The 72,089-nt window shown below is 47.0% G+C and overlaps 1 protein-coding gene and 1 long non-coding RNA gene across 2 annotated transcripts; one reads left to right on the forward strand and one right to left on the reverse strand.

Moving 5' to 3' along the window:
* Positions 1 to 11,543: 11,543 nt before the first annotated feature.
* Positions 11,544 to 11,982, forward strand: LOC100303949 (uncharacterized). Its single transcript, XM_071507296.1, has one exon. It carries the CDS (start codon positions 11,717 to 11,719, stop codon positions 11,891 to 11,893), a length of 177 nt encoding a protein of 58 aa, XP_071363397.1. The 5' UTR covers positions 11,544 to 11,716; the 3' UTR covers positions 11,894 to 11,982.
* Positions 11,983 to 37,756: 25,774 nt separating this feature from the next.
* LOC103643846 (uncharacterized) lies at positions 37,757 to 47,876 on the reverse strand. The gene is made up of 9 exons (XR_002269171.2): positions 47,516 to 47,876; positions 45,634 to 45,664; positions 44,878 to 44,975; positions 44,648 to 44,778; positions 44,455 to 44,546; positions 44,209 to 44,338; positions 43,919 to 44,104; positions 43,424 to 43,747; positions 37,757 to 38,079 (listed from the first exon to the last, which is right to left on the reverse strand). It is a non-coding gene; the product is annotated as an uncharacterized lncRNA (long non-coding RNA).
* Between the last annotated feature and the right edge of the window lie 24,213 nt (positions 47,877 to 72,089).

Here is a 72,089-nt window from a genome sequence, read left to right on the forward strand (position 1 = left end):
AAAATAAACAAACTATATTTAAGTTAGATACCATGCATGCATGCGGGTAGGTGAACATGGATTGTTTTTTTTTACCACGACACAAGAGAAAAATTGCTAGGACATATAGAGTCATCCAACTTTTACATGTTATAGGAGGTATAATAAATTTGTCTCGTCTTTTAGTTTTTATCTGTATAATTAGTTTTTTATAATCAGACTTTATTTAATACTCATAATTATCAGGTGATAGAACCTAAAATTTAACTTATGGTAACCAAACACTCTCTTAATATAGTCAAAGTATGCGTACAATGTCACGTCTAGGTAGCAGCCACACGCCTTGGAACACACCTGCACCAGGACCGCACACGCTAGGGGAAAAGAGCATGTAGTGAAGCATCTTAGATTTTTTTTTTTTTTTTTGTCGCGGTGATATGAAAAATAATCTATTTAAACATCTGTGTAACTGCAATGTAGGAAATCAACAAAGTGCAATATCAAACATTTAGTTATAGCAATTTGCAACATCAAAATAAAGGAGACGAAACATCATATCCTCCTTAATCAACAAGCTAGTGAGATATCCTTTTTACCACAGAATAATCAAACATTGTATAGTGGAACATCTCAATTTTGCTGCTGCAACATGATAAATGATCTATTGAAACATCTCGGTCTAACATGGAAAATCAAATAATCAACGGTTTAACATCCGACTAGTTACTCATCAAAATAAAGGATACACACTAACACACATCTCAAATCAACATTAATGTGGTATTGGAAATATCTAGCCATTAATGTGGTAGACTCTTCACCGTACCATTGGTAATAAATCATCGCTGCAACAGAAAATCAGAAATATCTAGCCATTAATGTGGTAGACTCTTCACCGTACCATTGGTAATAAAGTAAACCTCTGAATAGTCACCGGATCTATTCTGTTTCCTAAATAGTTACCCACACCTCTAAAACAACAAAATATTTGTATTGGATAAGATCATGTGACTCTATCTCTATCTCCTTTGTCTTGTTAGATAAGATTATATAACTCTATCTCTATCTTCTTTGCCTATATAAATAGGCCCCTCTTGTACCCTGTACTTAAACAACACATAATAGATCTTTTTTTCGTGGTTTTTTTCTTCTCTATATTGAGGGAGTTTTTTCCACGTTAAACTCTGTGTCTCCTTTTTCACATGTGATCCTAACATTTGGTATCTAGAGCTAGGGCTTTAGACACATCAGATTACTGGTCTGATTCGGATATTGCACCTCGTCTAGTTGGCAGCACATCGGCCTGTTTGGTTCAGCTTTTTTCTGACCAGTTTTTTTGAAAATCTGGCTGTGGGGAGAATCTGGCTGTGAGAAGAATCTGAGTATTATTACGATTACCTGTGGAGGAAGATAAAGTTGTTCATAGGGCTCTGGATTTAGAAAATGATGGATTCCTACTATTACAACGACTCAACCGATTATGTGTTTATGTTGATTTTGGATGATTTTTGCCCCAACCAATTTTATAGAATCTGGCTAAAAAGCTGAGAGTTTGACAGTCCGCAGTAGCTTTTGGTGGCCAGAATCTGCCAGAAGCCGAAACAAACAGGCTGTGCGCTCAGATCGGTAGCCGCTATCACAATCGGTGGTTCTGCGCTGCCGCTGCGACGTGCACCAGGACAATCGTGACCAAGGAACCTTCACGCCATGCAAAGGAAAAGCAAAGGAATCTTACGGGCTATTGATTTCTCACGCAAAAGTAGCAGGAGCAATTAATTTTTGTTTTTTTTTGCTACCTTCGCTAATCAGTTTGCACACGGCTTTCTACTTCATCTGGAATTATTTATTTTGGATTATAAATGTCGACAAAAATTGATATTCCGAAGTTTGATGGCAAGATCAGCTTTACTATTTGGTAGATTCAGATGTAGTATGTTCTTATTCAGTTATGTGTACGAAAGGCGTTGCAACCACGACCTGCTGATATGACTGATGATAAATACGAAGATCTTGATGAAAAGGCTTTGTCCGTTTTACACCTCAGTTTATCTCCTGATGTTCTGCTTGAAGTAATAAATGCAAAAACTGCGGCAGAATTGTGGAAGAAATTGGAGGAGCTATATATGACCAAGAGTCTTGCTAATAAGCTCCGTCTTAAAAAGCGCCTTTATACTATTCGTATGGCGGAAGGTACATCTATTCAATCACATCTCAATGAATTTAATTCTATTTGTGTCGACCTTGAGAGTCTGGACGTGAAGATAGATGATGAAAATAAGGCAATTTTGTTGGTAGTCTCGTTGCCCCCCTCTTTTAAGAATCGTAAGGAAATTATGCTCTATGGAAATCATATGTTGGGGGCCTTCGGCTCCCGAAGGTCCTCAAAAGTATAGCTTGATAATATTTTCCAAGTGTAATATGTGAACAAGCACCTTCGGAGTCAGGTCGCGAATATACAAGAGCATGATTAAGACGAAGCATGACTGGAATGAAAAACGATCATGACGAAGGATAAGACGATCACGAAGCTATGTGCAGAAAGGCTTCGGCACAATAACAGAAAAGAGGAACCGACTTAAAGATGAAAAGCCAAATTGGACCCCGAAGAATTAATGTAGTTATTGATAAATGTAAAGGGCATCAATGTAATTTTACATGGGCTGCGTCCCGTGCCTATAAATAGGTGAACAGTACTCCCGTACTGTTCACGCTGACTTGGCATACGCTTTCTCGTATCACGTTTGTACCTTTACTTTACATCAATCTGAAGGTATGTTTGTAATTCGTTTTTATGAATTTAATAATGGAAATATATCGATGATAATGCTGGTATTATTACTCGCACATTATATATATAATTACTCTGTTTAACCATTTATCGACCTAACGAAAGTCATTTCCTTTGTAACCTTCGTCCGAGATTCATTATACCCAAAAGGATATAATGTTTCTAAGGACGAAGAAGCTTGACATTTAACACTTCTATGTTGTCTTGTTCTTAATTCATAGCATTTGAGAACAAGCCCCCAACATCATACTTCACTAACATTTGAGAATGTTAAGTCAAATTTATTATCCAAGGAAAAAATTGATGTTGACTCTCGTTCTGAACCCAAATGTGAAGGTTTAATTGTTCGGGGATCTGGAGATCATAAATCCAACCTTTATTGTCGTTATTGCAGAAAAAATACTCATCATATTTCTCAGTGTCCCAAGGTGAGAAATAAAGAGGAGAGAAAGAAAAAAGAATTGGATAAGTCTTCTGTTGAAGCCAGTTTTGTTGAAACTTTGGATAGTGGAAAAGCTCTATTTGTTGCCTCTATTGAAAAGTGCTCTTCTTGGATTCTCGATTCCGCTTGCACTTTCATATTTGTTCGCATATGGATTGGTTTTCTGAATATGTTCAGTCTCATGCTGGTGAGGTTGTTATCGAAGATAGATCCACATGTGAGATTATTGGAATCAGCTCTATTTATATCCAAGTTCATGATGGCAGTATTAGAAAACTTATCGATGTCCGTTTTGTTCCAAAATTGAAGATAAATCTTATTTCTTTGAGCACTTTAGAAGCAATGAGATTCAATTTTGCTGCTATTGATGGTGTTCTTAAGGTTTCACGTGGCAACCGTATTATCTTGAAGGGCAACCGTTTGAATAATCTCTATTACTTGCAATATTCAACAATTGATGTTAAAGCTGTTTCTATTGCGTTCCAGAAGAGAGGTTATTTTGATGATACGAAGCCGTGCTCCAATTCCAAGTCTAATGATTCCTTAGACTTGGTTGATATTCAAATTTAACATCCTAGTGGTGTTTGGGAAAACAGTTTTATAGATTTAGCGTCAAGGGGAGATTTGTTGGATAAGATCATATGACCATATCTCTATCTTCTTTGCCTTGTTGGATAAGATCATGTGACCCTATCTCTATCTCCTTTGCCTATATAAATAGGCCCCTCTTATACCCTGTACTTGAACAACACATAATAGATCTTTTTCCTGTGGTTTTTTTCTCCTCCACATTGGGGGAGTTTTTTCCACGTTAAACTCTGTGTTTCCTTTTTTATCTGTGATCCTAACAGTTTGTTCTCCTAAGGCTAGTGGGACAGCCGGGAGTGATGAACCTTTGTCTGTGATATATTTTTACTACCAATATATAAGAAGACCCTTGACTTCTTCATAATTTGATTGTTTGTTTTTTTATGAATATCTAATGCAAAAAAGACAAACATACCAGACATGCTTATATTAGAAGTATCTTTTATTACCGACCACGTGGTACTCTTTTATCAAATATATAGATTAGTTGCTCCTTCAAAAGAAGTAGTTTTTAGTTGCAAAAGATCAATGACTATATATACTACATCAACTCACGTACGTAGTTGTATACTTTTGTCGTTTTGGTGGTACAAGTGTAAAGCCATGGCAAGCATAATGATAGAAACCTAATGCATATAGACAGAGACAAGACCTTCAACTACACTCGTTGCCAACTTCTAGGATCTTTCCTTGGGCGTCCGTATTACGAGTACTTATAGTAAAGGTATTGTTTTTATAAGCACGGTGTCACACTACTACTACTGTCACTAATCATGCATGCCTGGAGATATTTAATTTATATATACAATGACATAATAGACTCGTGCGAGCCTGCGAGGACTGAACTTGCCCTGCGTCATTTAATATTGACTAGTGATAGGAATAAATCGCGTGAAGCGCCTAATAATCCATACATAGAGAGAAAGAAAATAGCATCAGTACACATGTGCAGGTCGGTACGCGGTAAGAGAGTCCAAGGAATTAGGACCATGCATGCAAAGAGGGCCTGTGTTCACATTAGGCATTCTTCAGTGGTTTGTTGGGCCACTGTGTTTTTCGCTATGTAATTGTTTTCATGGATATACTAAGACATGTTTGGTTTGTGGCTAACTATGTCATACTTTGTGTTAGTCGTTCGAATTGACGAACTAACCTTATGCCACACTTTGCGTTAGTCGTTCGAATTGAAGAACTAACCTTAGACAGAAAAGTTATATAAAGTGTGGCAAGTTGGGCAGCCAACCAAACAGGCCCTAAAACTCACTATGAGTGTTTCTTTTTGCCCCTACGGTACTCAAGTTGTCAAGTCATTTTTTTCCTTTTTGAGGTTCAAGGAGGGGTGGATTTAGAGATTTGCTGAGGGAGGCTGGCTTGACTTTGACGATGAACAAGGCAGTGGGGGGCACTGCAAATAGTAGCCTTAATTTTCTTATAGAAAATATGTCAGCTTAATTTTCATATAGAAAACGAAACTGTGGAGCTGTAGACAGTGGCCATCCAAGATTTAAAGGATGGATATTCAAAATTATTAAGATATAAAAAAATAATATATATATATATATATAATACCATATAAAGTCTAACTATTTGATATATATAATATTATAATATATTACATAGCAACAACTTTATAACATACACATGATATATATTGCAACAATTTTATAGCAACAATTAAATTCCAGCAATCCCGCAAGAGAGACAGCTACGAGAGGTGTGCATATTCAGGCGGGTGAGTGTTGAAGCATAACAGTGAAATTTGTTGAACATGAAGTATTATAGTCCCCTACTCATGCCCTCATACGAACAGTTAAAAACCAAAAAAAAACTCAGTTTACAAGCTCGAATCTGAAAGAGACCCAGTGGCGAAGCCACCAAGGCTGTCGAATTGTGGGTCTGGCACTCCCAACGGCCCAAACACATTATACCGAAAGTCACCAGGGGTGTCGAATTATGGGCCTGGCACCCCAACGGCCCAAACACATTATACCAGAAGTCCTTCACGAAGCCTGGTACTAGTAGCTTGCAGCCACTATATATACTAGTAGCTACCGCTTGTCCAGCGCGCGGCCTGCTGCTGGCTCGCTACAGAAGATGAAGAGTGGTCATGCGACATGAATCTTAATCATACCAAGTGAAAAAAGAACACCGACGTAGATATTGCTGGGAGCTATCTGGGAGCGTAGTTTGTTTTATATAACTAATCTAACAATGATTATGTATACACACACACGTTGTTTTTAGTAGTTGTGGTGGTCTATGTACGATTAGAATTGACATTGATCCTCCAACATTATCATCCAACAGCCGATAGGAAGGAAGATTGAGTTTAGTAGGCCCTATACACTATTCTAAAGTAGGGATGAAAACGTCGGATATTAATTTTTGTATTTTTTTTATTATGAATAAACAGGATATAAAATATGTTATGTAAATTTATTTTCTTATTTTTTACAATGATATTTAAAAGTTTTATAAAAAGTAAACATCAAATTTATCATATATATTTTTAAATGATAGATATAAAATTGAGATGCGGATATAGAAAAAATTTCATCTTTTTTGTTGAAGAGAACAAAAATTGTATAAAACAACTTATACAAAATTTTATTCTTATTTGTAATAATATGCATATGACACAACAAAAGATTAACACCGAATTTACACAGATCTATATTAAAATATTAGATTTGTTCTATAATAGTTAAGGTACCCTCTGCTATCTAAGGTGTTTGCATCCGGCATATAGCATATAATGTGCCTTCGTTCCTTGCCGTCGTGCTTGTCTTCTTTGTCATATTGATTCTTGGTTCTTTTGGGAGATACTTTTTATTCTCTTTCCCGCCTGGCCACAGTATCACTACATGCGATAGGCTACGCCCTAACCGGTGCACCGTCCAAGGCCTTGGCAGGCTAGCTGGCAGGCAGCGTGTACATGGCTTCCTCCCGTGTGGTGTGGCGTTGTCCACATTGGCAGCCTCTGTCCGGCCAACTGCACGAAGCCGCGATGCATCTAGCGCCATCCTCGTGCACCGTTAGATTTTGATCATACGGACAAAAGAAAAAGTATTGACGTGGATGGGCTGGGAGTGGGTCTTTGCTCCCAGCTTTAATATATAGAAATTATGTAGTGGCCTATCATATATTTGTATCTTGTCGTCTACGGATGATAGCTACACGGGGCGTTGTCGTCGGTGCATGCACATTGTGGTGCTCCACGGGACGCCGCCTCCTCTCGCTTGACCCAGATACGTGCGAACACGCACGCGGAGGTCGGAAGCATTGCTGGCAGCGAGCCATTCTCACTTGGCGAACGTGACAACCGGTAAGGGCACAAGGCGATAGGCAAGTCTAGGTTGCTTACTTCTGTCTCGTGAGAAAGGTAAGAAATTAGAGCATCTAGAGGGGGTAATAGGTGATTCTATAAAATTCAACACTTAAACAACACAAAGTTGGTTCATAAAATGTTAGTGAGGTCAAAACCAAAGTGCTATGAATATAGAGAGAACTTTTCACTTGATTGTTTCTTTAGAATGGGTATTGAACATAGGAACAATATCGCAAATAATTAAGTGACAACTCTAAGAAAGAAATCAATCACAATGAAAAGTGGCACAAGAGACACGGTTATTTTATCCCGTGGTTCGGCCAATGCCTACTCCACGTTGTGGTGACCTCCTTCAATCAAGGATTGCACTCAATCCCTCTCAAGTGATCCAATGATCAACCTTGAGTACCACAGTTTTCTTCCTTATAGCAGATGTTTTTCTTTATGAGGAATCTCCATAAGTTGGAGCCTCTCACCCGTACAATATTGATCACAATAAAACCGCAAGAGTAAGGAGGGGAATAGAAACACACGCAAGCGCTAGAGTCGCAGCAACACAACACACACAAGTCAAGAAACAAACACACAAACACAGCGCATCGAGTTCACAGCTCAACAAGTGCTTAATTCTTGAACACAACGAATCGGATGTGTGCTTGCGGAGTCTAGGCGTCTTAGGATGTTCAATAGAGGCTTGGTGTCCTGCTCCATGCGCCTAGGGGTCCCTTTTATAGCCCCAAGATAGCTAGGAGCCATTGGAGCTCCATTTGGTAGGCAATTCTTGCCTTCTGTCTATGGGCGCACCGGACATGAATAGTGCGCGATTTCTTTCCTTGTTTGGCGAAGCCGACCATTGCAGCCGCGGTCCACTTGGCACACCGAACAGTCCAGTGCGGCCTGGTGACCGTTGGCTCTGGCCACGCGTCGCCTGTTGATTGTGCGCTGATCACGCTGTTGGCGCAACGGACAGTCCGGTGCACACCGGACAGTTCGGTGAATTTTAGCCACAGCGTCCTTGGCGATTCCTGAGAGCAGGGAGTTCGTCGTCACGCCAGTCTGGGCACTGGACAATGTCAGGTGCACCCGCAGCTGGTGCAATTATGGATGTTTGAGCTAAACTTCTTTTGCTCCCTTTGGACTTAACTTAATTGAGTTCCTGGCACTTAGATAAGCATGTTTAGCACATAAAACAAATGACTAAGTATTTAGAACTTACCTTCATACTTGATCCATCTAGATATACCTTTGCTCAACATTATATTAGTTCTCACATAGCGTGTTGTACATCTAATCACCAAAACAATATAGAAATGGCCCAAGGGTATATTTCCCTTTCAGAAATGAACTACAGACCCCTTTTATTTTTATATACATTTGGATTATCCACTCGCCACGGTATAAATGACATGTAATTTTCTTAGCATTTGTATCTTATGTTATGTCCTCTCTAGCTTGGTTGCTTGAAGGCTAGCTTGCCCATTCTATCCCCAAATACTGGCTTCGTCTCTAAGGAGACGATGGGGTAGCCAGGGAGGAGCAGCGAGGCCTAGCACGCAGGTGCTGCTGCCAGCGTCAGCCAAAAGATTCTCACGTATATGACTTTTGTTTTGATTTCAAAAAAAATGGACCCTTACCTCGGTGTCATCATTATTGGTGTCAAGGTTACACACCTGGCGCCAAAATAAATGGTGCCGAGATCTTTGTTCCAGACAATGAGCTGGCACTTGCGTGGTAGAGGGTTGACGCCACGATCATTGGCGCTGTTGGAGAGGGAATTCTCCGGCCGGGTGGCGGAGTGCACCCGCCCTAAATCCTAAGATGAGGAAGGGGCTTAAGCGTTTTGTCTGTCTTGCTAAGCGATCATCAAGCACATGAACACGTGAGGATTTAGAGTGGTTCGGGTCGCCGGAGCGTAATACCCTACTCCACTGTGTGTTGGATTGTTGTGGAAGCTTGAGTTGTGTGTAAACCTGAATGACTTGTGTCTGAGTCCTCTCACGTTGCATGCCTCCCCTTTTATAGTTCAAGGGGGGCATGTACAATGGTTCTGAGTCCCGACATGTGGGCTCAGCGACAAATGGAAGGATGGATCTACTGCTCGCCATGCCCGTGTAATCTCCGTGCGCCCTGACACCCGAGATCTGCGTAGCCTCGTCGCGTAGGGGGAAGCTTCTCATATAAGGGATGAGTACAGTGCACTGCGCAACACGTGCACACTGTTTCGACAACGGACTGGATAGGTGCGCAGTCTGCAGGGTGGCCCTAGCGCCGCCTGCCAGCGGAATGGATAGGACGCAATAAATGCCGTGGGGGGACATCATCTGTCAGAAGGGTGGACAGGCGGCGTGTCCTCTCTGCAATAAATGCGGAGGCCACGCGGCTCAGAGCCCTTACGTCATGCTCCGCCCGCTGGCCTACGTCACAGACAATAAGCCATGTGGCTTAAATATCGGAGAGGGAATTCTCCGGCCGGGTGGCGGGGTGCACCCTCCCTAAATCCTAAGATGAGGAAGGGGCTTAAGCGTTTTGTCTGTCTTGCTAAGCGATCATCAAGCACATGAACACGTGAGAGTGGTTCGGGTCGCCGGAGCGTAATACCCTACTCCACTGTGTGTTGGATTGTTGTGGAAGCTTGAGTTGTGTGTAAGCCTGAATGACTTGTGTCTGAGTCCTCTCACGTTGCATGCCTCCCCTTTTATAGTTCAAGGAGGGCATGTACAATGGTTCTGAGCCCCAACATGTGGGCTCAGGGACAAATGGAAGGATGGATCTACTGCTCGCCATGCCCGTGTAATCTCCGTGCGCCCTGACACCCGAGATCTGTGTAGCCTCGTCGCGCAGGGGAAGCTTCTCGTATAAGGGATGAGTACACTGCACCGCGCAGCACGGGCACACTGTTTCAACAACGGACTGGACAGGTGCGCAGTCTGCAGGGTGGCCCTGGCGCCGCCTGCCAGCGAAATGGACAGGACGCAATAAATGTCGTGGGGGCACATCATCTGTCAGAAGGGTGGACAGGCGGCGTGTCCTCTCCGCAATAAATGCGGAGGCCGCGCGGCTCAGAGCCCTTACATCACGCTCCGCCTGCTAGCCTACGTCACGGACAATAAGTCATGTGGCTGCATTAGACCCTTGGCCGAGCGGGGGGGCGGAGGCGCCATGGATAGAGCCAGGACAAGCGTCTGTCCCGGACTCAGGCCTAGGTTATGACACTCCTTTTCCCGGGACCTTGTTATGGGCGGTCTGGAGCTCACTTAGTGGGGTCCGAACCCTATCTAATGGCTTCGGGCTGCTTTACTTCGGAGGTCCGGGTCGTGAGCACAGGGGTCCTGTGTCTTCTGGGCCCGATGTCGTTGTCTCCGAGAACGCCACTTTAACTGCCCACAAGATACCCCTGAGGCTGTTCTCCGTGCGGCTAAGGATAGCCGCACAGGCATCGCGCCTTCATACCGTAGTAAGGGGTACCTCTAATCCAGGGTACTGACAGGCGCCGACCTCCTTTTCCATACGGCTGATCAGCCAACCTTGACTTTTGAGTTCTCAATTTCTGATGAAACACAAACGAACACACACTCATCACGTTCTTTGCAATCCTTCTCCCTCACTATCTCTCATTTTTTTGAAGGAAAGGCATGCTTCTGTGTTGGCTACATGCTACTCATGTCAATTCGAGTAGCTAGCTCTAGGTCCTGCAAGCTACTCGCGTCAATTCAAGTAGCTAGCTCTAGGTCCTGCAAGCTACTCACATCAATTCGAGTAGGGAGACACTACCACCTACGCTGCGCTGCTACAATACTACTACATGGCTCTTTTTAAAGTCATTTCAATACTACTGCTGTCCTAAAATAATAAGTTTTCTTATTTCTAAAAAATCACATAAATTATTTTCCGATCCAGAAAATAAATACTTGACAGTAGAAAAGTGGATCAATAGAAAATCAAATAAATACTTTTAATGCACTTTTCTAATTTAGACTATCAAATAAATACTTCTCTTATTGTCGATTGAAAATAACATAATTTATACGATCTAAGTGGGTTGCCGATTGTCCTCTACTCTCTTTTGTGGATCGGTTAAATAGATAGAGAAATAAGCATTGAAAGTGATATAAAAAAATTAAAACTTAAAAGTTCCATCCACCTCGCGTCACACGTCTTGAAGGCGTCCTGCTGCGTCCGTTGCCTAGGGCTGCTGCTGCCCACCGTTTTGGCCTTTTGGGCCTCCTGCACGCCATCGCCTATGAGCTGCTGCTGTTGCATACTTGCATGCCGCACCGCCCGTGCCAAGCTGCTGCTGCTGTACGTGTGGACTGTTGAGAAACCCTAAAAGAGGTTTAATGTGCTAATACCGAAACTATTCTCAGAGGTTCATAGCTTATATATATGTATCCACACCCCCTCATAAGTAATAGACAGAAAGAGCTTCCATCTACTGTGTTTTTTGTTCATCTCTGTGTTGGTTGCTAGGAAGGGAGCAGGCTTCTACAACTTCTCACGTCCATACTACTGTTGAGAGGGTTCGGAGTCCGGATTAGGGATCTGCGACAACTACTTTGTTCAACACGTCATCAGCACTGATCTACCTCGACTCATGGATCCGATCGGCACCGACTCTCTATCACGCCGGCAGGTCTCCTGGCCTTGCCGAGCTGTCCTATGTGACAGACTTCGTTCTCATTCGTCGAATCAGGAATCACGGTATAAAATCTTGAGTGGATCTGCGATTCCTATTCACCGAGTATATCGCCTTCCCGCACCGCCAGCGTAAACCGGCGATATATTGTAATACTCAGTTGCAGTCGTATAATTTTTTTTAGATAATGACCTTTGTATTTACACTGTACAATATAGTTTAGCGTAGGGCATCTGCTGTCTGTTTTCTGGTATGTTCTTAGTGGCAGACGTGCGTTGGAGACATGCGAGGCACGAACAAACGTGATGCATCTCGAGTTCCGTGCCTCCGATAGACTTTTTCTCTCTTTGTCCCATCACCAACGCCCAGTGGATCCCGTGGCGCCTCCAATGCCATCCAGCGGTGGAGAATCCTTGACCATGCGCTGCTTGCTTCCTGCGCGCGCATCTCGCATGCACAAACGGATTCCGTCGATTCCTTCACTTATTTACCGCATGCATAAACAGATCAGCGCACATCTGACATGGCCGCATGCCCAAACGGCCGGGCAGTTCACATTTCTTAGGGAGAAAAAAGAAAAAAGATAATCTGCGGCATGCAACGGCTTGCTTGTGGGCTATCTTGCATGGCCACATAGATTTGTTTATTATTATTTTTTACTGTCATGTTTTCTCCGGACGTGCACTATAAGAATGGATTCTTGATGAATTTGTTTAATATTATTTAGTGCACATTTAATTTTGTATGCATTATTTATTTTGTGTTTCCTGCTGAAAACAATAAAAATGCATGCTTATGATTTTTTATACGTTTCGTATACCATTTTATTCTATTTTATTTATGTAAATAGAATAATGCACGTACAACCATTTAAATTTATGTTATGGATAATTAGCACGCCTAATTAACCTAGAGTTAATTTTGCGTGATAGGCTATGGCTGAAGGCAGCAAGACTGACTTTGCGGAGCTTGCCCTGAATGGCATGAACTATCTGACCTGGGCTGACGACTGCCAGTTTCATCTGGAGGCGATGCAGCTGGGAAAGGCGATCGTTCGACTAGGCCCAAACGACATTGGCCTGTAGCTTCATGAGAAAGCAAAAGCTGCGATCTTCCTTAGACGCCACATCCATCCAGACTTAAAGATAGAGTATCTAGAGGTGAAAGACCCTCTAGTACTGTGGACGAAGCTGTGGGAGCGCTTCGGTGTGCAGAAGCATGTGATGCTTCCGCGGGCGCAACAGGAATGGGCCACACTCCGCTTTCTCGACTTCAAGACTGTGGAGGCTTACAACACTGCCATTCACCGCATTGTCGCTCAGCTACGTTTCTGTGGCCAGATAGTCAAAGACCTGGAGATGAGTGAGAAAACTCTCCAGACCTTCCACCCCTCCAACATGGTGCTCCAGCAGCAGTACCAAAACAACAAGTACACGAAGTACTGTGAGCTCGTCAACATATTGCTTGGCGCTGAGGCTCAGAATGAGCTCCTGATGCAAAACTACCAGAAGCGTCCTGTCGGCGTTGCAGCCGTACCAGAAGCACATGCAAACTTCCCGTCTCAGGGGAAGAGAGGCTCCTCCAGAGGAAGGGTCGGGGGCACCGCAATAATCAAGGGCCAACAAGGGGAACTTTTAAGAAGCTGCCACAGAATGGTTGCGGCAGTAGCAGCAACAATGGTCGTGGTAGACGCAAAGGCAAAGTCAAAGGCAAAAGCAACCCCCAGAAGGGCGATGCAAGTGCCTCAAAGCATGCTGGCGAAGGATGTTTCAGGTGCGGGTCTCAGCAGCACTGGTCTCGTACATGCACCACTGAGAAATACCTGATTGACATATATCAGGAATGGAAGAAACACCAGAACTCAGAGGCTCACTTTATCCAGGCGCCTATAGACGCCACAACTGGAGAGCACCTTGAGTTGCCTCAGCCTGCTGCAAAGTTTGAGCATGATGCCATAAATGTTTATGTCACAACTAAGAGCGATACTCCGTTAGGCAAAGTCGACTTTGATTTCGATACTGATGATCTCCTGTAGTCAATCATGTTATCAGCCATTAGCTCCATATTTATTTCCATAGCAATTTTATTTCTTGAAGAACATTTATTTGATTATGCTATAATAAATGCTCCTGCTGAGCTCATATTATTTGGTTAATTGAGATTAATTGCTTTGCAATTTTATTTATTCTTCATTCATGGTTTAATTGTTCTTGCTCTATTATATGTTGTCATCATGAATGATGAACTGAATCAATATTATATATTATTTATATAGAACAAGACTCACTTCCCACGATGGAGGAAAACGATGAACCATGCCTGATCGATAGCAGCCACAAATTTGATTCTTAGAGAGACGAAATATTTTCAGACACTCCTGAAGAGGACTGAGAATATCACTACAATTATCGGCAACAATGGTCGCATTGTAGGCTCCGGTCGAGCCATTATTGTCCTCCCTAACGGTACTAGGATCTTCATTGAAGAAGCATTCCTATACCCAGGAGCAACTCGTACTCTCCTCACGTTCAAAGATATCCGTCGCAGCGGATATCACGTTACAACTGCATGTGTGAGTGGTGCTGAATACCTCCATATCACATCAACGAACGAATGTGAAACAAAAGTGGTAGAGAAAGCGCAAGGCACCTCCTCTGGGTTGTATTACTCAAGAATTAAACCACCCCCTGAATTTGTTGCGATGTCTACTATATTTAAAAATCCTGAGTCTTTTCGAGTATGGCATGAAAGACTAGGACACCCTGGATTAAGGATGATGCAGAACATCATAGCTAGCTCTATTGGCCATGGCATGAAAACCACACAGATTCCTAAAGACTTTCTATGCGTCTCTTGTGCTAAAGGAAAACTGATAACTAAGCCCTCTTACCTGAAAGTAAAGGCTGAGTCCCCAAGTTTCCTGCAGAGACTTCAGGGTGATATCTGTGGTCCAATCAACCCCCTATCGGGGCCCTTCAGATATTTCATGGTTCTTATAGATGCTTCTACTAAGTGGAGCCACATGTGCTTGTTGTCCACGCGGAACCACGCATTTGCAAAATTTATTGCCCAAATTATCCGTTTGCGTGCGAGCTTCCCGGAGAACCGCATTCAGTCAATCAGGATAGATAATGCCGGAGAGTTTACCTCAAAGGCCTTTAATGACTATTGTCTTGCTATGGGCATAAATGTAGAGCATTATATACCACATGTCCATACACAGAATGGACTTGCTGAGTCCTTAATTAAAAGAATAATATTCATAGCCAGGCCACTTCTACAAGATAGCAAACTCCCGACCAGTTGTTGGGGACACGCAGTTTTGCACGCTGCGGCCTTAATACAATATAGACCATCTGCTTACCACTCTGCTTCTCCCCACCAGTTAACGCGTGGTCAACAACCAGTGGTTTCCCATCTGCGAAAATTCGGTTGTGCTGTATACGTGCCGATATCACCACCCCAGCGTACATCTATGGGACCTCACCGGAAGTTGGGGATCTATGTTGGTTATGAATCTCTGTCCATAATCAAATATTTAGAGCCTAGAACTGGGGATCTGTTCACGGCTTGGTACGCTGATAGCATCTTCGATGAAGAGCATTTCCCGGCATTAGGGGGAGGATTGTACCTTAATAACAAAGAATGCCGAGAAATAGAATGGAGTGCTAGTAGCATCCAATCGCTTGACCCACGCACTAGAGAAACCGAACTTGAAGTTCAACGAATAATACACCTGCAAAACTTAGCAAATAATCTGCCAGATGCCTTTACTGATATAAGAGGAGTGTCGAAGTCGCATATTCCTGCGGCAAATGCACCGGAGAGAGTGGAGATCCTCTGTAGGGTATGGACTCTACTCGTACACCCCATCCTAGGAAAAGGGGGAGAAAACCGGATGATTCAGTATCAGCTAAGCGGGGACGCCTGCACCAGCAAGTTACTGAAGAGAATGCAACACGCTTCCTTTCTGATGTTCTAGCAGTAACACACCTTGAAGGTAAACGTCCTAGTGCAAATGTGTGCACAAATAAAAGCACAAGGACTTCGGAACAACTGGTTTCAAATAACTTGGGAAATCACAAAGAACCGGATGATTCAGTTGAAGAAATTGCCATAAACTATGTTGAGTTATATAACCGAAAGACTACAATTGTCGACACTGATTTCGTCTCTATGATCACTGTTGTGATTGCTGAGGATCCTGAACTAAAGACCATGGTAGAGTGCCAGAAGCGCTCAGATTGGGTCAAATGGAAAGAAGCAATAGAGACAGAATTGCTCTCGCTTTCAAAGAGGCAAGTATTTGGGCCTATCGCCCGCACGCCCCGCAATGTTACCCTAGTCGGGTTCAAATGGGTGTTCGTCCGAAAGAGGGATGCAAACAATGAGGTGGTGAGATACAAAGCGAGACTTGTAGCACAAGGGTTCACGCAGAGACCCGACATCGATTACGATGAAACTTACTCCCCGGTAATGAGTGGCACAATGTTCCGATATTTAATATCGCTGACAGCAGGTTTAATCTTAAAAATGCAGATGATGGACGTAGTGACCGCATACTTGTATGGGTCACTGGATTCGGAAATCTATATGAAGGTCCCGGATGGGCTGAGAGTTCTAGATGCCAAGTCAAATCGCAACATGTACAGCGTTAAGTTGCAGAGGGTGCTGTATGGGCTTAAACAATCTAGGCGGATGTGGTACAATCGGCTCAGCCAATTCCTCCTAAAGAAGGGATACATAAATAATCCAGATTCTCCTTGCGTATTCATTAGAAAATCCCAGAAGGGTTTTTGCATAGTTTCGGTCTATGTTGATGACTTGAATATCATTGGATATGCTGAGGATATTGAGGAGGCTAGTGCCTACCTCAAGACAGAGTTTGAAATGAAAGACTTGGGAGAAACCAAGTTTTGCTTGGGCCTGCAGATCGAGCATCTCCTAGAAGGAATATTTGTACACCAGTCAACTTATTGTAAAAAGGTCCTTGAGAGATTTAATATGATTAAAGCTGACCCTTTAAAGACCCCCGATGGTCGTGAGATCCCTCGAAATGGAAACTGACCCATTTAGACCAAAGAGCGATGGTGAGAAATCATTGGGACCTGAAGTTCCTTACCTTAGCGCTATTGGAGCACTGATGTACCTTGCGAACTGCACCAGGCCTGATATTGCATTCGCGGTAAATCTACTAGCTAGATACAGTGTAGACCCAACCAGAAGACATTGGGTAGGTGTTAAGACTATACTTAGATACCTCAAAGGCACTCAAGATCTTGGCCTGTTTTTTCCGAAGAATCAGGACCAGACTATGGTGGGCTATGCTGATGCTGGATATCAGTCAGATCCCCATAATGGTATATCTCAGACTGGCTTTGTATTTTTATGTGGTGGCACTAATGTATCCTAGAGATCATGCAAACAGACATTAGTAACGACGTCTACTAACCACTCAGAAATAATCTCGCTATATGAAGCCGCACGAGAAGTCATGTGGTTCTAACACCGCAAATAACCCCACCATTATCTATAAAGATAATGTTGCATGTGTTGCACAAATGGAAACGGGCTATATTAAGAGCAATATGACTAAGCATATTTGTCCTAAGTATTTTTATCCTCATGAACTCCACAACGAGGGTGAGGTAAAAATTCTGCAAGTCAAGTCTTGTGATAATCTGGCTGATTTATTCACTAAATCCTTACCTGCAGTCACATTCAGAAAATGCGTACGAGGTATAGGGATGAGGCATTTGAGAGACCTGCAGGGTTCAGGGGGAGATCACCTCTGAACTTCAGCCCTTACAATTCGACCTGAAGATCGTATATTATACACCTTGAAGGTTATAGTTGTCCTGAAGACATCCGTTGTACTCTTTTTCCCATTGTGAGTTTTCCTGAAGTTTCTCATAGATGGTTTTTAACGAGGCAACAAGTGCAATGCATCAAGTGGCACTATGCTCTCTTTTCTCTATTTTTTTCCACTGAGTTTTTTGGAGTTTTGATGAGACATAAGTCATCACGGTATTCGCCCAAGGGGGAGTGTTCAGAAACCCTAAAAGAGGTTTAATGGGCTAATACCGAAACTGCCCTCATGGGGTTCATAGCTTATATATATGTATCCACACCCCCTCATAAGTAATTGACAGAAAGAGCTTCCATCTACTGTGTCTCTTGTTCCTCTCTGTGTTGGGTTGCTGGGAAGGGAGCGGGCTTCTACAACTTCTCACGTCCCTACTGCTGTTGGGAGGGTTCGGAGTCTGGATTGGGGATCTGTGACAACTACTTTGTTCAACATGGACAAGCCAAGCAGTATATACTGCACTTCTGCTATAGGAAAACAAGCCATAGAAAGTGCTATCTACTAGCCAATGGCGCGCACCGCACAGTTACAGAAACAAAGCATTATATTACATATACATAACGCATTAACACACAACACAAAAACAAAGCATTGTATTACTTAAATAGATATAGAGTGATAGAGAAAGATATGATTATTACATAACTGGTGGAGTTATAAGGAATATGTTTTTGGTAGAACCTAAGTAGTATAATGCTTAGGATGCATAGAAAAAATATCCGGATAGTGTTTTTCGAATAAGCCCTACGCTACCGGAAAAAGCCTCTTTGTTGAATGCCTGGAAAACACTCGGCGAAGGCCAAAGAGAGTGTGGCGAACTGTACATCGGCAACGTCGACTTTGTCGAGTACTTTTTATCGGGCACTTGGCAAATACTTTGCCGAGTGTCACAAGGTACTCGGCAAAGAAAAGCCGCCGTCTCGGCGACTAGTAACGGACACGAAGACTTTGCCGAGTGTATTAGTTGACACTCGGCAAATAGTTCCATATTTGCCGAGTGTTCGCAAGACTACCTCTCGGCAAAGAGGTCGCCAGTGGGCCCCTTTGTCAGTGCCTTTGTTGAGTGCCGAGACCACAACACTCGGTAAAGATTTATCGGTGCCCAGGTATGCCTTCTTTGCTGAGTACTATGACCTGGACACTCAACAAAATACATCTTTGCCGAGTGTTACACTCGGCAAAATAACCAATATACCCCGTTTTTATTTATTTTTTCTATTCCATCCAAACAAACAAAATATATATCACAGATATCACATAATCATCACATACACATCACAGATATCACATAATCATCACATACATAATAGAGACCACATATTTCACAACTCTAACAAGTTTTTCACAAACATGTATATGTTCATACCAAGTTTCACCAACATTAATGTTACCAACTCTAAAACATAGGTTCAGGACAAGTTTATCACACAAGTCTCACAATCACAACTAAGCTAAGAGATCATCAACGAGGTGGGCAGCTGGACTAGTGCGACGATGGGCTGGGTGATCCATGAGGGTTGTTGGATGCCACCCCAGATTGTCCCTGTACGGAGAAGAGATTGCATTTATTATAGCAGATAAATATATATCATGCAGGACTAGAATTTTGATACTCACAGGAGTATGGAACTGATTAGGGTCAACTGTAGGGAACCACGAAGGTGGTGGAGCAAAACCATGTGCGGCGCCAAGGCTCTGCATGTACTAAAACATCTCCGCCATCCTCGCCTCCATCTCCTAATGTTCCCTCCTCTCTTCTTCTAGCTGGGTCTGTAATATTCCATGCCAATGTTATAATAACTCAAAGAGAAGGTATATAACTCAAGGAATAACGAGTTATAGAAGCACTAACCTCGAGTTGATGTATGCGATGATGTGAGCTGTCCTGCCGAGGTCGTATGGCTGGGCTCGAGCTCCTTGCTCGCACCTGAGATAGAGTGGGAGTGGACGACGAGTCAATTGCCCCGTCGGCAATCTAGTACCGCCCATGCCTCTTGCCTCCTCAGACCCTCATGAGGACATTTCTGTCGATGTCTTCGGTCCTTGGATCGTAATCTGGCCCATGGACCTCCTGAGCCATGGCAGTGTACTCACTTAGGCGACTGTAGATGGCAGAGTTGCTATATGACTCGGGCCTGTCCTCCGGTTGTAGGTGACGTCGGACGTCGCCTTGCCTTTGTGGGCCATAGCATAAGCCGAGAGATGGAGCAAGGCTGGCCACCATGTGACGCCAATTGCAAGAAAACCAACGAGATAGTTAGAAATAATATCTAATCCAGTGTTATATACCTAAAAAAAAAGGGCGTACCCATGCTTCTGCATATTTGCCGAGGCTGCGGCTGTCTTGGTGGTGGGAGGGACCTTGCATCATCAGACGCCATTCCTGGCTAGCGTTGTGCGCCTCGTCCCACTCAGGCGAGCACCACCTATCCACCATCTGGTCCCAGCACCGAGGATGCACGACACACCAATAAGGAATCATCTACAAAGTAAAATAGGTACATTGCATATCTGTCGGGGACCATAATTAGGGGTACCCTCAAGACGCCTAATTCTCAGCTGGTAACCCCCATCAGCATAAAGCTGCAGAGGCCTGATGGGTGCGATTAAGTCAGGGATCAGTCCATACGAGTGACTCGATCACACTTCACCCGAGCCTAGCCTCGGACTCGGGCAGCCGACCTCGAGGGACTTCCGTCTCGCCCGAGGCCCCCCTTTTTAACGGCGGACACACCTCCGGCTCGCCCGAGGCCTTGGCTTCGCTAAGAAGCAACCCTGACTAAATCGCCGCACCGACTGACCGAGTTGCAGGGGCATTTAACGCAAAGGTGGCCTGACACCTCTATCCTGACGCACGCCCCCCGGCAGAGCCGAAGTGACCGCCGTCACTCCGCTGCTCCACTGACCGGTCTGACAGAAGGACAGCGCCGCCTGCGCCACTCCGACTGCGGTGCCACTCGACAGAGTGAGTCTGACAGGCAGTCAGGCCTCGCCAGGGGCGCCATAGGGAACTCCGCTCCGCCCGACCCCAGGGCTCGGACTCGGGCTAAGACCCGGAAGACGGCGAACTCCGCTCCGCCCGACCCCAGGGCTCGGACTCGGGCTAAGACCCGGAAGACGGCGAACTCCGCTCCGCCCGACCCCAGGGCTCGGACTCGGGCTAAGACCCGGAAGACGGCGAACTCCGCTCCGCCCGACCCCAGGGCTCGGACTCGGGCTAAGACCCGGAAGACGGCGAACTCCGCTCCGCCCGACCCCAGGGCTCGGACTCGGGCTAAGACCCGGAAGACGGCGAACTCCGCTCCGCCCGACCCCAGGGCTCGGACTCGGGCTCGGCCCCGGAAGACGACGAACTCCGCTCCGCCCGACCCCAGGGCTCGGACTCGGGCTCGGCCCCGGAAGACGACGAACTCCGCCTCGCCCGACCCCAGGGCTCGGACTCCGCCCTGGCCTCTGCCGAACGACTTCCGCCTCGCCCGACCCAGGGGCTCGGACTCGGCCTCGGCAACAGAAGACACATTCGACCCCAGCTTCGGAGGAGCCCCCACGTCGCCCGGCCTCGGGCGCGGGCCCGCCACGTCAACAGGGAGCGCCATCACCACTCTACCCCGAGCCGACTCGGGCCGCAGAGAACAAGACCGATGTCCCATCTGGCCAGCTCCGCCAGATAGGCAATGATGGCGCCTCCCAAGCTCTATGATGGCGGCGGCTCTCAGCTCTCTTACGGAAGCCGGTGGACGTCAGCAAGGACTCGACCGCTCCGACAGCTGTCCTTCCGCCAAGCTCCGTTGCTCCTCCGACAACCACGATATCACACCAGCAGGGTGCCAAGATCTCTCCGGCTGCCACATTGGCATGTACTTAGGGCGCTAGCTCTCCCTCCGCTAGACACGTAGCACTCTGCTACACCCCCATTGTACACCTGGATCCTCTCCTTACGACTATAAAAGGAAGGACCAGGGCCTTCTTAGAGGAGGTTGGCCGCGTGGGACCGAGGATGGGACATGCGCTCTCTTGGGGCCGCTCGCTTCCCTCACCCGCGTGGACGCTTGTAACCCCCCTACTGCAAGTGCACCCGACCTGGGCGCGGGACGAACACGAAGGCCGCGGGACTTCCACCTCTCTCACGCCCGTCTCCGGCCACCTCGCCTCTCCCCCCTTCGCGCTCGCCCACGCGCTCGACCCATCTGGGCTGGGGCACGCAGCACACTCACTCGTCGGCTTAGGGACCCCCCGGTCTCGAAACGCCGACAGTTGGCGCGCCAGGTAGGGGCCTGCTGCGTGCTGACGAACAGCTTCCCGTCAAGCTCCAGATGGGCAGTCTCCAGCAACCTCTCCGGCCCGGGACGGTGCTCCGTTTCGGGAGTCTTGAGTTCATGTCCTTCGACGGCAGCTACGACATGATACTCCTTCCACCGCCGTGCGACAACGACAATGGCGGCCGACAACCCGCCCGCCGGCGGCGGAATCGACGACATCTTCCCCGCGTGGTGGAAGAACAACATTCGAGCTCGCTCCGTCCTCTCCCCCGCCAACGGAGGAGGAGGCGGGGCAACCAAGGCCAAGCGGGAGGCCGCGCTTCGTCGGCCGTCGAGCGAATCGACGCCCCCGACGCCCAGACGGAAGGCACGCCGGGCAACGACCTCACGTTCGAGACGAAGGCAAGCGCCGTCCCCCCGCGACACGCTGATCCCGAGCAAGAAGACGACGCCAGCGCGCTCGCGGAAAGCTTGCAGGACGTCGCCCTTGTACCTGAGATGACGGCGCAACCAGTCCCCGATGTGACTACGTCGCTCCGCGTCGACCAAAAGGTACTGACTAACTCCCATCTTACGTCATTTCGACTCGGCCTCAACCCGCCTAGCAACCTTGCTTTGACGGGCGCTCTCATTGAGGCGAGTGCAACCCCACTGGGGTTTCGTATGCGGTCGCCTTGGGACCGGTTGACGGACGTCTCAACCTACGGGCCCTCTGGGTCCGAGGAAGATGACGATTCCAGCATCTGTTGGGATTTCTCTGGACTTGGCAACCCCGGTGCCATGCGGGACTTCATGACCGCATGTAACTACTGCCTCTCCGACTGTTCCGACGGAAGCCGCAGCCTTGACGACGAGGGCTGCGGCCCAAGCCGCGAATGTTTCCACATCGAGCTAGGGGATCCCTCCGAAGGCAACCATCTCGGCATGCCGGAGGACGGTGATCTTCCTAGGCCGGCGCCTCGCGCCGACATCTCACGGGAGCTAGCTGTGGTCCCCGTTCCGGCGGGGGGTCACGACCCACAACTCGAGCAAGTCCGCGGGGCGCAGGCCAGGCTCGACGAGGGAACAGGAGCGCTTGAGCCGATCCGTCGGGACGTCGGACGGGTATGGGCGGGCCAACCCCCGGCCGGAGAAATACGTCACCTGCCCCAAGGTCTCCAGCACTGCGTCGCCAACGATGTCAGGGTCAGGCCGCCGCCCGCATCCAGCGGGGTTGGTCAGAACCTGGTAGCCGCAGCGATGCTCCTCCGCGCGATGCCGGAGCCATCAACTACCGAGGGTCGGCGGATCCAGGGAGAGCTCAAGAATCTCCTGGAAGGCGCTGCGGCCCGACGGGCCGAGAGCACTGCCTCCCGAAGGCAGGGATACCCCTCGGAACCTCATGCCGCGACTTCCCGATTCATGCGGGAAGCCTCGGTCTACACCGGGCGCACGCGCAACACCGCGCCTGCGGCCCCGGGCCACCTCGGCAACGAGCACCATCGACGCGACCGTCGGGCCCACCTCGACGAAAGGGTGCGCCGAGGCTACCACCCCAGGCGTGGGGGGCGCTACGACAGCGGGGAGGATCGGAGTCCCTCGCCCGAACCACCCGGTCCGCAGGCCCTCAGTCGGGCCATCCGACGGGCGCCGTTCCCGACCCGGTTCCGACCCCCGACTACTATCACGAAGTACTCGGGGGAAACGAGACCGGAACTGTGGCTCACGGACTACCGCCTGGCCTGCCAACTGGGTGGAACGGACGACGACAACCTCATCATCCGAAACCTCCCCCTGTTCCTCTCCGACACTGCTCGCGCCTGGTTGGAGCACCTGCCTCCGGGGCAGATCTCCAGCTGGGACGACTTGGTCCAAGCCTTCGCCGGCAATTTCCAGGGCACATACGTGCGCCCCGGGAATTCCTGGGACCTTCGAAGCTGCCGGCAGCAGCCGGGAGAGTCGCTCCGGGACTACATCCGGCGATTCTCGAAGCAGCGCACCGAGCTGCCCAACATCACCGACTCGGATGTCATCGGCGCGTTCCTCGCCGGCACCACCTGCCGCGACCTGGTGAGTAAGTTGGGTCGCAAGACCCCCACCAGGGCGAGCGAGCTGATGGACATCGCCACCAAGTTCGCCTCTGGCCAGGAGGCGGTCGAGGCTATCTTTCGAAAGGACAAGCAGCCCCAGGGCCGCCCATCGGAAGAGGCTCCCGAGGCATCTACTCCGCGCGGCGCTAAGAAGAAGGGCAAGAAGAAAGTCGCAATCGAAACGCGACGCCGCCGACGCGGACCTTGTCGCCGCCGCCGAGTACAAGAACCCTCGGAAGCCCCCCGGAGGTGCAAACCTCTTCGACAAGATGCTCAAGGAGCCGTGCCCCTACCATCAGGGGCCCGTCAAGCACACTCTCGAGGAGTGCGCCGTGCTCCGGCGCCACTTCCACAGGGTCGGGCCACCCGCGGAGGGTGACAGGGCCCACGACGACGACAAGAAGGAAGATCACCAAGCAGGAGAATACCCCGAGGTCCGCGACTGCTTCATGATCTACGGTGGGCATGCGGCGAATGCCTCGGCTCGGCATCGCAAACAAGAGCGCCGGGAGGTCTGCTCGGTGAAGGTGGCGGCGCCAGTCTACCTAGACTGGTCCGACAAGCCCATCACCTTCGACCAGGCTGACCACCCCGACCACGTGCCGAGCCCGGGGAAATACCCGCTCGTCGTCGACCCCGTCATCGGCGACGTCAGGCTCACCAAGGTCGTGATGGATGGGGGCAGCTGCCTCAACATCATCTACGCCGAGACCCTCAAGCTCCTGCGCGTCGATCTGTCCTCCGTCCGAGCAGGCGCTGCGCCCTTCCACGGGATCATCCCTGGGAAGCGCGTCCAGCCCCTCGGACAACTCGACCTCCCCGTCTGCTTCGGAACACCCTCCAACTTCCGAAGGGAGACCTTGACGTTCGAGGTGGTCGGGTTCCGAGGAACCTACCACGCGGTACTGGGAAGGCCATGCTACGCGAAGTTCATGGCCGTCCCCAACTACACCTGCCTGAAGCTGAAGATGCCGGGCCCCAACGGGGTCATCACCGTCGGCCCCACGTACAAACACGCATTCGAATGCGACGTGGAGTGCGTGGAGTACGCCGAGGCCCTCGCCGAGTCCGAGGCCCTCATCGCCGACCTGGAGAACCTCTCCAAAGAGGTGCCAGATGTGAAGCGTCATGCCGGCAACTTCGAGCCAGCGGAGACGGTTAAGGCCGTCCCACTCGACCCCAGTGGCGACACCTCCGAGCAGATCCGGATTGGTTCCGGGCTCGACCCCAAATAGGAAGCAGTGCTCGTCGACTTTCTCCGCGCAAACGCCGACGTCTTTGCGTAGAGTCCCTCGGACATGCCCGGCATACCGAGGGATGTCGCCGAGCACTCGCTGGATGTTCGGGCCTGAGTCCGACCCGTCAGGCAGCCTCTGCGCCTCGGTCATCAAGGGAGAGTCGGCCTCGCCTCGACAGAGCCCGACCCTCCCTCGGGGGCTAAAAAGGGGGAACCCCTCTGCGTCAAGATTGGGCGTACTTCTCCACGTCAAAAATTTTCAATCAAAAAAGGGGCCTCTCGCGTTCTCCCGGCTATGCCAGAAGCAGGGTCTCGGGGAGCGAACGTGGGTACATGTAAATGGCGAGGCCGACTGAGCCGAGGAACTCCTGCGCCTCCGGGTTAAGGATACCTCACTCATCACCTGCCACGAAGAATGACCCAACTCGGGAAGCCACCCTATTATTGACGAGCTAGGACGGACACGCAAATGGGAAGAAAGGAGAGTACGACTTCATGCAAGAAAGACAAAGTGTTCAGGCCTCAACGGCCGTGGTGAGACGCACATCCAACAAGAAATTGTTCCAACAAGAATTAGGCACCGCCTTGGGAAGCAGCCGCGCCCTCAGCACCGTCCCCGTCGTCGGTAAGGTCCATCTCGGCCTCCGGTGACGACACAGGGGGAAGGATCTCCGCCTCAAAGGTGGTCGCCAGCGCCGTGCTCGGACCCGCGGCGACCGCGTCGAGCCGCTGGACTTCTGCCAGGGCAGCTTCGTCTTCGTCAGGAAGACAGTACCCCTCACCAACCCGCTCCAGGTCCACAACGTAGTGGGAAGCGAGCACGGCGAAGGCCCGCCTGACGCCGTGGTGTAGCGCCTCACGGACTCTGCCGCGCGCGTGATCACCCAAGGCTTGAAGGCGGCTTTGAGGGGAGCTTCCTGACGGGACATCGCCGGAGCCGAGGTTACGATAAACGTCCGAGACGGCCTCGGACATGGCCGCGAGGTCAGCCTCCCTCTGCTCGGCAGCTCCGGCAAGCGCCTCGGCGAGCGCCTTGGCGGACTCGTCAAGGGCGGACTCAAGCTCTGCGAACAACCAGAAGAAAGACCTCAAGCACAAGCAGAGGAAACCGACAAAAACAAGAATCAGGGACGGCCATGGCGTACCTCCGGCTCGGGCACGCTGCTCCGAGGCCGCGACCTGGGCTGCGGCTAGGTCGGCCGCGAGGGTCTCAGCCCGGCCTTCGGCCTCGGCAGCTCGGCCCCGAGATTGGTCCCGCTCCTCGACGACCTGGGCGAACTCCGACCGCTGCCGTTGCGCCTCCGCGCGCGCTGCTGCCGCCTCGGCCCTCAGGTCAGCGCAAAGCAACTGGAGGTCCGCAACCTTGGCGTCTTGCTGAGAAAGGCGCGCAGTAGCCCCGGCAAGCGAGGTCCTCAGGGATCGCAGCGAGCCCCAGACATCGGCCTCGCGGCGGATGAATGATGACTTGGCGGCGCTCCGATCCGTCAGGGCCTGGAGGAAGGAGACAGGGCGTCACGACGAACGCCTCGCTCGCAGAAAGGAAAAGGTATGCCTGAAACCGTTACCTGGAGGATTTTGGGGACATCCCTGCAGAGAACCTCCAGCGACGACCGGAGCGACCCCACCGTTGCTTCAGCACACTCGCGAAGCTCATCCTAGGACTGGTCCTCCCGTTCATCGTCGAGGACGAAGACAGGGTCCGAGGCCTCGCGGGTCCGGAATCGGAGCGACGGGCGCCAGGCCTCGGGGCTCCGCTGCACAGCGATAAGGCTGCCACTCGGCTGGACGGATCGCGCGCCCACACCCACCTCTTCTGAGGCACTGGGCGCCGACGCGTCGACCATCCTGACGCTGGCAGCAACCGGTCGCTCCCCGACTGGGACGACGGTGATTTCGGCAGCAACCGGCGCCGGCGTGGCCGACGCGACGGGCAGGCTCGGGGCCACGTCAGCGTCGGTCGCCTCCCCTATCACAATGGCCACCTCGGCAGAAGAGCCAGCCTTGGGAGCCCGCTCCCCAGAGACGGGCGACACCCGAGCCCCCTGCGGCGGAATACCCTGCGAAAGGGTCGGCTGAACGACAAGACCCGAGGCGGCGCTGACCGCGCAGTCCGGTGCCGTCTTGAGGACCTTCCGGGGTGCCAGGTCGGTCTGGCCATGGCTTCGCTTGCTGGATAAAAAAAAAGAAGAGAGAGAAAGAAAGGGAAGATCACAGCCGAGACACACGAATGGGAAGCCAAGACGAAGACGTTCCGAGATACTCACCCACTTCGGGCCATGATCCACCGCGCCTGGGGGGAGCCTTCTTGGATCCCGGCTCCCGGAACAGCCGCCGAGGTCCGCTTCACCGGCACCTTCGGCGCCACCCTCGTTTTGGACGCCCGGGGAGCAGATTGCCCGGGCACAGCCGCGATGACTTGAGGGTCACCCCCATGCGCCACCGGCACGAGCGGCGGCCCCTGGGGAGCAGACGCCCTGATCTGGCCCTCCGGAGCCACCTCAGCTCCTCCGGCTGAGGGGTCAGGTGACTTCTCGGGTCGCCCCCGCGCCTCGGGCCGGGACCCCGACACCCCAACTACGGGGGCTGACGGCGTCTGCCCGCTCGGGGGCTGGCCCGACGACTCCTGGCCACACCCCAAGCCGGGGCTGAGGCCGAGACGGGCGGCCATGTCATCCTCCTCTTCATCATCGTCGTCATCGTCGTCGTCGGGCGTCTCTGGCGATGGCTCCCTCGGGAGCCCTTCCCTCTCCTGCTGGCGGCGGCGCTTCTCCAAGGCGTCCCGAGCCCGCCTCCGCTCGCGGGCCCGGGCCTTCTCCGCGTCCTTCTTCTTCTTTTTCTCCTCTGCGGCGACCCGCCGCGCTGCTCGATCCACCGCGTCCTCCAGGACCCGTGGCAGGGAGGGCTTGTGCCATCCCACCTCCTAAAAGAAGGGGAGAAAGAAACCCGATCGTAAGAGCCCGGAGCAACCCGATGTATGAAGAAGGAGGGGGTGAGTACTCACCAGAGTTACGCACCCCTGGTCGGGGCGCATCCGAAGCTGGGAGTAGGCATGAGGGTCCGGCTTCCCCATCGCAGCCGACACTCGCCATTGGAGGGCATCGAAGGGAAGAGGATCAGGGGACATTTGCGAGCCCTCCCAGTCAGCCTCCGGAGTCATCTCCCAGAGCGGCAGCCGCCGCTCCGCCAAAGGAAGCACCCTCCGACGATGGATGGCGGCGACCACTCCCGTAGCGGTGAGTCCCCCCTCCCGCAACTCCTTCAGGGCCTGGAGAAGAGGTTCGAGATTCTTCTGTCTCTCGTGCGGGGTCCCGTGGCGCCAGGCGTCGGTGGCGGCGGTGACTACCCGCTGGGAGAATGGTGGGAGCAACTCACCGTCATTCCGGAGGTAGAACCACCGGCGCTGCCACCCCTTGTTCGAGGACGCAAGGATGGCAGGAATGTACTGCGACGCCTGCGACTGCCTCAGCAAGAGAGTGCAGCCGCCGGCCCGCACCGCTGCACGAACCCTTCTCTCCCCCGTCGGCAAGGCGAATGGCTCGGCGAGGAAGAGATGGGTCCACAAATCCCAATGGGGAGCGATCCCCAAATACCCTTCGCACACCGCTACGAAGATAGCGGCCTGCGAGATAGAATTGGGGGAGAGGTTGTGCAACTCCACCCCATAGTGGAACAGGATTGCCCGCATGAAGCGGCCAGTCGGCACGCCGAATCCCCGCTCGTGGAAGGAGATGAAGCTCACGACGTACCCCGGCGGTGGGGATGGAGCGACTCCGCCCGTGGGAGGAATCCACTCAGGTCGCTGCCCGTCGGTGAGGGGGCGAAGCAAACCTTCGCCAACCAGCTCCTTCAGATCGCTCGCCGTCACCGTGGAAAATGGCCACGGATCGCGCGGGGAGATGATGGTCACTCGGTCAGCCATCAGCAAGGCGGAAGGGATGGCGGCGCAAGGGGCAGGAAGGGCGTTTTCCTCTCCTCTGGTCAAAGCCTCTCGGGTTGCGAAAACCTAAAGAAAGAGGCAGGAAGCGGAGCGAAGAACCGTCGCCAATTTCTCTCCCGAGTATATAAAGACCAGGGCGAAACCGTTTCCAGCGCTCCGCCCGGACCGGACGCGGGATTCAAAAGGCGCGATGCAAAATAGCCGTCCCTCGAACGGCTCGCGCACGCGCAACGGCCGCCCCGCCAACCACTCGCCCCGTCGCATTAACTCCACGGCGGGACAGGTGGCGCTTCTGGCAGGAGAAGCGGACGACGCTTCGCCTTCGCCGTAATAACCGCGCCAAAAAAGGTACGCCACGTCGTTCGATTTCGTATCCTTTTCCCTTTTTCCCCTTTCTCTATCTCTTGCAACAGGGACCGGGAAAGGGGGATACCCCGAAAAGGATCCTTCCCTGTGAAGGAACCGGGCTCCGAGCCCCCCTACTGATCAGAGGTTCGAAGGCTGGCCCTCCGAAGGGTTCAACAGTCGCCTCAGATCGCGTGGGCCCGACACCCACTACTGGTCAGGGGTTCGAAGGCCGGCCCCCCGAAGGGCTCCATGGCCGCCTCAGGCTACTCGGGCTCCGCGCCCATTACTGATCAGAGGTTCGAAGGCTGGCCCCCGAAGGGTTCACAGTCGCCTCAGACGCCGAGCGAGGGATGACCAGGGGTACGTTCGATACATAACCGAGGCTCGGGCTGCGCTCCCGATGTACCCTAGGACATTTCCGAGACCAGCGGGAACGATCTTGTAACGGAATCCCATCGGAGGGAGGCATCGAGCCCTCGGACCCCGTCGCCAGGGGACCGGGTCCGGCAGATCACCCGCAGGTACTTTTGGGCGTGCCTCTGGGCCCCTAGCCGACCCCCAACGAACGGGGCACGGACGTCCACTCGGATTACCCGCTTGCAGCTCACCGGAGACACCATGTTCGGTGCCCATCGAGGGTAACATGGCGCACTCCCCCCCTCCTCCTTGCGGAAAGGCGACGTAGGGGCGTATGCAAAAAGTCGAGTCTGTCCCTGATCGTCCTCTCGCCCTGTGCGGAGGCTCGGGGGCTGCTCTCGCAAACCCGGCTCCGGCCGAACCGTTGACAGCGTCAACATACCAGCCCGAGAACTTGGGCCCCGACCGTGCACCCGGGCTACGGCCAGTTCGCATGAGGGAACGACCAGACCAGCCGAAGCGTTACGCAAGGCATTAAGACCTCGAAGGAGTGAAACCACTCCTCCGAGGCCTCGGGGGCTACACCCGGCGGGTGCGCTCGCGCGCACCCACCGAAATGAAATGCAACCGAGGAAGGCTGGTCCCCTTGCAAAAAAGTGCGACGAAAGCCTCCAAGCGAGTGCTAACACTCCCTTCGAGGCTTGGGGGCTACTGTCGGGGACCATAATTAGGGGTACCCTCAAGACGCCTAATTCTCAGCTGGTAACCCCCATCAGCATAAAGCTGCAGAGGCCTGATGGGTGCGATTAAGTCAGGGATCAGTCCATACGAGTGACTCGATCACGCTTCACCCGAGCCTAGCCTCGGACTCGGGCAGCCAACCTCGAGGGACTTCCGTCTCGCCCGAGGCCCCCCTTTTTAACGGCGGACACACCTCCGGCTCGCCCGAGGCCTTGGCTTCGCTAAGAAGCAACCCTGACTAAATCGCCGCACCGACTGACCGAGTTGCAGGGGCATTTAACGCAAAGGTGGCCTGACACCTCTATCCTGACGCACGCCCCCCGGCAGAGCCGAAGTGACCGCCGTCACTCCGCTGCTCCACTGACCGGTCTGACAGAAGGACAGCGCCGCCTGCGCCACTCCGACTGCGGTGCCACTCGACAGAGTGAGTCTGACAGGCAGTTAGGCCTCGCCAGGGGCGCCATAGGGAACTCCGCTCCGCCCGACCCCAGGGCTCGGACTCGGGCTAAGACCCGGAAGACGGCGAACTCCGCTCCGCCCGACCCCAGGGCTCGGACTCGGGCTAAGACCCGGAAGACGGCGAACTCCGCTCTGCCCGACCCCAAGGCTCGGACTCGGGCTAAGACCCGGAAGACGGCGAACTCCGCTCCGCCCGACCCCAGGGCTCGGACTCGGGCTAAGACCCGGAAGACGGCGAACTCCGCTCCGCCCGACCCTAGGGCTCGGACTCGGGCTCGGCCCCGGAAGACGACGAACTCCGCTCCGCCCGACCCCAGGGCTCGGGCTCGGCCCCGGAAGACGACGAACTCCGCCTCGCCCGACCCCAGGGCTCGGACTCGGCCTCGGCAACGGAAGACAGATTCGACCCCAGCTTCGGAGGAGCCCCCACGTCGCCCGGCCTCGGGCGCGGGCCCGCCACGTCAACAGGGAGCGCCATCACCACTCTACCCCGAGCCGACTCGGGCCGCAGAGAACAAGACCGGTGTCCCATCTGGCCAGCTCCGCCAGATAGGCAATGATGGCGCCTCCCAAGCTCTATGACGGCGGCGGCTCTCAGCTCTCTTACGGAAGCCGGTGGACGTCAGCAAGGACTCGACCGCTCCGACAGCTGTCCTTCCGCCAAGCTCCGTTGCTCCTCCGACAGCCACGATATCACACCAGCAGGGTGCCAAGATCTCTCCGGCTGCCACATTGGCATGTACTTAGGGCGCTAGCTCTCCCTCCGCTAGACACGTAGCACTCTGCTACACCCCCATTGTACACCTGGATCCTCTCCTTACGACTATAAAAGGAAGGACCAGGGCCTTCTTAGAGGAGGTTGGCCGCGCGGGACCGAGGACGGGACAGACGCTCTCTTGGGGCCGCTCGCTTCCCTCACCCGCGTGAACGCTTGTAACCCCCCTACTGCAAGCGCACCCGACCTGGGCGCGGGACGAACACGAAGGCCGCGGGACTTCCACCTCTCTCACGCCCGTCTCCGGCCACCTCGCCTCTCCCCCCTTTCGCGCTCGCCCACGCGCTCGACCCATCTGGGCTGGGGCACGCAGCACACTCACTCGTCGGCTTAGGGACCCCCCGGTCTCGAAACGCCGACAATATCAGAAGATAAAATTAAGGAAAAAATTTATCACGGATATTAAAGTGTTGTATTTACCTGCAAGTACTGGTCCCTGGTCAATGACATGGTTCGGGCTTCCTGCTTTAGTCAGTAGCTGACGATGGCCTGGATTCGTGCCTTGTAGTGATGTCCACGATGAGCTTCTTGCAGCTCGTGGTGGCCACCACATCCGCCCTGGCCTCGTATCCAGCCTCGCATCTGAAGAAATCATGCATACAAAGATGATGTATCCATACATTATTTCAAGAATGTGCATTGAATGCGACATATTTTACATTATAGTAAGACTTACCTATAGCTCTTGCTTCACCCGCTCTGCCTTATTGGTGAATTCTCTGTCATCCTAGTCTATTGCATCGGGGCGACGGCTTAGTGGTCGAAGGTGTAGGCTGGGCCCGTCACTCCGGTGTACTCAACCAGTCCAGGGAATTGTTCCCTGCACAGAAGGCCAAGGATTCCATTGGGGTTGCGGTCATGACTTCCTGCATTCTCCACAACCTTTCAAGATATGTTCAACTGATAAATAAAAAGTATTAGTTTATATTATGAATTTGAACACATAATATAAACAAGCAAGGATAACATAAAGTTACATGTCTCTTCCCATCCGGCCGAATCAGCGGTTGCCTGTCTTGAAGTATGGGACGCTGAGGGAGACTCGCGGGACCTCGCAGGTAGACGTTCCTCGAACCTGAGGCACCCGAACCTGAGGCATCCTACTGAGCGTCGTCGTCGTCGTCCTGCTGCGCCACATCGACAGCGGCCTGCTGCTCCACCTGCTACTGGACATCGTCGTCCTGTTGTGCCTCCTCTGCCATCCTGCGGGTGCGCCTCCTCCCCCTCCTCGTCCTTATCCCACCATCCACCATCTTTGTCCAACAACCTGCAATTAAGAGTGAACAAAAAACACATATAAAAAGATGTATTTAGAAATATGTGCGAAATAAAAAATATAGCATTATATAGATTAAAAATAATCTTCATATGTGTCGGGGTTAGCCGGATCATAACTCTCATCTATCAACCATTTCATAGTCAACACCATCTGAAGGCACAAGTTCGTCATTAATGTCATTGCCTTCAAATATTACTAAGTCATTCTCAATTTGCACCTCATCATCCTCCTCATCAACAACCATTTCAATATCTACTTCCATTCCGGTAGCTTCGGTTAAATCTATCTCAAATCGCTCTTCTAGCCCATCTTCTTTGAAGAACTCTCCATCATATGTGTCCAGGTCTAAGTTATAATCTTCATCGTTTGGAACAAGTAATTTACCATGAGGCGATACCTTATACACAACATTCCAACCCTTAAGATGTTCTTTCGTTTGGCACGCATATGGGAGATAATACACTTGTGTAGCCCGTTGGGCCACAATATAGACATCGTCTCCTGGTAAGATGGAATCTTGTCGAATTTCGACTATCCCAAGATTAGAATGTGTCTGTCTCGTCACTTGAGGGTCAAACCAATGACATTTGAATATCACTGGAGTAAGAGGTTTGCAACCATGAAAATTGAGTTCATATATTTTTTCGATTCGTCCAAAATAATCGACCTCATCAAGGCCGGACGTAAAGACTCCAGAACACGTTGTTTTCCGATTGGGTCAACTTTGGTTGTAGCTTGTTGTGCAAAAACGGTATCCATTGACATCATACCCATAATATTTCTTGACCCTATAAGCAAAGTCGTTGGCTACTTGTCTCAACTTGGCGCTCATAGATGGATCTCTTTGGCCCTGCAACTATTCGCAAGTTAAAAGACGCTAAATTGAGTTTATAGATAGATCTCTTTGACAAACATAAGGTACATCTATGAACTCAATTTAGTGTCTTTTAACTTGTGAAAACTTGCAGGGCCAAAGAGATCCGTCTGAGTGCCGAGTTGAGACAAGTAGCCAACAACTTTGCTTATAAGGTCAAGAAATATTCTAGATATGACGTCAATGGATACCGTTTTCGCACAACAAGCTATGACCAAAGTCGGCCCAATCAGAAAACAAAGTGTTCAGGAGTCTTTACGCCCGATCTTGATGAGGTCGATTATTTTGAACGAATCGAAAAAATATATGAACTCAATTTTCATGGTTCCAAACCTCTTACTCAAGTGATATTCAAATGTCATTGGTTTGATCTTAAGTGGTGAGATAGACACATTCTGATCTTGGGATAGTCAAAATTCGACAAGATTCCACCTTACTAGGAGACGATGTCTATATCGTGGCCCAACAGGCCACACAAGTGTATTATCTCCCATATGCGTGCCAAATGAAAGAACATCTTAAGGGTTGGGATGTTGTGTATAAGGTATCGCCGCACGGTAAATTACCTGTTCCAAATGGTGAAGATTATAACTTAGACCCGAACACATATGATGAAGAGTTCTTCCAAGAAGATGGGCTACAAACGCGATTTAAGATAGACTTAACCGAAGCTATCGGAATGGAAGTAGATACTAAAATGGTTGTTGATGAGGAGGATGATGAGGTGCAAAATGAGAATGACTTAATAATACTTGAAGGCAATGACATTAATGACGAACTTGCGCCTTCAAATGGTGTTGACTATGAAATGGTTGATAGTAATAATGATAGTTATGATCCGACTAACCCCGACACATATGAAGATTATTATTAATCGATGTAATGCTATATTTTTTTATTTCGCACTTGTTTCTAAATACATCTTTTTTATATGTGCTAATTTATTTACTCTTAATTGTAGGTTGTTGAACAAAGATGGTGGGCGGTAGGATGAGAACGAGGAGGGGGAGGAGGAGCACCCGCATGACGGCAGAGGAGGCACAGCAGGACGACGACGTCCAGCAGCAGGTGGAGCAGCAGGCCGCTGTCGATGTGGCGCAGCAGGACGACGACGATGGTCAGCAGGACGCCTCAGGTTCTGGCACCTTATGTTCAAGGAACATCTACCTGTGAGGTCCCACGAATCTCCCTCAGTGTCCCATACTTCGAGACAGGCGGTCACTGATTTGGCCGGATGGGGAAAGGTGTGTAACTTTATGTTCTCCCTACTTGTTCATATTATGTGTTCAAATTCATAATACAAACTAATACTTTTTATTTATCACTTGGATAGGTCTTGGAAGGTTGTGGAGAATGTAGGGGGTCACGACCGCAACCCCAATGACACTCTTGGCTTGCTGTGCAGGGAACACTTCCCTGGACTAATTGAGTACGCAGGATTGACGGGCCCAGCCTACACCTTCGACCACTACACCGTCGCCCTCGATGCAGTAGATCGGGACGGCAGTGAATTCAATAAGGCAGAGCGGGTGAAGCAAGAGCTGTGGGTAAGTCTTACTATAATATAAAATATGTCGCATTCGTTGCACATTCTTGAAATAATGTATGGATACATCGTCTTGGTATGCAGGATTTCTTCAGATACGAGGCTGGATATGAGGCCAGGGCGGATGTGATGGCCATCACGAGCTGTAAGAAGCTCGTTGTGGACATGCACTACGAGGCACGAATCCAGGCCATCGTTAGCTACCACGGGTCCGTCCTTGGGGAGAAGGTCACAAAGCAGGAAGCCCGAACCATGTCGTTGACCAGGGACCAGTACTTGTAGGTAAATATAACACTTTAATATCCATGATAAATTTTTTTCCTTAATTTTATCTTCTGATATGCAATGTACGTGTTTTACTTTGTAGATGATTCCTTATTGGTGTGTCGCACATCCTCAGTGCTGGGACCATATGGTGGATAGGTGGTGCTCGCTTGAGTGGGACGAGGCGCACAACGCTAGCCGGGAACGACGTTTGATGATGCAAGGTCCCTCCCACCACCAAGGCAGCCGTAGCCTCGGCAAATATGCAGAAGCATGAGTACGCCCTCTTTTTTATTTAGGTATATAACACTGGATTAGGTATTATTTCTAACTATCTCGTTGGTTTTCTTGCAGTCGGCGTCACATGGTGGCCAGCCTTGCTCCATCTTCTCGGCTTATGCTATGGCCCATAAGGGCAAGGCGACGTCTAACGTCACCTACAACCCGAATGACGGGCCTAAGGCATACAATAACCCTACCGTCTACAGCCACCTAAGTGAGTACACTGCCGTGGCTCAGGAGGTCTATGGGCCATATTATGATCCGAGGACCTAGGACATCGACGGAGATGTCCTCATGAGGGTCGAAGAAGGCAAGAGGCTTGGGTGATACTAGATTACCGACGGGACAATCGACTCGTCGTCCACTCCCACTCTATCTCAGGTGTGAGCAAGGAGCACAAGCTCGAGCCCAGCCATACGACCTCGGCAGGACAACTCACATCATCGCATACAACAACTCAAGGTTAGTGCTTCTATAACTCGTTATTCCATGAGTTATATACCTTCTCTTTGAGTTATTATAACATTGGCTTGGAATATTATAGACCCAGCTAGAAGAAGAGAGGAGGGAACGTCAGGAGATGGAAGCAAGGATGGCAGAGATGTTTCAGTACATGTAGAACCTTGACGTCGGACAGGGTTTTGCTTCACCACCTTCGTGATTCCCTACAGTTGACCCTGCTTAGTTCTGTACTTCTGTGAGTATCAAAATTCTCGTCCTACATGATATATATTTATCTGCTATAATACAAGCAATCTCTTCTCTGTTTAGGGACAATCTGTACGGCATCCAACAACCCTCATGGATCGCCCAGCCCATCGCCGCACCAGTCCAGCCGCCCACCTCGTTGATGATCTCTTAGCTTAGTTGTGATTGTGAGACTTGTGTGATAAACTTGTCCTGAACTTATGTTTGAGAGTTGGTAACACTTACGTTGGTGAAACTTGGTATGAACATAGACATGTTTGTAAAAAAACTTGTTAGATTTGTGAAATATGTGGTCTCTATTATGTATGTGATGATTATGTGATATCTGTGATGTATATGTGATGATTATGTGATATCTGTGATGTATATGTGATATATCTTTTGTTTGTTTGGATGGAATAGAAAAAACAAATAAAAAGGGGTATACCAGTTACTTTGCCGAGTGTAACACCTGGCAAAGAGATATTTTGCCTAGTGTCCAGGTCATAGTACTCGGCATAGAAGGCACACCTGGGCACCAGTAAAGCTTCTTTGCCGAGTGTTGTGGCCTCGGCACTCGGCACACGGCAAAGAAGCAACCTTTCCCGAGTGCCTCCTAGTGCATTGGGCAAAGGCATTAACAAAGGGACCCATTGGCGACCTCATTGCCAAGAGGTAGTCTGGTGAACACTCGGCAAACATGGAAACTCTTTGCCGAGTGTCACCTAATACACTCAGCAAAGGGTATCCCTTTGCCGAGTGTCACCGAGTACACTCGGCAAAGGCTTTGTCTCCGTTACCAGCCGCCGTGACGGTGGCTTTTCTTTGTCGGGTACCTTGTGACACTCGGCAAAGTTTTTGCCGAGTGCCCGATAAAAAATACTCGGCAAAGACGTCGTTGTCGATGTACAGTTCACGGAGCTCTATTTGCCAAGTGTCACACTCGGCAAAGCCTCCGTCGAGTGTTTCCAGGCTTTCTCGAGTGCTTCAGACACTCGACAAAGAGGTTGTTTCCGGTAGTGATAGCTATATACATTTCTGGTAGCACTTAAGTGTACATGTATTAGGATGCATAAACAAAAGATATTCGGATGATGTATTCAGAATAAGCTATAAGTTATATACATTTGTCAGTGTTTCGAAGGCTTAACTCTAAACTTTAAATGTCTTTCCTGTAGTGTATGGTAAATTAGTTCTTTCCATGTTTTGAAAAAAAGATCGCAATGGAAGTAAAGGACTGCAACACATTATATGCGTGAAAATGAAGCTAATCAGATCATACATTTTTCATTGTCAGGTTCGTTTTCTTCAAAACTGAACTGTACGGATTTGTGCCAAGCCCTGGTTCCAAAAAAAGAGTAGTGAAATGATGAATCTAAGTAGTGAGAATATTGTTATTCTATGCATTTCAATTAGAACCTTTTTGGTGGTGACTCAAAATACTGTAAGTACTGCCCTTCATTCTCAAGTATATTCTATTGATGGTATGTAAATTAATGTGTTAGCATAGAAATGTATATGTTATGGTGGGTAAAACATATGAAAGGCGGCCCAAGCAGCCCATAGGCCAGGCCATGCTAGGAGATCAGGATTAGAGGGATAAGGATAAGTTTGTTAGATTAGATATCAAAAGGAGAGATAGTAGGAATTTGTTAGAGAATAAGTAGGGGCAGCACAGTTTATGTGCGCCTGTACTGGACTATATAAAGTCCTTAGTTTGTACCTAGGAAGATTAGCAAAGATCAATCTAAGAAGAGTATTGCTCCTTGCCACATTCTATCTCAGCCGTGCGCCAACATGGCTCCCTCTCGCCCTCAATCCTCAAGGCCTCGCCCTACTACCCACTCATACAACCTCAGAAGTCGAGATCATTAGAATCTGGTATCAGATATGTCAGGTCATGATGATGAAGATAGCATGGCAGCCACTGCCCTGCAGCCGTCCCTGGCGTCCATCGCCACGACACTAGGTGAAGTCCAACGTTAGCTCTGCGACTTTGCCTAGCAGATGTCCTCCATCTCCTCCCGTGTTGCGGTCGTCGAGGCATGTCCATCTTCATCCACGCCGGCCATCCCGCAGGACATTCCCTATGGCCTGCCGGGCTACGGCAGCATCCCCAAGGTACCGATGAATACCAATCATTTGCCAGTCACGACACATTCTACCTCCATAGCCCCCTTCCAATCCATCGTCTACCCCTTACTCATTCCACATCACCACTACCATCATCCCCCCACCACCGGAATATTCAGGAGCACCATTCTCTCGCAACCAGCGACAAGTGTTCCTCGCTTTCATCGACTGGAGTTTTCATTGTTTGATGGTAAAGAAGACCCCATTGGATGGACCAACAGATGCGAGCAATTCTTTGAAGGACATCGTACGCTGGAAGAGGAGAAGGTGTGGCTAGCCTCATATCACATGATGAGAGTCGCTCGGACTTGGTACTATCAACTCCAGCGCGACGAGCCACCATTGTCATGGAATTCCTTCAAGCAGTCCTGCCAGCAACGGTTTGGTCCTCCACTGCGCAGCAAGCCTCTCAGTGAATTGGCCCGGCTTCCCTTCCGGACAACCGTAGAAGACTATCAGGAGAGGTTTTGGGACCTTCTTGCCCACATAGTGCCCCTCACCTAGGAACAAAAAGTCCAGCTATTCACTGCAGGCCTCCTAGAACGCATCAAAATTGATGTCGAGTTGATGGCACCATGGGACCTTAATCACACACTAAGTTTGGCGCGCGCATATGAACGACGTTCTCAAGTGCTTGATGGCAACGTCATAGCAGCACCCACCAAGCCAGTGAGACCGCCCCAACGACCATCAGTTCCAATCCCAGCAACATAGCCAACAGTGCCAGCCATAGGCAATGCAGCGCCGCAACGACCATTCAAGAAGCTCACACCTGGAGAGATGGCAGAACACCGAAAGCTAGGGCTTTGTTACAACTGTGATGAACAATATGTTCGTGGCCATCGATGCCCCCAGTTATTCTATTTGGAAGTAGCTGACTTCGAAGAGGATACTGCCATAGAGGAAGTTGATGAGGAGCCAGAACCAGTTATCTCTCTACATGCTCTGACAGGCATCAGATTAGAGGACACCATGCAGATTCAAGTAAAAATGAAAGACAAATTGCTCACTGCATTACTGGATACAGGCTCCACACACAATTTTGTCAACCTCAACACTGCCTTGTCATTGCAATTGGAAGTCTGCTCAAGCCGAGGTAAGGTAGTTGTATCAAATGGCGACAAGATCGACTGTCATGGCCTTGCCAACAATCTCAGACTATGCGTGGGCCCAGATATTTTCACCATGGATGCTTATGCTATTCCACTAGATTCCTTTGACATCATCTTAGGGGTTCAGTTCCTGCGCACTCTTGGTCCCATCCTATGGGACTTAGCCAACATGAGCACGGCGTTCTGGAAGAATGGTTACCAAGTTTTGTGGAAAGGGTTGAATTCTACTCGTAGCATGATGCACAGGCCACTTTCAGCATGTGTTTCAACATCAAACCCGACACCAATGATGGACTCCCAAGTCCAGCAATTTGATGATGTTTTCTCATCCCCAACAGGCCTCCCTCCAGCACGACCATGTGATCATCGCATCCACCTTATGCCGAGCACAACACTAGTGGTGGTACGTCCTTATAGATACCCTCAACTGCAGAAAGATGAACTGGAGGCGCAACGTCCAGCAATGTTGAAGCAGGGAACAATCTGACATAGTACATCAGCATTCTCCGCTCCAGTCCTATTGGTTAAGAAGGCAGATAACTCTTGGCACATCTGCATTTACTACAGAGCCCTTAATGAGCGCACAGTGAAAGACAAGTACCCCATACCAGTAGTTGATGAGCTCCTGGACAAACTCAACGGGGCCAAGTTCTTCACCAAACTAGATCTACGCTCAGGATACCATCAGGTACGGGTTCATTCGGAGGATATTCATAAGTTAGCCTTTCGAACACACCACGACCATTTTGAATTCCTGGTCATGCCATTTGGACTTTCAAATGCGCCAGCAACCTTCCAAGCCCTTATGAATGAAGTACTGTGGTCGTACCTCCGTCGTTGTGTATTCATATTTTTTGATGATATCCTCATCTACAGTGCATCCTAGTCTGAACACCTTTGACATATCAAGGCAGTACTCGAAACATCACGCAGTAACCAGCTTTTTGTCAAACAGTCCAAGTGTTCCTTTGGAGCCACCTCAGTTGCTTACTTGGGTCATGTGATTTCAGCAGACAGGGTAGCCATGGACAATAGCAAAGTGGAAGCGGTCTCCTCATGGCCGGTTCCCCAATCAACACATGGGTTACGTGGATTCTTGGGATTGGTAGGCTACTACAAAAAATTCATCAAAGATTTTGGGTCTATTGCAGCACCATTAACAACACTACTGAAGAAAGAAGGTTTCAAGTGGGGTTCGGCTGCTTACACGACATTCCAGGAACTCAAAAAGGCTCTTTCTACAACCTTAGTGTTGCATCAAGGATCTGGGCCCCTGGCATTCTTTAGTACACCGTTTGCAGCCCGTCATGTCAAGCTCGCAGCTTATGAACATGAACTCATTGGTCTCGTTCAGGCAGTTCGTCACTGGCGACCATATCTCTAGGGTCATCGATTCACAGTGCACAGATCACTTCAGCCTAAAATTCATGCTCGACCAGAGATTGTCAACAGTGCCTCAGCATCAGTGGATCAGCAAACTATTTGGGTTTGACTTTACCATGGAATACAGAGCAGGCCGATTCAACACAATGGCAGATGCCTTGTCACGACGGCAGACTACCGACGGCATGATCGCCATGTTATCTAGCCCCCACCTTCCATTTGTATGAAGAGTTGCGTCAGGAGTGCACCTCCAACCAAGACTGTCAACGCATTTGTACTCAGATCAAAGATGACACCCTCACTGAACCATGGCGGATGGTCGATGGGCTCATTCTGCATGGCCGACAAATCTTTGTGCCGCCTAATTCATCCCTATTGCCGGCCATACTCGGTACAGCCCACTCGGCTGGTCATGGTGGAATCCAGAAAACATTACACCTACTACGTGCCAATTTTTTTGTTCCCAAAGATAGAGCCTTGGTAAGGGATTGGGTTAGGGCATGTTCAGTCTGCCAACAAAACAAAACTGAAGCTCTCCACCCAGCTGGGCTGCTGCAACCTCTTAAGGTACCCTCCCAGATTTGGTCAGACATATCTATGGACTTCATAGAAGGGCTTCCAAAGGTGCATGGAAAGTCAGTTATCTTAACAATAGTAGATCGATTTTCCAAATACTCGCACTTCATTGCCTTAAGCCACCCCTATACAACAACAAGTGTAGCCTAAGCTTTCTTTGAAGGGGTGGTTCGCCTTCACGATTTTCCCCAGTCTATTATCAGTGACCGCAACCTCGTCTTCACTAGGAACGTTTGGCGAGAACTGTTCAAACTATCAGGTGTCAAACTTTGGATGAGTACAGCCTTCCATCCACAAACATATGGCCAATCAGAAGTTGTTATAAAACCATCGCAATGTACCTCCGATGCATCACAGGAGACCGTCCACGGGCATGGGTTGAGTGGCTACCATGGGCAGGATACTGCTATAACACAGCTTATCACTCAGCATTGCACACTACCCCATTTCGAGTAGTTTATGGTAGAGATCCTCCTCCAGTGCTTGCCTACCAGTCGGGCACAACAGTAAACCAGACAGTTCATGAAATGCTTAGTGAGCGTGATCTATTCCTCAGTGAAGTTCGAGATAGACTGCTGCAAGCACAAGAACTGCACATCATCGAGACTTGGAGTTCTTAGTTGACGACTGGGTTTGGCTCCGCCTGCTCAACCGTCAAGCTCAGTCCCTGGTGCGCCGACCCAAAGGCAAGTTGGGACCTCGCTATGCTGGACCCTTCCGTATCACGGAACGAATCGGCGAGGTCGCCTACCGCCTGGAACTGGAACTCCCAACGGGAGCACGCATCCATGACGTCTTTCACGTTGGTCTCCTCAAACCATACAAAGGCGCCCTACCAGTGCTACCTCCTTCTCTTCCAACAATGGAAAATGGTCGACTGCTGCCCTCACCAGAGAAGGTGCTCAAAGCAAGAATACAACGAGGTGTCTGGCATGTTCAGGTACAATGGAGTGGAACACAACCGACAGAAGCTACTTGGGAGCCATTGCAACAGTTCACGTCTTCCTACCCCCATTTTCAGCTCGAGGACGAGCTGTTCTCGGAGGAGGGGAGAGATGTTATGGTGGGTAAAACATATGAAAGGCGGCCCAAGCAGCCCATAGCCCAGGCCACGCCAGGAGATCAGGATTAGAGGGATAAGGATAAGTTTGTTAGATTAGATATCAAAAGGAGAGATAGTAGGAGTTTGTTAGAGAATAAGTACGGGCGGCAACAGTTTATATGCGCCTGTACTGGACTATATAAAGTCCTTAGTTTGTATCTAGGAGGATTAGAAAAGATCAATCTAAGAAGAGTATTGCTCCTTGCCACATTCTATCTTAGCCGTGCGCCAACACGGCTCCCTCTCGCCCTCAATCCTCAAAGCCTCATCTTACTACCCACTCATACAACCTCAGAAGTCGAGATCATTACAGTATAAGTGTAAGTAATTGTTAGAAATTTTAAAATTTAAATTAGTAAACATATTGGAATTGGCTTACACTTTGAGAAATGCTTGTTGAGAGTTTTGACATTGCTGTAGAAGGCGAAATTGATTGTTTTGATCAAGACAGTAGTTTTGTTGGAGTTGATGGATATAGTGGAATATTTAATCAAGGTGATGTCAAGGGTACATCTCTTCCATGTGATGCTATGACTGACTTGATCAAGTGTTCTTTATCTAAATCCACACATGACATTTGGTTGTACACAACAATAGAAGTGATTTTAAGGGATACAATTGATGCTAAATCTGGGGAATAGGTGGCGTGCCTGTAACTGATGAGATGAGATGTGCATGATTTTTCCAACAATTCCTTTGGCACCTGTATCAAAATAGAACATTCGCATTTTAGCGGTACTGTCAGAAGCCATGAAAGTGAGTTTATACCTACAAACGTGAAAATATCGAATCTATAAAAATTTGGAATAGGAAAACCGGAAAGAGTAATAAGAAGAAAAAAAATTATGCGCAATAATAGCTTAATAACATATACATGAGAATAGCATCTGTAAAGCCACATTTACGGCATGCTGACACTGATGATTGCATTGATCGTTTATTTGCACATGTATTACATGCTCTGTACCACCAAGGTTGATCATCAAGTATTCTCAGCAAGGTTCATCATCAAGTATTCTGGTAATGGTGACACCATGACAGTACATTTACAACGTTAACCCTGTCCATAAAAAATATGCATCTAATTAAAAACATAGGTTTAAATGTGTTTAATTTATTTTTTGTGAGTGCATTTGTGCATTGTATGGATTTATATATGCTTACTGGTAATGTAAATGGGTCGGAGTCGAATAGCACTTTCAAGTTTTTGTGTTGTCTCTTAGGAAGTTCAGGAAACGTCACTGGTTCATTTGATAGTGGAGGGAGTTTGATCGCTATATTTTCATTATGAATTCTGCAATTTTCACAAAAAATGAAAAATATTTCTTAAATGGTTATTACAAAGTGGGTCGAGGATGTTATATAAACTATATATTTTTACCCATCCTTTTCTCCGTATGGTAAACATACCTTACCATACCTCGCATAGTATGGGTGAGCTTCAGTAATTGATGGATTGAAATACCAGTGGCAAGCTGCACCACCACTTAAATATGCAAATGCTGGCAAGCAAAACAGTGAAGTAAAGGAAGTTCAGTGTATGCGAATGCACTCTTGCATGTATGGAATGAAAAAAAATAGAGCCTAGAAATTTAAAACGAACCTTTATATTCTTTTGGTAGGCATCCAACAAATAGAACCACATTAGCCTCTTCCTTTTGTTGATCCTAGACAATTTCATATGAAAATTCTAAAGCTCGATTTCCCCAAAGAGTAACTTTAATCATGTTATCACTGGAAAATAAAGTAGTAGGCGTGAGAAGTTTTGATAATACAAAACACTGTAAGTTCAGATGCAATTTTGCATAATATGTGTAATAATCTACTGCTAACCTGAGATTCTTAATGAACACATTTTTGGTAGACAGATGACTTTGCACTTAGCTGCATTGTCTTGATTTCAGAAACATCACCAATTATTCCAAGGACATCTAATCAATCACATTATCAGTTGTTAGGAAGTAGCATATCAGCTTACAAAGATAAAAGAGATGTATGAAAGTATACAGACATAGTATCTGACTTCAGCTTACAAAGATAAAAGAGATGTATGAAAGTATACAGACATAGTATCTGACTATTGTGTTTTTCTTGTAGTATACTTATATGATGTCATACTTACCATGGATTTCTTTTGCTTTTTCGTTCAGTTGCATCAATAGATAAAAACAGAAGTAGGAAAGACATGAAAACAGAGTATCTAACTACTATGTTGATACTGTGGTCATAATATAAATAAGGGAGTAATGAAGTATAAATGCATGATGTTATACTTACCATGGAAGTCTTTGCTTTTTAGGCCAGGTGCATCAATAACATGATATGAAATTAGATTATTAGATGTAAAGTGGAAACGTAGATGGCAGATCACGACAACGATTGATTATTTAATACATAGTGAAATAGATCATGAGAGGGGAATTGAGGACTTTGTACCATGACTTCATATTTGCAATGCGGTAACATTAGGTAAACATATGCATAGTACACACAAATCAATATGTAGGGGCAAATTAAAAGGTAACAGTGACTTGAAAGAAGAAAGTAAGTAGCATTTACATAGACAATAAGAAATAACACAATATTTACCTATATGGCTGGGTCGCTGGAAGATCGATTCCTGCAAATGCGCACTTCAGTCCAAAACACAAACAACTACCGAAGAAAAGACTGAGCATAAAAATTACAAAAAAAATAGAATACAGCCGTAAATACAGGCAAAGTTTTGAAAATCCACGACTACGACGCGCCTAGGCGCTAGGCCACGGCCTCCCGCCTGGACTAGGGGTAGGTGGGCTGCTAGGCGTTTGGAGCGCCTAGGCAGCGCCGAGCGGCGATTCCGCGTGCCCAGGAGCCTAGGCGACCACGTAGGCGAGGTAGGCGCGCGCGGGAAAATGGCGGGCGGGAAAAGGTCGCGCGCGGGAAAATGGCGGGCGGGAAAAGGTCGCGCGCGCATGAGAGAAAATGGCGCGCGCGGGGGAGAAAATAGGACGCGCGCGGTAGAGAAAAGGCTGGCGCGCGTAGAAAAGGACTGTACGCCAGAAAAAGAAGTTGCACGCCAGTAAAGGAAGGAAGGAGAGAAAACACGCCGTAGAGAAGACCCCTGTAGCTGCTTGCTTCTCTCCTGTACGCCGAACCCCTGTAGCTGCTTGTTTCGCTCCTAGTCTCCTGTACACGGTAAAACTTGCCTATTTTTTTATCTATAAAGGACCTAAGATATGTCTACTGGTCCTTCCCTATTTTTTTATCTATAAATGTATATATTATATAAGTTGGCAAAACGCCTAGCATCGCCTAGTCAAGCCTAGGCTGGACTAGTCCCTAGGCTAAGGGTCATTGCCTAGATTCCGCCTAGCGCCTAGCAAAACTTTGGGAAATAGTAAGCCTAAATACTGGAATGATGTAGCAATGTAAGTATAGCAATTAAGGACATTCAATTTTTAAGCAATATCCTTTTAACGGAGCCTTCAAAGAACCATGTAATCTAGAATCATACAATATGCCTTTTAAGTGAGCACGAAGCATGGAAAACATACATAAAGACTTATAAAAGTTTCTTGCTGATACTATCTGAAACATGAATTTTAAAAAAATACTTTCAGAAGCCAATATAATAAGATGAAATAACCTAATTAATACGTGACTGTATCAAAAAGGAATATTTCCTGCAGGAAATCAAAAGAAGGGAGTTTAGTAAGAATTCTTCCGTTTTTTGGAAAAAATTTGCACCCGGAAACTTGCCTTTTTAGGGCTAGTTTGGGAACCACGTTATCCTAAGGGTTTTTCATTTTTCCAAAGGAAATTAGTTTATTTTTCCTTAGGAAAATAGAAATCCTTTGGACCTAGTTTGGATACTTTGGGATTAGAGTGTTTTGAAGGGATTGGAGAGGGTGTAAATCCCATCAAATACTCTCTCAATACATATCAATCCACTCTAATCCTAATCATTACTAGAGTATCCAAACTAGGCCTTGGGAAAATAGAGCTCCCAAACTAGCGGTTAAGAAATCCCCCTCTTTTGAAGATTTTACTGCCCAATGTCGTTTTTTATGCGAGAAAAAACATCTAAAAATTTAGGATTCTTCATAGATAAACATGAACAGTGTCGCTAACTGAGAAGCATATATTTTAAATAGCACTGAAAGTGCAGGAACAAATAGGTGAGGGTTTGAAGGGGCAGCAAAAGGCTAAGGCAGGTGGCCATCATACTGGTATAGGTGTTGCAATATTTTAGGGAAAAGCGTAAACGGTTTCGAAGAAATTTTGGAAAAGGGGAAAAAAGATATGCATGTTTATTGGTGTAGATGAAGAGTTCATTGTGAACCGGATATTTTTAGATGTACTGACTTCAGTTTTTTTTTTTTTGCAAAGTAAGAAATAGAAAAAGATGAATAAATCGCGCACAGAAGGTGAAGGTGCAGTGAGTAACAAAAAGGAAAAATGAAGAGAAGCGTGAGACTGATATATTTACTGTAGAAAGCGACGGTCCCAGGAGGCAGAGGCCGGCGGAAACAGCTAACGACGGAAGGCGCAGTGAGCAATGAAAAGGGAAAAAGGTAGAGAAGTGTAGAACGACGGTGGGAGGAGCTAGAAGCCGGCGGCAGCAGCTAAGCCGTTGTCCTCCTCGGCAGCATCGCTCTGTTTCTGTTCACACCGGCGAGAAGATGTGAGAAGGATTCTTTCACATTTTCTAATCTGTCGCGGTGAAGATGTGGCCAACATTTTTTTCTCACTTTTTAAATGTAGTGTAGTACGCGTGAGGTGACAGAAGCTAGATATTTCGAGAGGGAGGCAGGATAATGGTCAAGTTTCATGTGAGCTGTTGTTTCTTTTTTTTATAGGCTTAAATAGGACAGTGGTCAAGGTATATAGGAGCTAGACGGCAAGTTAGAGCAGCACCGGACGTGAAAGGTGAGGATTTTTTGAACGCTTGGCGAGGAAGCCGCATCGTTTTGATAAGAAGAAATTGCATAGAGAAAACATAACACAAAGATCTATTTATCTGTGTAATCTATTTCTATCACCCACTCCATAATCTAAAAAGGTTTATATCTAAAGTTTTAAAAGTTAGGGAATATCAAAGTATATAAGTAGATTTTTAATTCCTCCAAAATAAAAATATCCAACGGACACTAATAGAAATCGGAAGAAGTTGAAAACAGATTTCAAAATAACCTTGTCTCAAGCAAAGGTAAACGTATCAAATCAACATAGCATTGGTACAGGAACCGCTCCCTTGAGCTGCGTGTGCAGCAGTCATTCTCTATTCTATCCCTTAGGCTAGCTCCAACAACGCAGTGTAAAGCGTTCTGTACTCTAAATTTAGAGTTCATAAGGGTCCTCTAGGCGCCCAGCAAGAAACTCTAAATGACACTCTAAATTATAGAGGACGCCACACGCACCCTAGATGTGGAGACTTGGAGACGGCCGCTATCCGGGCGAGGGGTCGGGCTCCCGCGGGGGTGAAAAATCCGGGCGCGTTGTACTCCCGTCGCTGGCGACTTCGATCCATCTCGGCGAGGGGGCCTCGCGGCGCTGCTCGTCGGCGGAGCCGGCCAAGCTGGGCTCCAAGAGACCGTGCTCGAGCGGGTTCGGCGGCGGACCGCTCTCGGTGGTTGGAGGCAAGGAGGTGGCCCGCGACGAGACAAAGATCGAAGGCTCGGGTGCAACCGTCGGTGTTCGTCGCCGTCGAACCGCCATCGCGAAGAAGCTGAGAAGATCCACGGCGCCGACGAAGGAAGGTGCGGAGAAACGCAAGCGCATCTCGTCGCCGCCATCGTCATCGTCTTCCAGTAGGTCGGGTGCTCCAAATCCGAAGAGGAAAAGGTACACATTGCAGATCCATTGTGCTTTCTATGATTGTAGTAATTGAAATGGTAGAACTCGTCCAGATCTAGGGTTTAAGGTTCAGCCAACACACATTCGATGGTTGTAGGCTTCATTGAGCAGTAGGTTTTGACTTGATAATTGCTGTTGTCAGTAACAACATTTGATTGTGCTACAAGCTTTGTTGTTCTAGGAATGGATGTGTATTCACAAATACATGGCGACTGGTTTTGACACACTAAATCATCATCACTAGGTTTTGTCTTCATAATTGATGTTCACATTAAGGAAATTTGATTCTGCTAGAAGCTATGTTGTTCTAGGAAACGTTGTGTATTCACAATGACTTGGCGAATGGTTTTCACACACTGAATCATGACCAGTAGGTTCTTTCTTCATAATTCAATTTGACATTGAGAACATTTCATTGCGATGTGTATTCACAAATACATGGCGACTGGTCTTCATAATCCAATTTGACACACTGAATCATAACACCAGTTGTTTGGCACAAGATTATACAGTAATCTTGATCATTATTTCAACTGCCTATTGGCAATAGTAGCTGCTACGGAGTATATTTACCATTATAATTTATGAACTAGGCCACGGTATACATAAAATTTTGCGTACATATATTAACAGAACCATATGTTCTATGTAGACCATGGATTCGGAGAACGCAAAGCTCCGAAGAGCACTCGCTCATTTAATCAGAGTAGTGGAGGAGCGTTGTGCCGACATCGTCGATGTCGTCCACGGTGCCTTCCATCCAGTTAGCGGACCAGTCCTCAATGAAATGAATCGTGCATTAGTTCAGATCGAGGACCTCGCCAACGACCTTGATCAGCTTGCACTGGAAACAGACTGGGAGATGGAGCACATGGCCCCTTCACCAATTGCTGAATCATCACAAACAGAGGATGAGCTTCTGATTGATTATGATTCAGAGTTGAACAATGACGATATCGTCGGCTACGACGACGGCCGTGACTACTCCACCGACGACACCTATCCCTACTAGATTAGCAAGCACCTAAGGAAATATGTGTATGTGTTAGGTTTATGTATGTCGTACTAGTCTTTTGTATGTGAACACAACAGATGTGTGCCACAAGTTCCTGGTTTAGTTGATGCCATGTTTATGTTTGTCGACACCTATCTTTGGTAACGCTTAATGTTATCAACTTTCCAATATATGTAGTCTTCAGCACTTATGACTTTGTTGTGCCTGTCCTATTTAAAGTCTCATGGTTTCTATTTATTTCAAATGGTTGCCTCAAATGTACTACACTTATTTAGTTCAATCTCTTGTATTTTTTGTGTGAGTACCTTCAATGTACAACATGGGTACGGACTGGAACCAAGTTAGGGCACAATATGGAACTTTCCTATCCGAGGATGATGGCACTCAGTTTCAGAACACTACATTTGCTCCTCCGCCTGAGATACCAACCCAGGGCTCACCAGCACCACCTCCAGTGAAGAAGGCTCCTCGACGCACAAAGCTAGCAAATTTCACGTCTGAAGAGGATATGAGGGTTTGTCAAGCTTGGTTGGCTGTGAGTTGTGATCCCATTGTCAACACTGGTCAGAAGCATCATGGATTTTGGAATCGGATTACAGAGGCATACAACTCTCGCAGAGGATCAATGCCAGAGAGGTCTACAAAATCTCTCATGAGCAGGTGGGACAGTATCAAAACTCAATGTTCTACATTTGCTGGATACATGATGGCTGTGCTTCGACAAAACCCAAGTGGCATGACTGATGCAGATAAGGTAAGTGTACGTACTATTATGCATATGTTCTTCATCAATGTACTTAACTACATCCCAGTGGTTCATGAAATGCATTATATGTTTTGCAGACATCTCTTGCGGCTACTCGGTTTGCTGCTGTTGAAAAGAAGCCCTTCCATTTCTTACATTGTTGGTCCATATTGAAGGATCAACCAAAATGGATGGACCAGCACATGGGTAACCAAAATCCTCCACCCAACCCAATTGGTACCCAATCAAATACTATTGACTTAGATGGTGGTGAAGACTCAGCTCCATCAATCTTTACTTCGAAGAGACCGCTTGGTCGTGATTCAGCTAAGGAAAAGGCAAAGAAGCAAAGATCAGAGAACACATCATCCACTGATTCGGAGTACCTAACACGGATGGGTGAGCTTTCTTTGGAACGGTTATCTGTGTACAAATCAGTAGCTTCAACTGAGGAGAAGAAGTTGGAGGTCATGAAAAAACAGGAGAGGCAGAAACTGATATTGGAGAGGAAGAAGCTTAATTTAGAGAAGATGAAGATGGAACGACAAAAGGTGAAGGAGGACACGGAACAGGAGGTTCTCATATTGAGCATGGATTTGACTAAATGTAACCCCCTACTTCGACAGTACTACGAGGCGAAACAACAGGAGATTCTGGCAAGGGTTACTGGAAGCTCGTCGTCAAGCAAGTGAATGTTGATCAAGACATTGAAGTGCTTGAGGAAGTATTGTTAGTTGTTTTCGAGAACAAGTTTATTTTCTGCACTTGTGCACTTGACATTTTCCTGTTGTGTGATGTTTTCGACAACAAGTTTATGTTTCTGCACTTGACAATTTTCTGAAATCGAGAACAAGTTTATGTTTCTACTTAATCATATTGCACTTGATAATAGTAGACTTGCTTAATCATATTGCACTTCCTGAATTACAGCATGACACATTGAACAACCAGAAATGTGATGAAGAAGTTCATCTGTTTGCAGTACACATAGTAGCTTGGGACAAACAGAACCTACGACATTAGACATGACACTACGACATTTTATTGATGATGCAAACATAAACTACATACTTAAGCAGCTCCCGATCCAAGCCGCGCCCAGTGGTGGTGGATTAGATCAACCTGCAACTGATTATATTTAACTGGATCATGTAGTTGGTCGTACCTATTGTTGATGTACTCATTGCGCTCCGACATGGAACCATGAGTAGTGTCCGCCAAAACTCCGATGTTGTCGAAGCTTGTGTTCAAAGACGAAGGACCTTCATCTTCTACGATCATGTTGTGCAATATGATGCAAGTTTTCATTATATCTCCAATGTGTTGTGGAGACCAACCATATGCAGGACCACGAACTATGGCCCATCGCTTCTATAGTACTCCAAATGTTCGTTCAATGTCTTTTCTAGCGGACTCTTGAATAGTGGCAAAGTGTTGTGTCCTCACATCATACGGATGACGGATTGTCTTGACAAACGCTGGCCAGTCCGGATAAATACCATCTGCTAGGTAATATCCCATGTTGTACGTGTGTCCATTGACGGAGAAAGTGACTGGTGGACTATCACCGGTAAGATGCGAATCAAACAGGTTTGAAAGCTGAAGAACATTGATGTCGTTACAGCTACCAGGCATGCCGAAGTATGCATGCCAAATCCATAGGTCATATGAGGCAACAGCTTCGAGGATCATTGTAGGGTGTTTACCGCGACCGGTAAACATCCCCTTCCATGCAGTTGGGCAGTTACGCCACTCCCAATGCATGCAATCGACACTACCAAGCATACCGAGGAAGCCGCGTGCCTCTCCAACTTGGAGAAGCCTAGCGATATCAGCAGGAGTTGGTTTCCTGAGATAGTACCCCCCCAAAAGCGGTTTGGATGGCGGTGCAAAAGTGTTTCAAAGCCTCATGTGTCGTAGATTCACCAATGCGTACGTATTCGTCAATGGCATCCGCAGGAACACCATATGCAAGGATACGTATGGCAGCAACAACTTTCTGAAGGGCAGATAGACCTAGCTCACCGGCACAGTTTGGACGTTGAACGAAGTAGGGATCCACTTGTTGCACAGCAACAACGAGGCGCTCGAACACATGGTGATGCATGCGAAACCTATATTGCAAACTTTTTTGAGGACAAGTGTGAAGTACGTACTATGGACGTGAATAGATGTGCGTAACAAAAAACATACCTCCTCCGAAATTGTGCATCCGTGTACACTGGTTACGCGCAAAAGTAGTCGGTGAAAGGGAAATGTGCCCTTGGGCCATTTCTAAGTATTTTGGTGATTGAGTGCCAACACAAGTGCTTAAATGTGAATCTATGCCCATGGATGAACAAAGTGCAAATCAAGAGTAAAGGTATGTTTCTAAGCCTTAGTACATTGGTTTTGTGTACTAATATACTTGTCTAAGTGTTAGAAACAGAAAGAAGAAGAAAAGAAAAGAGGTGAAAAAGGCATGGCTGTGTACAGCCAAGACTCAGCTCTGTCTGGCACACCGGACTGTCCGGTGGTGCACCGAACAGTGTCTGGTGGTGCACCGGACAGTGTCCGGTGCGCTAGGCTGGCTCGGGCGAACTGGCCGCTCTCGGAAATTCACCGGCGACGTACGGCTAAAATTCACCGGACTGTCTGGTGTGCACCGGACTGTCCGGTGAGCCAACGGTCGGCCGCGAAATCTGCGCGCGACACGTGGCCAAGCCAACGGCTAGAAGGGGGCACCGGACTGTCCGGTGTGCACCGGACATGTCCAGTGCGCCAACGGCTCCCAGATCTGCAACGGTCGGCTGTGCCACCGACTGTCCGGTGCGCCCGATGACAGAAGGCAAGATCAGCCTTCCAGAATTGCTCTCAACGGCTCCTAGCTGCCTTGGGGCTATAAAAGGGACCCCTAGGCGCATGGAGGAGTACACCAAGTAACCTTAGAGCATTCTTGATCATCCACACTCAGTCTTTGCACATTCGTTTGTCATTCTCAGTGATTCGAGCTCCGTTCTAGTGAGAACTTTGAGATAGTCTTTTGAGCTCGATTCTTAGCCGTGTGTGTGCGCATTTTGCTGTGGATTTGTGTGTGTTGCTTCCCTTCCTTACTCCGTGATTCTTTGTGAACATCAAAAGTGTAAGGGAGAGAGGCTCCAAGTTGTGGAGATTCCTCGCGAACGGGATAAGAAAAGAAAAGTATAACACTGTGGTATTCAAGTTGATCATTGGATCACTTGAGAGGAGTTGAGTGCAACTCTCGTCTGTTGGACGCCACAACGTGGAGTAGGCAAGTTTTGTACTTGGCCGAACCACGGGATAAATCACTGTGTCTTCTCTGTGGTGAATTCTTTGTGATTATCGTATTGTGCAAGACCTTCTCTCTAGCCACTTGGCATCAACTGTGCTAACGTTTAACCAAGTTTTGTGGCTTAAGTTTTTAAGTTTCACAGGATCACCTATTCACCCCCCTCTAGGTGCTCTCAATTGGTATCAGAGGCGTTCTCTTCACAAAGGGACTAACCGCCCGAAGAGATGGATCCTAAAGGGAAGGGAATCGTGATCAACGACAAGGAGAAGGAGTCCTTCGTCAACGAGCCAAGGGATGACAAGTCCAACGACTCGGGCTCGGGCCACAGACGCAAAGATGGGAAGAAGAAGAAGAAGACAAGACGCATCAAGGAGATCATCTACTACGACAGCGATGAGTCTACTTCCTCCCAAAAGGACGACGACCACAACGAATACGAGAGAAAGAAACCGGTCAATTCGAACTTTTCTTTTGATTACTCTCGTATTCCTCAAAGTACTAATGCTCATTTATTATCTATTCCACTTGGTAAACCTCCTCATTTTGATGGAGAGGACTACGGATTTTGGAGTCACAAAATGTGTAGTCACTTGTTCTCTCTCCATCCTAGCATATGGGAGATTGTAGAAAGTGGAATGCACTTTGATAGTACGGATAGTCCCATGTTTATTAATGAACAGATTCATAAAAATGCACAAGCTACTACTGTGTTGCTAGCCTCCTTGTGCAGGGACGAGTACCATAAGGTGAGCGGCTTGGACAATGCCAAGCAGATCTGGGACACCCTCAAGATATCTCATGAGGGGAATGATGTCACCTTGCTCACCAAAATGGAGTTGGTGGAGGGCGAGCTTGGACGGTTCGCGATGATAAGGGGCGAGGAGCCGACACAAACATACAACAGGCTCAAGACCCTTATCAACAAAATAAGGAGCTATGGGAGCACGCGATGGACGGACCACGATGTCGTCCGCCTAATGCTAAGGCCATTTACTGTTCTTGATCCTCATTTGGTGAACAATATTCGTGAAAATCCCAGGTACACCAAGATGTCGCCCGAAGAAGTTCTTGGGAAATTCGTTAGCGGGCGAATGATGATCAAGGAGGCAAGGTACATGGACGACGCCTTGAATGGCCCGATCAACGAGCCGCAACCCCTTGCTCTCAAGGCAACACGAAGCAAGGAGGCGTTACCTAGCAAGGTGGCACAGTTTGAGGCGGCCGGACTTAATGATGAAGAGATGGCTCTCATCATCAAAAGATTCAAGACGGTGCTTAAAGGTCGCAAGGGACAGCCAAGCAAGACCAAAGCCAAGGGGAAGCGCTCATGCTTCAAATGCGGTAAGCTTGGTCATTTTATTGCTAACTGTCCCGACAATGATAGTGATCAGGATCAAGGGAACAAGAGGGAGAAAAAGAAGAACTATAAGAAGGCAAAGGGCGAGGCTCATCTTGGCAAGGAGTGGGATTCAGACTGCTCTTCGTCCGACTCCGACAATGAAGGACTCGCCGCCACTGCCTTCAACAAGTCATCCCTCTTCCCCAACGAACGTCACACTTGCCTCATGGCAAGGGAGGAGAAAGTAAGCACTCATAATACTAGTACTTATGCTTCTTCAAGTGAGGATGAGTCTAGTGATGATGATGAGATAGATTACTCATGCTTATTCAAGGGATTAGATAGAACCAAGGTAGACAAAATTAATGAATTAATTGATGCCTTGAATGATAGGAATATACTTCTAGAAAAGCAAGAGGATTTGTTGTATGAAGAGCATGATAAATTTGTAGAAGCTCAGAAATCTCTTGCTCTAGAAATTAAGAGGAATGAAATGCTCTCTAGTGAATTATCTTCTTGTCATGAAACTATTGCTAAGTTAAAAAGTTTTAATAATGATTTAAATGCTAAGTTAGAAATAGCTAGTAAATCTAATTCTTGTGTAGAAATTGTTGAAACTTGTAATAGGTGTAAAGATTTTGACATTGATGCTTGTAGTGATCATTTAGTTTCAATTTCCAAATTAAATGATGAATTAGCTAGTCTTAATGCCCAACTTAAGACTAGCAAGAATGAATTTGACAAGCTAAAATTTGCAAGGGATGCCTACACGATTGGTAGACACCCCTCAATTAAGGATGGACTTGGCTACAAGAGGGAAGCCAAGAACTTGACAAGCCATAAGGCTCCCATCTCCGCCAAGGAGAAAGGGAAGGCCCCTATGGCTAGTAGTATGCAAAAGAACCATGCCTTTATGTACTATGATAGAAGACAACCTAGAAATGCTTATAGGAGTTGTAATGCCTTTGATTCTCATGCAATGTTTGCTTCTAGTTCTTCTTATGTGCATGATAGAAATGTTGGTAGGAGAAATGTTATTAATGTTACTAGAAAAGTTAATGAACCTTCTACAATATATCATGCTTTAAATGCTTCTTTTGCTATTTGTAGGAAGAATAAGAAGATAGTTGCTAGAAAATTAGGGGCAAGATGCAAGGGAGACAAAACTTGCATTTGGGTCCCTAAGGATATTTGCACTAACCTTGTAGGACCCAACATGAGTTGGGTACCTAAGACCCAAGCCTAAATTTGCCTTGCAGGTTTATGCATCCGGGGGTTCAAGCTGGATTATTGACAGCGGATGCACAAACCATATGACGGGGGAGAAGAAGATGTTCACCTCCTACGTCAAGAATAAGGATTCCCAAGATTCAATAATATTCGGTGATGGGAATCAAGGCAAGGTAAAAGGGTTAGGTAAAATTGCAATATCTAATGAGCACTCTATCTCTAATGTGTTTTTAGTTGAGTCTCTTGGATATAATTTGTTATCTGTTAGTCAATTATGCAATATGGGATATAATTGTCTTTTTACAAATGTAGATGTGTCTGTCTTTAGAAGAAGTGATGGTTCACTAGCTTTTAAGGGTGTATTAGACGGTAAACTTTATTTAGTTGATTTTGCAAAAGAGGAGGTCGGTCTAGATGCATGCTTAATTGCTAAGACTAGCATGGGCTGGCTGTGGCATCACCGCTTAGCACATGTGGGGATGAAGAACCTTCACAAACTTCTAAAGGGAGAACACGTGATAGGTTTGACTAATGTGCAATTCGAAAAAGATAGACCTTGTGCAGCTTGTCAAGCAGGTAAACAAGTGGGAGGAGCGCATCACAGCAAGAATGTGATGACCACTTCAAGACACCTGGAGCTACTACATATGGACCTCTTCGGACCCGTCGCCTATCTAAGCATAGGAGGAAGTAAGTATGGTTTAGTTATTGTTGATGACTTTTCCCGCTTCACTTGGGTGTTCTTTTTGCAGGATAAGTCTGAAACCCAAGGGACCCTCAAGCGCTTCCTCAGGAGAGCTCAAAATGAGTTTGAGCTCAAGGTGAAGAAGATAAGGAGCGACAACGGGTCCGAGTTCAAGAACCTTCAAGTGGAGGAGTTCCTTGAGGAGGAAGGGATCAAGCACGAGTTCTCCGCTCCCTACACACCGCAGCAAAATGGTGTGGTAGAGAGGAAGAACAGGACGCTAATCGATATGGCGAGGACGATGCTTGGAGAATTCAAGACCCCCGAGCGTTTTTGGTCGGAAGCCGTGAACACGGCTTGCCACGCCATAAACAGGGTCTACCTTCATCGCCTCCTCAAGAAGACTTCGTATGAGCTACTAACCGGTAACAAACCCAATGTATCTTACTTTCGTGTATTTGGGAGCAAGTGCTACATTCTAGTAAAGAAGGGTAGAAATTCTAAGTTTGCTCCCAAAGCTGTAGAAGGGTTTTTGTTAGGTTATGACTCAAATACAAAGGCGTATAGAGTCTTCAACAAATCATCGGGTTTGGTTGAAGTCTCTAGCGACGTTGTATTTGATGAGACTAATGGCTCTCCAAGAGAGCAAGTTATTGATCTTGATGATGTAGATGAAGAAGACGTTCCAACGGCCGCTATGCGCACCATGGCGATTGGTGATGTGCGACCACAGGAACAATTGGAGCAAGATCAACCTTCTTCCTCAACAATGATGCATCCCCCAACTCAAAACGATGAACAGGTTCATCAAGAGGAGTGTGATCAAGGGGGAGCACAAGATGATCATGTGATGGAGGAAGAAGCACAACTGGCACCTCCAACCCAAGTTCGAGCGATGTTTCAAAGGGATCATCCTGTCGACCAAATTCTGGGTGATATTAGCAAGGGAGTAACTACTCGATCTCGATTAGTTAATTTTTGTGAGCATTACTCTTTTGTCTCTTCTATTGAGCCTTTCAGGGTAGAAGAGGCCTTGCTAGATCCGGACTGGGTGTTGGCCATGCAGGAGGAACTTAACAACTTCAAGCGCAATGAAGTTTGGACACTGGTGCCTCGTCCCAAGCAAAATGTTGTGGGAACCAAGTGGATGTTCCGCAACAAACAGGACGAGCACGGGGTGGTGACGAGGAACAAGGCTCGACTTGTGGCAAAAGGTTATGCCCAAGTCGCAGGTTTGGACTTTGAGGAGACGTTTGCTCCTGTGGCTAGGCTAGAATCAATTCGTATCTTGCTAGCATATGCCGCTTACCATTCTTTCAGGTTGTTCCAAATGGATGTGAAGAGCGCTTTCCTCAACGGGCCAATCAAGGAGGAGGTGTACGTGGAGCAACCCCCTGGCTTCGAGGATGAACGGTACCCCGACCACGTGTGTAAGCTCTCTAAGGCGCTCTATGGACTTAAGCAAGCCCCAAGAGCATGGTATGAATGCCTTAGAGACTTTCTAATTGTTAATGCTTTCAAGGTTGGGAAAGCCGATCCAACTCTTTTTACTAAGACATGTGATGGTGATTTGTTTGTGTGCCAAATTTATGTTGATGACATAATATTTGGTTCTACTAACCAAAAGTCTTGTGAAGAGTTTAGCAGGGTGATGACGCAGAAATTCGAGATGTCGATGATGGGCGAGTTGAACTACTTCCTTGGGTTCCAAGTGAAGCAACTCAAGGACGGCACCTTCATCTCCCAAACGAAGTACACGCAAGATCTGCTAAAGCGGTTTGGGATGAAGGACGCCAAGCCCGCAAAGACTCCGATGGGGACCGACGGACACACCGACCTCAACAAAGGAGGTAAGTCCGTTGATCAAAAAGCATACCGGTCAATGATAGGGTCTTTACTTTATTTATGTGCTAGTAGACCGGATATTATGCTTAGCGTTTGCATGTGTGCCAGATTTCAATCCGATCCTAAGGAGTGTCACTTAGTGGCGGTGAAGCGAATTCTTAGATATTTGGTTGCTACGCCTTGCTTCGGGCTCTGGTATCCAAAGGGGTCTACCTTTGACTTGGTTGGATACTTAGATTCCGACTATGCTGGATGTAAGGTCGATAGGAAGAGTACATCAGGGACGTGCCAATTCTTAGGAAGGTCCCTGGTGTCGTGGAACTCTAAGAAACAAACCTCCGTTGCCCTATCCACCACCGAGGCCGAGTATGTTGCCGCAGGACAGTGTTGCGCGCAGCTACTTTGGATGAGGCAAACCCTCCGGGACTTTGGCTACAATCTGAGCAAAGTCCCACTCCTATGTGACAATGAGAGTGTTATCCGCATGGCGGAAAATCCTGTTGAACACAGCCGCACAAAGCACATTGACATCCGACATCACTTTTTGAGAGACCACCAGCAAAAGGGGGATATCGAAGTGTTTCATGTTAGCACCGAGAACCAGCTAGCCGATATCTTTACTAAGCCTCTAGATGAGAAGACCTTTTGCAGGCTGCGTAGTGAGCTCAATATCTTAGATTCGCGGAACTTGGATTGAAATGTAGCATACATGTGTTTATGCTTTTGATCATGTTCATTCTGCATTTTGTTGCTTATTGTGGTGCTCAAGTTGTACAAACACTCCCTGGACCTCACAAGTCCTGTTTGCAAGTGATGCACATATTTAGGGGGAGCTGTGCTACAACTTGACCCTTTGAGACTAACCATATCCTTGAGTTTGCTTGTTTTAGTCTCGAAGGAGAATTAAAAGGGAAAAGGTGGACTTGGACCATGCAAGACTTCCACTGCACTCCGATGAAAAGAGTAACTTTTCCAAGTTCATCTTTTGACTCTTATTGCCTATTTGCTCTTAATTGAAGATTTTGGTGAGGCAATGGGGTTAAAGGGCCAAGATTGATCCTGTTTTGGTGCTTGATGCCAAAGGGGGAGAAAATAAAGGCCAAAGCAATAAATGGATCAGCTACCACTTGAGAAACTTTGAAAACAGTAGGATAGAGCTTTTGGTTTGTCAAAACTCTTGCATTGTCTCTTTTGTCAAAAGTTGGCCTCTTGTGGGGAGAAGTGTTGATTATGGGAAAAAGGGGGAGTTTTTGGAATCTTGAATCAATTTTCTTTGGAAAACCTCTCTTTATGTCTCTACAAGTGGATTTGACTTAGAGATAGGATTTTGAGTTTGATTTGCAAAAACAAACCAAGTGGTGGCAAAGGATGATCCATATATGCCAATTTGAATCAAAATAAATTTGAGTTTTTTGAAGTGATATTGCACTTGTTCTAGTTGCTTTATGTTGTGTTGGCATAAATCACCAAAAAGGGGGAGATTGAAAGGGAAATGTGCCCTTGGGCCATTTCTAAGTATTTTGGTGATTGAGTGCCAACACAAGTGCTTAAATGTGAATCTATGCCCATGGATGAACAAAGTGCAAATCAAGAGTAAAGGTATGTTTCTAAGCCTTAGTACATTGGTTTTGTGTACTAATATACTTGTCTAAGTGTTAGAAACAGAAAGAAGAAGAAAAGAAAAGAGGTGAAAAAGGCTTGGCTGTGTACAGCCAAGACTCAGCTCTGTCTGGCACACCGGACTGTCCGGTGGTGCACCGGACAGTGTCCGGTGCGCCAGGCTGGCTCGGGCGAACTGGCCGCTCTCGGAAATTCACCGGCGACGTACGACTAAAATTCACCGGACTGTCCGGTGTGCACCGGACTGTCCGGTGAGCCAACGGTCGGCCGGGCCAACGGTCGGCCGCGGAATCTGCGCGCGACACGTGGCCAAGCCAACGGCTAGAAGGGGGCACCGGACTGTCCGGTGTGCACCGGACATGTCCGGTGCGCCAACGGCTCCCAGATCTGCAACGGTCGGCTGTGCCATTTTAGGAAGGAGATCGGGCACCGGACAGTGTCCGGTGTGCACCGGACTGTCCGGTGCGCCCGATGACAGAAGGCAAGATCAGCCTTCCAGAATTGCTCTCAACGGCTCCTAGCTGCCTTGGGGCTATAAAAGGGACCCCTAGGCGCATGGAGGAGTACACCAAGCAACCTTAGAGCATTCTTGATCATCCACACTCAGTCTTTGCGCATTCGTTTGTCATTCTCAGTGATTCGAGCTCCGTTCTAGTGAGAACTTTGAGATAGTCTTTTGAGCTCGATTCTTGGCCGTGTGTGTGCGCATTTTGCTGTGGATTTGTGTGTGTTGCTTCCCTTCCTTACTCTGTGATTCTTTGTGAACATCAAAAGTGTAAGGGCGAGAGGCTCCAAGTTGTGGAGATTCCTCGCGAACGGGATAAGAAAAGAAAAGTATAACACTGTGGTATTCAAGTTGATCATTGGATCACTTGAGAGGAGTTGAGTGCAACTCTCGTCCGTTGGGACGCCACAACGTGGAGTAGGCAAGTTTTGTACTTGGCCGAACCACGGGATAAATCATTGTGTCTTCTCTGTGGTGAATTCTTTGTGATTATCGTATTGTGCAAGACCTTCTCTCTAGCCACTTGGCATCAACTGTGCTAACGTTTAACCAAGTTTTGTGGCTTAAGTTTTTAAGTTTCACAGGATCACCTATTCACCCCCCCTCTAGGTGCTCTCAGTCGGCTCGGATTCTTGCATCACCACTGATATGGTCACGATGGATTCGAACACGACCAGGAATGGAACCAGCATACCGACGCTCGTTAAGTGCACGACGCCTACGATGTTGGTACGTCGCAACCTCGAGCTCATGGTCTTCATCTTCCATGTCTTGCGCCATGCTAAGAAAAATATTGGAATCTACGAACGGGTTCATTATTGTGGAGGAGTGTATGCGAAGTGTGAGTGAAGTGTTGAAGTAGTGAATATTTATAGAAGGGATAGGCTTCGGAGAGAAGCCATACTCTTGTCGTGCAGCCGAAGCTAGTCGATGGCTTGTTGAAGAAGTGTCGTGGCTTACGGTGGAAGCATGACAATGTCTAAACATTTTTTAATACGATTCAAATACTGTGACACGTTTTTTCGACAACAATTACACAAAACATAAAATGGAATGTTATTTATTTTGTACAATTCGAAATTATTAATGAACCATTGTTTTTAGATTATTATTTGTAAAATTATTGAATACATTATTTTTATCATCCTTACAATTTGATGAAATGGGTACAAATTAAAGAAAACAGAAAAAGAAATGGAAAAAGGAATTCTGTTAACACTGTAGCTTTAGGGGATCGAATTTAGGGGACGTTGCTGGAGACACAGAAGATATAGAGGACAGAATCTTTTAGAGTGTGCTGTAAAGTACAGGGAATATTCTTTTAGGGGACGAAATTTAGGGGACGTTGCTGGAGACAGCCTTATAGCCCTATTCCTATTGTTGACGTCAATAATACAGGAGCTGCTACTTGAGGGACATGCACGTCTGCAAAGGCTACAGCTACTGGTGAGGATGAGGAGAGTCGCGGACTTGGTAATCTCGGCGCCAAAATTTACGGCGCTGAGCTAGGCGCCAAAAGTTATGGCGTCTAGGTATGACCTTGTAGACGCCATAATTATAATGTTAAGATAAGAGTTCGTTTTTTAATCAATCTGAAAAGGATATATATATACATATCATTTTCAGATTGATTAAAAAACGAACTCTTATCTTAACATTATATATATATATACTAGTATAGTACCCCTGCGTTGCGACGGCAAATTATTATCGACTCTAGTCTTTATTCGACAGAATGTTAGTGTATAACGATTACATGAAAGTGACGACATATATATCATCGACTCCAATCTGTCACAATTTCTTTGTTGACAACAATTGCATTTCGAGGTCCCTTGCATGCTGAGTTACCCCGAGGAAATACAAGGATCAATCTGTTGGCATAGTTAATCAGAGTGTCGCTACCACTGCACTGCAATGCCCCACCAACCTTCCATACTCTGCTTCATATGACAAAGCTTCTCCGATAGATATGATAGATAAATAAAAAAGAAAAATGAACCATGAAAACATACAGACTACATGTTCAGTTTAGTTCACCCCATGTTCAAATGAACCATTCAAGAGAAAAGAATACAACAAAACACAAGGCCGACAAATATTTATTACAGCCACCCAGGTTAACATAAACCGACCCCGAACAAATGACAAGGATCAAAGATATATATACTGCTACATATTTGTCAATAAGTGGGCAAAAGGATGGATAAGAGAGGAGGGCTTTGTCCCTTGGTAGCTGCAAAAGGCCTTCCTTCTCTCCACTCAGAAGCTCCCTATCAGCCAGTGTGTACTCAACTTACTCAGTTTAACCAACAAAGCACAGTATCAAGGAAAACAAATCACATACTTGAAGAGTTGTCAAGGATCAAAGGGTTGGACGTCTAAGCTCCCTCAAACCTAGACCTGTCCTTGTGGCATCTTCCCTATAAGAAGAGACAACTGTGCATAAGCACCAGCTTTCAAGTTACCAAACAAACAAAAATACACGCCCGATTCCACCAACCAGGGTGTGACCACAAAAAAGTGGAACAATGTCCTGGTCGCTCAAACCCATCTGTGTGGAGAAAACCTGCCTACGGTGATCATAACCTGATTCATACAAGAGACACCCAACCAGTAAGTCCACCTATCCCATTCCTACACATTGAGAAATATTCTAACTTTATCCTTCACATAACAAATAAGGCAATCCAAGACTACAAACTGATCAAGTGGGACAAAAATAGTTCGATCCTAGTCAAGTAATTGGTGTTTGCAAACTGCACTACAAATGGATTCTTAAACCTTTTCAAGGGGCATAATGTCATTGATATATGATCAGAATTATGTGTCCTATTGCCCAATGCAGTTAAAAAAGAAACAGTGAATGTAAAGTCTGACATCCTATTGTGAACAACTACCAAGATATAAATCATTTAGGTAAGAACTTAGAAATACTGAAGATGCTCGAATTTTCCAAGCTCAGGCACCAGATGACCATATAAGTTCAAATTACCAAGATCTCTGTTAGAAGAGGTATCCAAACAAAAATAAAAAATGGTACTACTATAAAATTTGGAAGGCATACAATACAAGCTTGCCATCCAAAGGTTTTCCATAAACCATTTGTGTGTCTTAGATTGTCATAAATACTTTATCGAAATATGATATCATGACCAGTCAGTTATGTATAGAGTATTGAGTGAAGTTATTGTGACATAAATGGTCGACACAAATAGCAAAAGAAGAGTTAAACCATAACCAAACTGAAATACCAAAAGAGAGAATGAAAGCAATGAAAATTTTATGGTGATTTCAAGTAGCCCCTTCTATGTAGAAAGCTCGAAGACTAAACCCTTAATAATACTCTTTTTTTGCAAAGAGCACTAAGATGCTAGCTGCACAAGCCATAGAAATTCGGCAAACTAACTTGAACTGGGACCTGCAGTCAAGAATTGTACAGAAACTGGATGGCCACACTGATATTGTCATTACAGTTTCATGCCACCCCAAGGAAAACATGATCGCATTATGCGCTTGACAACAATAAGACAATGAAAGTTTGGGTGCAAATGGAAGAAAATGAATGAGTTGTCTGGTTACACTCTTAACTACCAAAAGAAGATGCAAGTACAATATATGTTGCAAGCACTCCAACACAGAGATGAGAGAAGAAATATGTTACAAACACGGTTAATCGACTATACAATGCTGCTCTGCAATTAAGTTAAACCTGCAGCGCTAACTGATAAACTCAGTCTCACCTACCTATCATGTCAGAGTAGGGCGTGTTGGGAGAACTTCAATTGTTAGGCTGTCTCCAGCAATGAACTTCATTGTTTGTCCATATATAGCAGGACGCAACCCATGCATCCTACCAAGATTTAGGACATTGTATAAACCATATAAAATATAATATGTTATCCATCACACTATGTTTCTGTAAATATATAGTTGTATCAGCAATAAGGCTACCATCATGTTTCCAAGTTAAAGTTGTAAATAAAGAATTAAGGAATGTATCCTGCTAGTTTCTTACAAATCTCTTGCTAGTGAATGCCATCCATTTTGAGCACTTACAAATCATTTAATAATCAACTAAATTCCATCAACCTTATTATTTGTTCATATTTATAGAAAGATACAACACATGAAGCCTGCCAAGAATTAGGATATTAAGTTAAAACTTAAGAACACACAGAGGTACATATTTACTATTTGCAGGCTACAATTGTAGAATAGGTTTGATAGATTGATCAATCCACAGTTCCATATTCCAATTCATTTTATCAATTCTAGAAAGAACTCTTCTCAAGGATTCATATATTTTTGTAATACTACAAAGCAAACCTAATTTCTCTATTCATTACCAATCCATATTTACAGCAAGAAACAACTCATACATTCAGCCTATTATAGTCTTTTAGATAAACTCTAGGTCAGCTAAAACAATTAGTATATTTGTGTATGCACATTTAAATATGACGTCTGACATGTGGCATCAAATAAAAAGGATGGTTTCATAGAATGTAAAAGAACCACTCCAAAGATATTCTTTTAGATAAAAACCCCTCTTGTAAAGGAAAACAAGCTTTAGCTTAAAATAGCCATTTAACTCATCGATCCATGGAATTAATACTGTACCTCTGCATGATGTAAATGAATGGTTTGAATATGTTTTAAGGTTCAGCGTCATTTTTTAAAATTAATACCTCTGCATGATGTTAGTCATCAAACAATAAGAAGTGTACATTTGATACTTGGTAAAATCTAAAATGGGAGCTACACATACCAGAGCCAAAAAAAGTATGCTTCTTCCCTTCTCCTTAGGTGCATAAGTACCATATTCTTTTGCAATACAGTTACCTGGCACGTTTGTTGACTTTCAGTTCAGTTTATTGTCTTTCAATTCAGTTTGATGAGGCTGATAACTGAAAAAATAGATGTCTTTCAGTTCAGTTTGTATATTATGATGTCCACTCAAAACCTTCAAACATTTCCCTATGTGACAGCCAATTAATTTCACAAGTCTTTTTCCATCTGGACTGAAAGCAATAGCAATAGTTGACCTAGGAGGTGGCAAAAGAGAGAAAAACATGGCAAGCCAGCGATGCAGGGACTATGATTCTGCCCAGTACATAGTGAGGTTTAAACGAATCAGCCAAAAAGTAAAGATATGAATAGACTCCCATGAGAGGGTATTGCACTTCTGTTAGTTGATGTGCATTGTGTTTTTGTGTAGGAATATTGGAGATGTGCCTTCAACACTCTACACTCGATCGTCTCCAGATCACCAACTCACTGCAGAAACAAGATCCACCTCTTGACATCTGAAAGAAACTATTCGAACACATACGACAAGAACAATGAGTCCACGATCCGCAAAGAGCAGATGCAGACAAATCTACAAATGGAGGGTGGACGAACGTTGTACGATAGAATTGTCTTAGCAATACAATGTGCTCACAATCTTGGTTCAGTCCTAAAATGGAAGATGGTGACATGCTTTAATTTGTAATAAAAGAAGATCATGATATGTTGAGTGCATATATGATCACTGTATCCCATCAGGATCTTTCTGTTATTGATTAAAAAATATAATAACAAGTGAAAAAATTATCATACATGTGATAGAGAAGGAAAATGACCTATCAATAACAAACGATAGCATGTCTTACTGTGAAGATAATCTTCAAATCCAGAATCATCTAGGGAACCTGTTAGTGCCTCATATCCAAGCAGAGATGATGGCAAAGCACCAGGGGGCCTTTGGAACATGGCATCATAAAATATCAGTCAGCAACACATCAAGAGAGCTAAACTGCTAATCACCAAAAAACAATATAAACTAATGTACTAAGTTGTTGAAGGATGAAGATGAACAAAATAGAAGGCAGACTCCTATTTCCTTAGTTGCCTCCCTCTTTTGTATAAGTTATTCCAAATTTTTTAGAGAGTCAAATCATCTTAGTTTTGACTAAATTTAAATAATAAAATAATAAAATTTATGATACAAATAAGTATCATCAGATTCTTTTCATAGTGTACCTATCTGATGTAATAAATGTATTCTGATTTGGAACAGAGGGAGTACAGGCAGCAGTAAACAAAATATCGCAAATAAATTGTTAGCACGATGAAGTTTCAACTTGAAAAACTGGCACACATGGTAGCAAAGATACTACAACAGTCAAATATCAAAAGCATTCCAATAAGACACTTAAATACACAGGGAATGAAATCTAGGCATAGTCAATGTTGTGGTAGCAACAAATACACAGGCACAATAAGGTCATTCAGATTGTAGGTGTGAAAATGATAAACAACTTTACTGCCAGATGCTGAAACCATGTAAACAAATCCTATCAGTAAAAAAGGTGACAAAACCAGATCTAATGACTTGACTGCTACAAAACTTGGATCCAATCAACAAACAAATAAGTGCCACAAGCTGGTCTTGAATAATCCTAGTGTGGCTAGAAGTAGTGTTTCTCAGTTAAGTAGTACCTTATTTTGTCTAGCAGTTACAATGAAGCTGGAAATAATGGTGCTGAAAAAATTGGTGGCCTTTCTAATTATAGTAGTGGTTCTTCAATGGGCAACAGTGATCCTGAGAACAATATTTAGTTTAACATTTAAAGAAACTATTTTTGTAAGAACCAAAACAGTCACCGATCAACCAAAACAGTCATAGGATGGGAATTGTTACCCTCTATGCCACCTGCACCTGCTCGAGTTGCTGCTTGATCTCCATCTCCTCCTTGAAGGCGCTGAAGAACTCCTCCTAATTCAAGATGGCTGTGAGAATTCCTACCCATAAATGTAGTTGTGAATAAATACAACATCTAGAGGAACAATCTACCTGAATGTCGCCAAAGTAACGACCATTGTGGTATCCACCAAACACATACATCTTCTACTGAATCACCATAGCTCCATGCTGCAATCATCACAGACAACATGTCACTAAATGAGAAGTTAAATTAGGCAGTCAAGAAAACCAGAGTGGGCCTTATAGCGTGGATTGGGGAGCTCGCCAGAAAAAGAGAGTGACATCCTTGTCTTGGATATCAGCCATCTCACCATACTCCGGCACAAGGACTTTAGGCTCCTCGTGGGAAATGTAGTTGAGGATAAGCAGATTCGATGGCCACCAGTTCTGTGTAGAAAACAAGTCCACACGATCAGAGATCATATTATTACGTTAGAAAGCAAGATGAAGCTTCTACACAGAACAATTTTGAGAAGTAAGGTTATAGGTTTTGACCAAGCATCTCAAAAGATATACACCGATGATTTTGAAATCAGCAATAATGAAGCATACTGACAAAATTCTGATTTAACTGCAAGTAAATCCAAAAGTCTCCTGTAGAAGCATTTCCTTGATAATAAACCTAGATCTATTAATTTTCCTCTGCTCCCTTCACCTGACCCCGTTGATGACGAAGATGTTGTCGCGCAGATGTGCTGCACCTGAGCAGAGGAGCGATGCCTCCCATGTGCTCAACCCAAAACCCTAGAAACCTCAGGCTGAGCTACTTGTGCCACTCACACGCGGTGCACCCAGCTCGACAACAGCATCAACCCGACCCAGAGCAGAAGTACGAAGAATCTAGAGTGGGCGAGATGGGAGGGAGACAAGGGCTTTTTGCACCTCATGCATACCTAGAGCTCGATGAGCAGAGCCCCACAACGGCGGCCATGGATGGTGGCGAGGCAGAGTCTAATGCAGACGCGGGGTCGAGCACCAGTAACGGCGCGAGGTTCACAGTTGGAAGGCGGGGCCTAGAGCGTGTAGAAGCCGATGAAGGAAGAGAAGCAGACGGTGGACCTAACCTCGTCCTTGCTCACCTTAGGCCCTTACGAGCCCCATCGATCTAGATCTGTGCGACGTACTCATGGTCGGCAGGGTAGGGCTAGTTGGGGCAGGAGCGTGCAAGATCATCGCGCCGAGGGGGGAAGCGGGCATGGCGGGCACAGTGTAGATGGTAGTGCGTGTCGCGAGGTGGAGGGCGTGCAGGAGAAGAGGCGTGTCACGATGGGAAGAGGGGAAGAGGCATCGAGGATGGGGCAGACACGCGATGAGGATGCGGAGCGGCTATCGCGGCGGGGGAGGCGGGCGGGGGCATCACGAGCGAGCGGGGCACGCTGTATCGATTCACTATCTGGGCCGCACCAAACATCACTGGAATATGGGCCACATGAAGATTGTAGCCCAGGACACCAGCATTGTTTGTAGTGCTTTCTTTACTATTGTGGTTAGTGCCATACCGGGCAGTGAAACAGGTAGTGAACGGCTTATAAGCGTTGATGCAGCCTCAAATGTCAACTTGTTTGTGGCACAATGGCGTTGGTAAAGAACGGTTTAGGTCATGTAGATATTTGTTTTGCTTGGCGCGAGAGGGAGCAGAGTTGTGCCTTAGGGCCCGCAGCGTGGGAGGCAGAACCGTGCACCACCTAGGTGTGGACGCCTACGCTATGGTCTTAAGTAGTAGTGGAGATATTAGAAGCTCTAGGCTCTCAATAACTAGAGGAAGCCTTGGTCATGCCTCTGGTCTGCCTGAGCAAACATAACACGTGCGTGGTGGAGGCCCAACTAGAAGAGCCCGAGCGCTAGCCCCATTCACCCCACAGGGTCACATTAGATCGCCAACCGCCCTCGTTCCTGAAAGTTCCCTATGTCCGGGAACAGGATCTGGATGTCGCCTAGAGGGGGTGAATAGGCGGATAATAATTATCACTTTAAAACTGGAAATTCTTACTCTACTCGAAGGCTGGATTGCAGTGGAATGAAAGGCCCTTCGACTAGGTTGCAGCGGAATTGAAGTTCTAGTCTTAAAATACCCTGCACTTCGAAGATAGCTTGAACCATATATAAATATTGAAGTGCAAGTATAAACAGCAAATAAGACAAATAAATAGCACACAACACAGAGCAGAGCACACAGACACAAGGATTTATCCCAAGGTTCGGTCAAGCCTGAAATGCTTGCCTAGTCTTCGTTGGAGTTAGCCACACCTTGGCTTGGACTCTATTTTAGCTCCTTCTTCCGTTTGCTCAGATCTGTCAGTGCGACAGATAGAGCCTTCCACTATGTTGATATCAGTTACAACACTGTCGTGGCTGCTTACAATCTTCTCGACAGCACTCCAGCAGAGTAACAATGCGCTCAAGATTTTTCTCTAGCTCTCAGCAGCACTTCCCCTCTCTCTAAAGGCTTATAACTTTGCCTCTACACAAACTAGAGAGATACACAAGAGAGGGAGAGAAAGAATTGATCCAAATGATGTATGCACTTGTTGGCTGCTCTTGTGTACTTGTTTGAGGCGCCTAGGGGTCCCTTTTATAGCCACAAAGGGCCTAGGAGCCGTTGGAGCTTCATTTGGAAGCTTCCAGTCTTCCCTGGTTGCAGGCACACCTGACTATCCGGTGGCGCACCGGACAGTCCGGTGGCGCACCGGACAGTGAATAGTAATGGATCTGATTAACTATTTCCTTCTCTGGAACAGCTAGCTGTTGGTGCACCGGACATGTTACTATTCACTGTCCTGTGCACCGGACAGGTCACTATTCACTATCCTATGCACCAGACACAACTACTATTCACTGTCCTGTGCATCGGACACAGCTGCTATTCACTGTCCTGTGCATCGGACACAGCTACTATTCACTGTCCTGTGCACTGGACATGTCACTATTCAATATTCTGTGCACCGGACAGAGTTACTATTCACTGTCCTGTGCACCGGACAGCTACTATTCACTGTCCTGTGCACCAGCCAACAGCACACTAAGTGATTTTTCCTCCGTTCTTTCTCCGTTTGTATTCACTGTCCTGTGCACCGGACAGCTACTATTCACTGTCCTGTGCACCAGCCAACAGCACACTAAGTGATTTTTCCTCCGTTCTTTCTCCGTTTGACTTCAACTTTTGGGAGGATTTTCCTGAGACTTAAACAAACACATTTAGAGTATAATCCAATTGATTTAGTCCTAGAAACTTACATCTTTCTTGTTCTTCTCCTAACTTTTCTGTTTCTCCTCCAGCAGAGCTCAGAATGGTACTTTCTCTATAGAAAGAGTTAGAGAGCAAACCAAAGCACCAAACTTGTAGTAAGAGGTGTATGCAACATGGTTGAACACTCAAACCTTACATACTTAACCTTTTTCATCGTTTTACCCAATTTGGCATGTTTGAGGTCGATGTTGGACTCTAAACCATTAAGTCAACTTGACTTGATCTAGATTGACATATCTGAGCTCCAACTCCCTTGTTCATTTCTCAAGCTTGATCTTGAGCCTTATGACTAACACCACATAACTGTAGATGTTACCTCATTGGTTGTAAGTCATGTCCTTATGTAGTGATCCTTGATGCACCATAACTCTTCTTAACTCGATCAACCTTGACTTTGCAAGTCTTTTTCTTCACCCCTGGCTTTGGGTTCCTGGTCTCCTTGACCTTCTCCCATGCACTTGGTACCTCAAAGCTCTTCTTGCCTCCATCCTTAGCTTGATTGGTTGTCTCTGAGTTATGCACACTGAGTCTCACTTAAGCAATGTCCATCTTACTTGTGATGTCCATTATCTATTGATAATCTAGTCTTTGGACCATCACACTTGTTCACTTGTGTTGAACCCTGTTAGCTTTTCATTAAGCACCTTTTCAACACTTAGCACACTTGTTAGTCTTTTAATTGGGTTGTCATCCAGACCACCAAAACCCACAAGAGAGCTTTCAATCTCCCCCTTTTTGGTGATTGATGGCAACACAATTAAAGCTTACACAATAATAAGATTTAAAGCACAAATTTTGAATTCTAGGTTTATAGAATGCTCCCCCTAAATATGTGCTTACATTAAAATCTTAACTTTGGCCTTAAATGCCAAAATGCACATACTTAGGCTAATTCGAAGCATTGCTACACCTTAGCACCTGTGGGATGCATTG

This window comes from Zea mays, chromosome 4, assembly GCF_902167145.1.
Source record: "Zea mays cultivar B73 chromosome 4, Zm-B73-REFERENCE-NAM-5.0, whole genome shotgun sequence".
NCBI lineage: Eukaryota > Viridiplantae > Streptophyta > Magnoliopsida > Poales > Poaceae > Zea > Zea mays.

Excerpts from the sequence above, each read along its gene's own strand:
- LOC100303949 (XM_071507296.1), top strand. The coding sequence starts at position 11,717 with ATGGATCCGATCGGCACCGACTCTCTATCACGCCGGCAGGTCTCCTGG.